A 72,089-nucleotide genomic window follows, 5' to 3' on the forward strand; every position below is an offset into this window, starting at 1 on the left:
TCCAACCATAACGATTATATGATTCTAAGAAGAAGAGAAGAAGACACTGAACATGGATATGGGCCCCTAACAATCTTCAGAAGGAAATAAGAGGCTGGACTACTCCACAGTGCCATCCTGGACACTCTGCAGAAGTCCCAAGTCCCAAGGGGGGTCATGAAATCCCAAGAGCAGTACTGTGCTGCTGGGAAAAGTAAGCATTATACAGTGATTGATCTGATGGTGGCAAGAGATGTGGGATAAAACAAATCCTGCACTGGTAATCTGTCACAGCAAGACCAAAACGTCAGCATTTGATAACATGATCAGGAACACAGAGCATCATCAACCCACTAGGATGGCTTTCACCAATGAAGAAGTGTGAATATTTGGCATTTTGAAACTTTCACCTTTAGAAAAATGAAATTCTGTAGCAATTCACAGAATCAGAGAAAAACAGAATGATTGAAGTTGGAAGGGGCCTCTAGAGATCTTCTTGTCCAACCTCAGTGCTCAAGCTTGTAGAGCACATGGCAGAGGGTCGCATCCAGGTGGATTTGAAAAATCTCTAAAGAAGGAGTCTCCACAACTTCTCTGGGCAGCCCTGTTCCAGGGCTCTGTCGTCCTCTCAGGAAAGAAATTCTTCCTCATATGGAGGTGAAACTTCTTGTAATTCAAAGGAATTCAAGGGAGTAGCCAAGAGATGGTCCCATAAGGATGTTTGTCCTCTATAAGCCTGCTGTCATTTAGAGAGTTAGGAATAACTTGAGATCTGGCCACAGGTGGCATTCTCACAGTACTTTTGAATCATTGAATCTTAGAATGATGAAGGTTGGAAGGGACCTTTAGAGATCATCTAGTCCAACTCCCCTGCACACGCAGGGCCTCCTAGAGCATGTTACACAGGATTGCGTCCAAGTGGGTTTTGAAGATCTCCAGGGATGGAGACTCCACAACCTGTCTGGGCAACCTGTTCCAGGGCTCCATCACCCTCACTGTTAAGAGTTTTTTTCTTAAGCTCTTGTGGAACTTTTGATGCTTTTGTTTGTGGCCATTTTCTCTAGTCCTATCAGTGGTCACCACTAAAAGAAAGGCCAGCCTCATCCTCCTCACTGCCTCCCTTAAGGTATTTATACACAGTAATCACACCCGCTATCAGCCTTCTCCAGGCTGAACAGGCTCAACTCTCTCAGCCATTTCTCATAGGGCAGATGTTCCAGGCCCCTGATCATCCTCATAGCCCTGCGCTGGACTCTCTCCAGCAGCTCCACATCCCTCTTGTACTGTGGAGCTCAGAACTGGACACTGTTCTCCAGATGTGGCCTTATCAGGGTTGCCTTGAGGGGGATGATCACCTCCCTCGACCTGCTGGAGATGCTCATTTTAGTGCACCCCAGGATCCCAGACTTAGATATCAGCACCTGCACAAATCCCCTCCCAGAAGTAGTTCATCTCTGATTTTTTCCAAGCTGACACTAAGATGCACAAATTCCTATCCTGTTCCTGACATGACCCTCAGCTGAGCACACAGGGAGACACCATGCCAATGCACACTGACCTTCACTGTCTCCAGCCAAGAGCAGTGTGTGGGTACTGATCTTCTAAAATCTTTGACTTTTTTTCTTCTCTCCTTCCATGCACTGAATGGGAGTTCTTGTAAAAACACAATGCTCTGAAATCCCAGAAAAAGGTCAAAATAATCTACAAGTAAATAGCAGACTTACACACACTACAAAACCCTTCTGCTTGTGGACTACAAGTCTGACAGGAAGCACATATATGGTGGTCACAGTTTTGGAGACCATGACAAGTAAACACCGAAACATTTAGGGAAAAAAAAAAAAAAAAAAACAGGCAAATCTAGAAATCTAGTAGGGTAGCCTGTATCTCCCTACTCTGCGTAGTTAGTGTAAATCCCAAGGCAGTAGAATTATTCCCTCAGCAATAACAATGCTGGTCCTCATTATCTGAGTGGTACAGTTCCCCCTGACTAAAGCAATGCAGTTACATTCCTCTAGGGTCTGATTTGCCACCAACATGGACTCAGCAGACTAGAAGTTCAGCACTACCATTTTTTAAACTTTTCATCTGAAGCAGATGCATACCAAATGTAGATTTCCTATGGCAAGATTTCACTCATTTGCAGGGAGATGATATCTACCAGGACAATCTGCATTACTAATGCACTACCACCAACAACGAATCTGCTTTCACACTTGGTAACTGTGGTCCTCCTCATGTGGATGACAAATTTTTCGTGTGGACTGGCTAGATGTGAGATGATACGTAACCCTCAAAGTGCCGAATAGCTAAAGCATGATCTGAATCTGATCTTCCTGCACTGCTCTCTTTCCAGGTGAGTACTTGCTACCAAACTTCACATGTGAGATGCAGATTTGGTAAGTGTTCACTTATTCCTTTATGAGTATGCACATTCACAGGTGGAAATACTCACAGGAGTTCATACATGTCCATACTGTCCTCCTACAATGCTACTGAATTTGAGGTGTAATGTAGCTCTAGTGGAAGAGTTCAAGCCATCTGGTAATTTTGCTTTGGGTTTAACCGCAAGATTTGACATTACTCCATTTAGCAACTCAAACACTAGCACTGGTTTGTCCAAGGTTTTAAACTCCTTATATTTATCTATCACATCCTGGACTGACATTTTCTGAAATGCATTTAATTCAGAAGATGATCTGATAAAAGAAGTCAGGTCACAGCTGTTCCCTCTCACATGGAAGACAAGGTCTCTTGAAAAATTTCAGATGCAAATTGGTAACTCGATAGCTGAAATATTAAGTACTGTTTACTTTGTAGTTCTGGTATATGCAGAGGATCCAAGCTAAGGCTAGCTAAAAGTTGGAGGTTATATAAAGAGAATATAATGGAATATGTTTGGCAGTATTTGAAGCTGATTGAACAGAAAGCCTGCTTACCTGTGTGTCACCTGTCCATAAACTGTCTGACCCCTTATGACGCCTCTACATGAAGATCTTGAGGTCTGGATTACTTTGCAACCTCCAGCTCTCTGCAGCTTTGATCACACATTCTGGTATCATCGGGATACTCTGAACAGTTGGTAGCATCTAATGTGGGGACGTATGAGCATGTCCTTCTTGGATAGGAGAGGACTTATTTAAGAACAAGTCTGCTGACCCACCGAAGGAAGTAGAGTGTTTATGGGTTTGTATTTGTATTATTTTTAAGAAATTCCTACTTAAAACTCTTATTTAAAAGACCTGGCTAAATATAAATTTAAAAAACAGGAAAAGCATAATTAAAGATTTGGATGAAATGAAAATTCTTAACACACAACACCTCTCTTTCTTCATATCCTCTTTATTTGACAAGATACTTCAGAAAATAGAGGAAGAGAGGCTGCAAAGTTAGATCAAAAAAAAAAATTCTAATGTCTGAAGCAGAGACTTTGCCTTCATAAACAATAAAAGAGGAACAAAGAACAAAGTTACAGAGCAGCTTTTCTTTTCCACTCCAGTTTGTTTTGGATAAAAGGGAATCAATAGCAGACATGAGATTCACATCAGGAAGGTCAGCGTTATTAAGGTTTGAGCACAGCTCCCTGTCATTCTGTGCCCTGTACATGAGCAGGGCAGTCTGTCCTGGGGCAAAAACAGCCACCGTGGATGGCTCCAGCAGCAGGAGCCTTTAATCTGCAATAAGATGAGAACTCTGAAGAGGATGGCAAATCATTGTGTTGTGCTCTGTATCACTGAGGAAGTTAAATTCTGTTCCATATTTCAAAACTCAGATAAGATTACCTTTTTTTTCTCTTTTCCCCTCTCTTTCTTTGTTTCACAAAATGCATTCTTTGTCACTCCAGTCTTCAAAAAGGGCAAGAGAGAGAGAACCCAGGAGACTACAGGCTGCTTAGCCTTACATCTGTCCAAGGAAAGGTGATGGAGCAGCATGTCCTAGAGCCCATCTCTAGGCATGTCAAGGAAAACAAGGTGATCAGGAGTAGTCAGCATGGATTCACCAAGGGGAAATCATGTCTAACCAACCTGATAGCCTTCTAAAATGGGATGACTGACTGGAGGGATGAGGGAAGGGCCATGGATGTTGTCTACCTTGACTTCAGCAAGGCTTTCAACACTGTCTCCCATTACATTCTCACGGGGAAGCTCCACAAGTGTGAGTTAGATGAGTGGACAGTGAGGTGGATTGAGAATTGGCTGCATGGCAGAGCTCAGAAGGTGATGATAAATGGGGCCAAGTCTAGCTGAAGGCCTGTGGCCAGTGGGGTCAGTACTGGTCTGGTGCTCTTCAACTTGTTTATCAATGACTTGGATGAGGGTACAAAGTGCACCTTCAGCAAGTTTGCAGGTGACACCAAACTGGATGGAGTGGCTGACACTCCAAAGGGCTGTGCTGCCCTTCAGAGGAACATAGACAGGATGGAGAGTTGGGCAGAGAAGAACCTCATGAGGTTCAATAAGGACAAATGCAGAGACGTGCCCCTGGGCAGGCATAATCCCAGGCACCAGTACAGATTAGGGGTTGACCTGCTGGAAAGCAGCTCCATGGAGAGGGATTTGGGAGTCCTGGTTGACAGCAAGCTAACCATGAGTCAGCAATGTGCCGTCGTGGCCAAGGAGGCCCGTGGGATCCTGGTCTGCATTAGGAGCAGTGTTGCCACCAGGTTGAGAGAGGGAATCCTGCCCCTTTGCTCAGCTCTGAGGAGGCTGCACCTGGAGTATTGAGGTCAGTTCTGGGCTCTCGAGGGCAAGAGGGACATTGAGCTTCTAAGGCGGATCCAGCACAAAGCAATGAAGATGGTTAAGGGGCTGGAGCATCTATCTTATGAGGAAAGACTAAGCAAGCTGGGTGTGTTTAGCCTAGAGAAGAGAAGACTGAGAGGAGATCTGATCAATATGCACCTGAGGGGAGAATGTAAAGAGGATGGGGCCAAACTCTTCTTGGTGGGGACCAGTGACAAGAGAAGGGGTAATGGGTATAAATTAAAACATGCAGTTTCATCTCCATATGAGGAAGAACTTCTTTCCTGTGATGGTCACAGAGCCCTGGATCAGGCTGCCCAGAGAGGCTGTGGAGTCTCCTTCTCTGGAGATCCTCCAAACCTGCCTCGATGTGACCCTGTGCCATGTGCTCTGGGTCTCGCTGCTTCTGCAGGGGGATTGAACTAGATGATCTCTAGAGGTCCCTTCTAACCTCAACCATCCTGTGATTCTGTGATTCTGCCTGACAAGTTTTTCCTCACCGCCAGAGAAAAACAATCTCTTTCTCTGGAGCCACACTCAGCTGATGCATTTCCCCTGATGAATTTGCTGTTTTAGGATTTCTGTCCTTCACTAAAAGTCCACTGCAGAGGTCAGACCTTTCAATAACACAGACAGTTTTAGCACAGTTCTGCAGGACATTCATCATGACCATGCCTGCTTACTGCTTATCCCCCGTCTTGGCACCATGTCACAGAGCCCACAGAGAAGCTGAACCTGGGAGTCAGGAGAGGACATAAGCTGCCAGACTTTCTGGAGGAATCATCTCCTTCACTAAATCACAGAGGTAGGGAGCTGGGACATAGCCCTCCTCACTAGTGTATCAGAACATTGGTACCAGCAACTCCAGGCCAAAAAAAAAAACCCCAAATGAGCTGCACACTAACTTCCAAAACCCTTCCAGAGCATGTCCATGCATAGTGGGAGGCCATCACAGGGGCCCATGAGTCTCTAGAAATCACACAAAACACCTATCTGCCCTCTGTGATGAATATCAGCAACTTCATAAGACATAGAGATATGACAGGGCTTTTGACAGAACCAGCAGTAGAAAAGCAGTATTTACAGTCTTCTTTAGCCTACTGCCCCACAATTGCAATCTTTCCTTGCAAGATATGACACCTAGCTGATCTCACCATAAAACAGTGAGTGACAGCCAAGGAAACATCAGCTTTACAGTTCTCAAGAAAATATTTGTGTCTGATGCATTAGTATACTTGCATGAGTTTTGTATAAGTTCCCTGTGTGCTGCATGGATCTGAAGACAAATATACTGCTCACATAATGCAGACCAGACTGGCACTGTGCTTTCCCAAAATTTGGTTGCTCAGAAAAACATCTCGCATTATAAACAGAGCCAGACCACCACTGTTCTCTTTATAAGGACAAGTAGTCACAGTTGTCAGCACCTCTGCCTCTGCTTGGTTTTGGATTAGAAAAATACTGATTCAAACCTGTGTTTTCAGATAAAAACTTTCTGTGAAACCAGGCTGAACTCTACTCTACAAATAGCAAATGCAATCTATTCTGCAGGTCACCTAAAACAGCACACTGAACCAGAGGAAGACCAACAGTTCTTCCCATCCTCTGGGTTGCCTGAATCTCCTTTCATCAAAGGAAATCCTTCCGTTTTTACAGTGCAGTCACTCATGACAATGACAGTGAAACACAAACACCTATGCAAGGTTTAGGAGAGAACACATACAGCCATGAATATCAGTTAGTTATTTTCTCTCTTCAGTTTCCAGAGGTTTTCTCGCTAATGGTCCATTCTTGCATGCTTTCTTCGGGACACTGTTTTTCCTATTACAGCAATGTGTTGTTTCCCAAATGCTTTGTTACATTTTGTTCTCAAATTTAAGGGTTGCATCTCACAGACCCCAAAGTCAGGAGTACAAGTACTGGCATACATTTTACTACAATATAAAACAGCCTGCATGATCAAAGAACAGAATTTATATATCAGATAGTACTCAGAGACTTCACATCAGCTTTAAAGCATACTAGTTGCATTAGTAAACATCACAATAAGCAACAGAAAATATAATTATGTTTACCAAGTTTGCCTAAATTGCTGAAATCTCCCCTAGCTGTGCATAAAATCCTGAAGCCTTTGCTTTATGTTATATCAAATCTCATCTAGCAGGAACCCACTGAGACAATTTGATTTCAGAGATCACTTGTGGGAAAACAGGCAGAATGCTGTTCTTCCATTCCCTTGTTTCTATGAATTATTTGGGGAAGCAAAGTATTCTTTCAAATGTTACTCAGCAGAGAAATTGCAAGGCTGAAGAAATATATGTCCTTTACCAAAAGATAGCAAAGGGATTTAGAAAATCACGAAACATTTACACTGCTCTGACACAAACCTTGAGCTGCATGACATATATCCATGTCTGTTCTCTGTCTGGCCAGTCCCCAAATGTTGAACTCCAGAACATCTTCCTTCTGCTGAGAATAGGACTATTACCTCTTGAATCCTTAAGACTCTGAAGAAAACATATGGGAATGCTAAACAAAATACCCTAGGGACATCTCTTCAGAACCCCTCTGCCTTTTAAGTTTTTTCAATATACTCTAGAAGACAGCCCAGGTGTTCACAGGCTTTGTCTTCTATCATCATACACCCAACATTTAAAATAAAAGTCCTTAATAAATGAGAGAGACCAGGAGAAGACAGGATTTAGCTGATATAAAGCAGGAATTGCTCCATCAAGGTAAGCTGGTCCAGCTGTGGAAACAGGCACCCCATAATCAAGTGCAAGACCTCCTTCACAGCTTCCTAACTCTAAAACATCTGCCTTGGAGGCATTACTCTGATGGCGGCATTACTCTGATGGAGGCATTGAGCATTACTACTCTAAGCCTCTTTGCTAAAAAAAACTGCAAACTCCAGTAAGAGTACAAGGCACACCCATCCTGTTCTTGAAATTCTGGGGCAAAAGCCATCACTAGAGTTTGGGAGATTTCCTCTGGTCTTGATTAGGACACAGACAAGGGGTAGAAGTCTCAAGGAATACCAATGATAGATTAAAAGACAATTGTGCCAACCACTGACAACCCAAAGATAACTATTTGGAGGAGATTCTGTTAATATTTAAGACCCTTGAGAGCAGTTGTCCAAACACATAGGCTGCAAAGAACATTGCCTTCTAGAACAGAAGAAGTCAGGTCTCATGAAAGCAGTCAGCATGCAGACCTCAGACTGACCATCTCTGCCCAACAGGGTCACATCCTTCAGCTTCTAGGGCTCTGACCCCCAAAATAACATCTGACTTGGTAAAGGCTGGAGCTCTGCATGCATCCCTGTCTGGTAGAAGAGGCACAAATGGGATGACTGGATCCAAACACATGCAAAGACCGCCAGAAGACATCAAAGGGAGAAAGAGGCAATTCCTGATAGCATTTTTCTTTGTCTGTGAGGAGAAATAGATTCGTCGTGACCACAACAGTGTGTAGGATGGTCCTGCGTATCCAAATGCAGTGGTCCTAATAAAGACTTTTAAAGAAAACAGGAGGATTATCATTATCTATATATAAAGCATATATGCATACTATATATTTGTGTGTGTATGTGATGATTCTGATATCAAGTTCACTTTTCTCTTTGAAGTATGTGTGTGCAGAAAGCAAGGGTTGCTTTACTTTTATTTTCCATCCACAGTTTATTTTTATACCTCGCCTTTTGTTCTGAACTAGGAGAAAAAAAATACAGTGAAGTGGCAAAAATCACCATTAGACAGAAAAAAAAAATCCATCTCTTGGACCTTGTGAGAAGTTCCCTTTAACTTTGGCTACATCACACATTATTTTCTACTGCCAGGACCACTGCAGGGTGCTGAAATCTGCAAAGCTCCACAGTCACCAGGCTAGCTCATGCTTTCCCCATCTAAAATCCTTGTCCTTGCATAGCTCAGTGGAGGTTCACTGCACGTTAGAAATCCTCAGTTAGAAAACACAATTGGTAATCATTTTTCATAGAAAACAGGGAAGGGAAATATTTCACAGAAAGAATGCCAAATAAAGAAATGTGCTCTACACAAACCAACTCAAGCAGTGAGTGAAAGTGTCTACTATTAATATGTTATTTTATATCAACTTGCACAATTGCTGCCACTGTTGACTAGTTAAGCCTTCTCCACAGACACCCCCTTGTCATGGGGGGGAAGCCTTCATGCCTTTATGAGGTTGCGAGCTGTGCTGGCAGTGGTATATGCCTCTGGTAGGGTCTCCCATGCCAGACAGCTCTCAACTGAAGGGTCAAAGTGTGTCCACGGGCAGGATGGGCTCTCTGGCCTCCCAGCAACCATGCTAGGAGGCCAACTCTAACCCCAGAGGTGTGCAGATGGAGCTCTCTTAGCCCTGTAAGACCATCTGTCTCAGAGAAGGACACTGTAACTAAGTCTATGTCCTAAGGACTTCACTGCCACCGTCCAAGCTCACTAGGACCTGGCAGATGAACCTTAGGAATAAAGGGTGGGGCCAGTTCCAAGAACGCTGACCCTCACCTAAAAAATCCACTGCGCAGGCTCAAAGGATACACCCACATTTGTAAGGCCCTATAACAACAGGCAAGGGACGAAACGGCAGGTGATAAGGTGCACCGTAAGATGCAGACCCAACCCTGCATGCAGGCAGTTCAGGACATTGCTTGCTCAAGACTGACCCCGGAGATGACAGTCTTGTTCAGCAACATTCTGAATGATCAAGCAGCCTTTTTCAAGGAGAGCACTGCTTGCTCCACATGGAGGGGGGCCTAGAAAAGGCGGCCTGACCAAAGCTCTGGCTGGCTAGCCACGGCCAACGGGCATCTTCTGATGTGGTCGAACAGTGTGCCTTTCCCGCACCGGTCTTTTTAGCCATCAGCACGCTTGCAGCAAACGTGGGTAAAGCCCTTCCCATATGTTTGTTCGCGAAGCCTAATCATGATGATGATGACTGGTTAAGCTGTTCATATTACAAGGGAAAATATAGGAGATGTTTTCATTTTATATTGGAGCTTATGTTAATTCTAGAAAAACACCCAGGACACAAGATGTTTTCTATTTTTCATTCTTTAGTCTCACATTTTATGAAATTTTTCACATGAAGAATGATTTCTTACAGTCTGTAGCACAGCTAGGGACATAAAATAATTTTCTGAGCAACAGATGGTGTCATTGAAAAGCTGGATTCCATTTCTACATCTATGTTCCTTGTAGAAAATAATTTCTACATCCCTGTTCCCAACCACCTTCAGTGGCTTCCTAAACTGAAAAATCTCACAGCACCCACAGAAAAGTTTCTTTCCTGCTTCTACTTCTCTGAAGATTGCTCAATCTCCACCAGTATCTGAAATTCTTGATTTTGTTGAACCAAGTTTTTCCCATTTGCTGGAAAACACTCTTTTGAGGCAATAACAATATTTCTAGGTTGTGGAAGAGTTTCTTTTAACATATAATCAACGTAGTTGAGCATGCAAGTAAGACCTCTCAAGGTGGTGTTGACAGAATTAGGTGAGTTGGTTTTGTCCCATGCAAAGCTTTGTCAAAAATGAGCCTGGAGATTTTTTGACCATAAAACACAATGCCTACGGTTTGTTTCCTCCCGCATAGTCTCCATACATTGCAGTACGCAGTTTACAGACACCTCAGTGGAGTATCTAGAGCCAGTGAAACTTCTAAAGATAAAAACCACAGTGTTTTACTGAAGCTTAAAGCATATTACCTGTCAACATTTGGTTTTTCATCTAGATCAGAATTAGACCCAATGCCCCTTGCTACCACTTCTTTTAGATCCTTTACATGAGTTTTAGAAATCTATGCAAAATGCATTTATTTTTCCCATTTATGCATATAAGCTGGAAAACGCCCTCCTGTTTCAGATAACCTTTGTGTAGATACCACTGGTGTAGATGCAGTATAGATGCACTTTGGTTGTTTTCCTGATATGGATTCAAGGATTCACAGCTTCCATTTGATTAAAGCCTGGAAAAAGTTTGAAATGTGTTGCTTTTTGATTTGTTTTTCTGAATCTGTGCTTTTTTTTTTAATGTATTTTGAAGGACTTCTTACTCCTCATCTCACCACTTCCAGGCTCCACTTGTTGCAGTAGGGTGGTTTTTTTATAATATTTTACCTAAGCACGTTTTTCTTGTGTCACATCACAGGAGCTGATCCGTACAGTTTTTGTGAGCACTGTGAGAAGAGCAGTAAGGCCACCCTGAATGGCATGCCCGCTAATTCAAATGAGCACCAGAGCAGAGCACCACGCACCTCTTAGCAATAAGGCTGATGAAAAAGCTTGCCAAATGGAATGCATTTCTACATCTCTTGCCAAGATTTCATAGAGCTTTGTCAAGGTGGGTAATGGAAATTGTGAACCTGATGGCAGTTACAGAGCTGCCTACAGAAAACAGTGATTCAGCTTATTTCTTCTCAAAGGCCTGAGAACTGCAAAAGACACATGCCTTCACAAAAAGGTGAAAAGTGAGCATAAAATGTTAGAACTGGCAATGACAGCTTTGGGAAAGATGGACTTCATGGCATTAAATTTTAGCATTTTGGGAGACTTTGTGATTTGAAGACAAGGTTACAATTATTTCTGTTGAGTCAACAATAAAATGATCACAATGTCTTCAACACTAAGTCTGTCCCTAGGCCATTAGGCCATAATGATTTCTTTTTCCTTCTGGCCTGCCTAGATTGAGAACTTTCTACTATTACCTGCTGATGATTATACTGGCTTATTGAGAGGGATCAGTTCTGTATTGGGAGAAAAGTTTGGTATCTTATTCCCAGAACAAGAAGGCACAGAGGAGATTTTTAGCATGAGATATCTCCCAAACAGTGGCCACTGGAGGCTACCCGGGATGGTATGAACAACTTATCATCTAAGTTACCAAAGTACTCTTCTCAAAAGGCATTATTTGTTCACTATGTCTCCCATGAGTGATGAATTGTAATGTCAACTGCCCATGACTATGTAAATAGGTAATAACTTTGTAAGTACGTAACTATACAATTGTAGCTTAAGCTATAGATTTACTTTGCTGTCGTTGCTGCATTTGCTCCGTGCGCATCAATATAGCACAATACGTTTATGAAAGGGGCACAGGGAATCAGAGGAACAGGGTCTAGCTGTAGGAAAGATATGTTTAGAGGCCTAATACTTGAGTAATGCTAATGTCATTTTTTGCTGCATGTTTTCCAGGGCGTGTGCAAACCTATCTATTTATAGATTATAATTATAAAGTCTCACATGCTGGAATACCAGCATCTGCCAAAATCAATAATGTCAAAAGGTGGATGTAATTAAAAACAACATAATGGCAGTCCTACCAGAATAAGCTCTGGTGCACTGCACTAAATAATTTGAAACAGAGCTGTTCCAGGCCGTTCATCAACACTCTGATGAAGCCACAGTCATTTTCTAAGGTTTGCAATTACTGCAATCAATTCTTGCTATTTTCCTCTCATTTTCTTTCCCCTCTGAAGAAAAATCCTCAATTCTATTTAACCTCAAAGTGCACAATATCCATGTTTTATCACTATTTTCTGTCTCATAAGACTATGAATCAAAATGCCTTCCAACTTCCTCCTTCTCACCAAAAAAAAAAGTTTCAAAATTCTTCAGTCGGATCTGAGTTGCTTCATCTTGGGATCTGTACTGAAGACAGACTTAAAACTGAAGTGCATTTAATTTCCAATAATTTTCATTTTCAGTATTTGATATGAAAGTATTCATTACTATAAAAAGTATTTTCTGATGTCCTTCTGATGTCCTGCTTCATGTCAGCAATGATGGCAGAGGTCTCCCTATCACCAGGTAGGGAGGCTGGAGTCTCTGATTCCACAGACTGAACGAGGAAAACACAGTTTTGTGTTGTCCCCATCAGCCTGTCCTCCTTCCACTGATGGATCAGGAACATGTTCAAACACAGCTCATCAGGACAATGTCAAACAGCATTTATTTGCCTTGAAGAAGAACCACAAAGAGGCATAGGCCAAAGAACGGGGCATCTTCTGAGGCCTTCCTATGGAGCTATCTGAGAAATGTGGGGTTATTTGTCCTGCTCCATACTCAGCTCCAAGTATGACCACAGCACAACACACTTGTGCAGCAGGTGCAAGGGGTTGTACTTCTCCATGGGGTTTTATGCAATTTCTTTAGTGGAGAGGGGGAAACATGGGCTTGATTAGTCTGTTAAGGAGAAGCTCTTTTGAGACAAGCAGGAAGGTATTCCAAAATATTTCACATGGCCATAGCAGACCTCACCCATGCATCTAGCCAAAAGCCATGACAAGGTGTAAGATGCCAGAAGCCAACAGATGTGTCTGGATATGGCCCCAGTAGTGGTAATGTAGCACTTTCCCCCAGGGTCATCACATACAACTGGACCCCACTCCAATTTCACCTTCTTGTTGGGGCACCATGACTGCAGATGTGTCACGGGAATCTCCTTTCCACATAATTTCTCAAAAATGAGATTATGAAACATATTCATATGAATCATTATCAATTGATTCATACGAATCATTATGATTTGATATGAATTGATTATATTAATTGATTCATGTGAATCATCATGAATCAGGCTACGAGGATGATCAGGGACCTGAAACATCTGCCCTATGAGGAAAGACTGAGAGAGCTGAGTCTGTTCAGCCTGGAGAAGGCTGACAGCCGGTGTGATCAGCATAAACTGCTTAAGGGAGGGAGTGAGGAGGATGGGGCTGGCCTTTTTTCAGTGGTAGCCACTGATAGGACTAGAGGAATTGGCCACAAACTAAAGCATCAAAAGTTCCACAGGAACTTAAGGAAAAAATTTTTAACAATGAGGGTGATGGAGCACTGGAACAGGTTGCCAAGAGAGGTTGTGGAGTCTCCTTCTCTGGAGATCTTCAAAACCCACTTGGATGCAATCCTGTGCCATGTGCTCTAGGTGACCCTGCATGTGCAGGGGGGTTGGACTAGATGACCTCTAGAGGTCCCTTCCAATCTTAAGGATTCTATGATTCCACTGAAAGTGCAGTATAACCTTTATGAAAAGCTGAAAAATGTTTTCTGAAATCTAGGTATACCACTCATTTTCTAGAGTTTAGCAGTGGTTTATACATGCTGATACTTTTGTTTTTCTGAAATATATTGCAATAATGAATTATGGAGAAACAAGAAGGAATAATTGTGAGATGTGTAGTGGTACTTTTCACTGTAAAAAATCATCTACATGACTTCCTTGGTCTCCATGGGTTAAAAAGTTTAATTAAAAAAGAACACAGTTATCAGAGCACTTGTGGAAACTCATTTGAGCATGAATTTCAAGATAGAATTTGTTTCTCCTGGGACAACTCTAATTCACTTTACTGACCTGACTTCTGGAAGCAGCCTAAGAAAAGCAGAAGTATGAAGAGTTACATGAAAGGAGATAATTGAGAAATGTGCATCAAGCTTCTCTGCATTAATAAAGCAATGAAACGAGCGTTTGTGCTCTCAAAAAAGGTACAGAGTGAACAAGTTTGCGGGCAAGAAAAAAATACAGATTCAGGGATTTTATTCTGCATTGATTTAAAGGCCATTTTAATGTATTCAATCACATTACACATTATTACATATTGGATATTTCTAAATGTTTGTAAGAGTTTTTTATTATCCACTCAAACCTTATTACTGCAGTTTAAGGTCTGCTGTGGTCTGCAAAATTAAGGTAATTGGATTCATGTGCAGAAGAAAATTGCTGATTGATGCTGAAGCAGTTCCTTGGATGTATTTTGAGTAGTTTTGCCAATGGATGAATTATTAACATAAATCAAAAATAACCAAACAGAGCTTATCCCTCTCAAAAAAAGTTTTATGCAAATAAAATCCTCCAAAATAAGAATTGAAGGCTAATGCTTAAGAAGTAGGAATTAAAGACTACTTAATGCTTAAGAAGTTTATCTAAGGATAGCAGATGGCTAACTTTGGACCAGAACAGCAGATTCTGACACTTTGTCAGCAGTGAAATGCACACATTGAAGCACTGGTCTGCAGCCATCTGAAACAGCGAGGAGGCACAGGGACCACAAACGTGGTGATGCCAGTATCGGCACATATCAAAACCCTCTCATCCCTGGCACCTGTGGCATAATGGACCACACTGGTGAGAAGTCTCCTAGGCTTCCCTTTCAAGAACCAAACTACTTCACACAAATGGTCTTCATGCAATTCATTTGAAGATGTTAGTTTGGATAGTTAGTCTTTTTTTTTTTTTTTTTAAACAGAAAATTGAAAGAGAGGTAATTTTGTCAAAGGTGAATTTTACACTGACTTGATAATCATTGGAAAAGGTATGGCTACATATGAGTGCAAAGTTAAGCATGAGTGCTGCCATTATATACATGTTTAATTAAAAACACCCTTTTTCCGAAAGGAGACATGAGGGTTCTCTTGAGACGTGCAAAAGGTGGATATGTTTCAAGAAAGATATAAGATTTTGGAATAGCAGAAGTTAAACTAACAGAAAGATGACCCAAGCAAGGAAGTTAAACCCTCTGCAGACACGAGATATTTTTCATAAATGCTTGTTTCAACAACTTTGTCTTGTTAAAAAAATGGCTATGGGCTTCCAAAATAAGCATATATATACTACTACAGCTCAGCAAGAGCTGTAGCTGTGTCTCTAGAGAGCAATACCTGGAGAGCAATTCCAGCAGGCATGAGCAACTCCAGCTCTCAGAGAGCTACCAAAATGCTGGTGGCCTTCGTCCGCGCAACACAGAAAGTACATGTAGCATGAAGAACGTGGAAGCCTTGCATAAGCTGGGTCCTCCAGCAGTGCCTGGAGAATAGGTCAAAAGCCCAGTTTGTTCACATTTTATTCAACATTTATCTGATGCAGGTATGTCAATCAGATTGTCAAAGCAGGGCAGCTGCTTTGCTGGACACATGCTGCATCCCAACCTCTCACCCAACCATCAGAATAGCCTTGCTATTCTGAGGCTGCGGCTCTGCATCGTGTTTACACAGTGCCACTGCCTGACTTCACAGAAACACAGCACTCTTTACACCAAGACACCCAGTTTAGAGGCTATAAATGTAGCCAGGATGTAGCCACAGCAGTGACCAGACGTACAAGGCACCCAGCTTGCAACCTTGCAGTAGGGTAAAGCCGGGGTGCTTGAAACAGGAGAAAGTCTCACGTCCTCTTTCTCATGTGTGGGTATCACAGAATCACAGAATGGTTAAGGTTAGAAGGGACCTCTGTAGATCATCTAGTCCAACCCCCCTGCACACGCAGGGCCACCTAGAGCACGGGGACTAGAGCACTTGGACTGTGTCCAAGCGAGTTTTGAAGATCTGCAGAGATGGAGACTCCACAACCTCTCTGGGCAACCTGTTCCAGTGTTCCGTCACCCTCACTGTTAAGAAATTTTTTTTTCATTAAAGTTCCTGTGGAACTTTTGATGCTTTAGTTTGTGGCCATTTCCTCTAGTCCTATTGGTGGGACTCCTCCTCACTCCCTCCCTACACTGATTAGATCTCTACTACACTGATCCCTACTACACTGATTAGATCTCCTCTCAGCCTTCTCTTCTCCAGGCTGAACAGGCCCAGCTCATCCATACCGTAAGTAAAGTGTGAGTGCCTGTTTTGGGAGCACCACTGTTGCAACTTGCGAAGGAACAGAGGCCAGTATAATGAACCAAGGACCCTTTACTGAGCATGAGATAGAAACTTACATACCGCACTGTCCCGGATACAGTACCTTGTTTGCCTAAAAGCATGTGAAGCACAGTTACTAAACAAACAATAATCTAAAGGATTATGTCAAGACTATCCAATCAGCTTCTTGGTCACACAGCAGCCGTACAGTTGCTTTTGCTCCTTGTTTGCTGATAGAACACCTGCACTGCCATCCTTGAGGTTGGTTATCTACTAACAAGGCATCCCATACTACTGTCCTTGAAGCAGGCCTCCACATACCACAACCAGTACCAGATGCTACACTATCCTATTGATCCTTCATTTCTCATTTGAGCTTTCATATCTCCTTCCTAGCTAAATCTACAGAACTGCCACCAAGTTAGATCAACGCTTCCGCTATCTCCCACAAACTTTACAGGGCAGACAGGACAATTTGTGTTGGTTATAAAGCCAGTGTATTACTAGATCAGTCCCCTGGTTCTTACACCGTTGTAATATCCTCTCATCATTTCAAATGTTTATCCCTGAAAATTAAATAAAATTCACAATCATGGAATAATGGGGAATGGCTGATTGCTTCCCATAGCTGAGGACACTGAAGTTATCTAAATCAAACTTTTCTTAGGATAGACAGCTAATTTACTCCTACAAAATTCTGCAGGCTTCTAACTTCTCTCAAAGGAAGGCTGTGGTCAGCTGCAGATTGAAAAAAGAAATATTTGAATGAGAAGGGGAACTGTGGTTGCTTAATCACTTTTACAGATTGCTTTTTAGGGCACTACAAATGTCTGTCATTTTCCAAATCTAGGACAGGCAGTGGTAATGAAACTGCAGCGAGTAGGTGTTGAAGTTGAAGAAAATCTCACTGCAGAGATTTTTGGTAGTGTTTTATCTGATTTTCCTCTACATCGCTTCCTCTACTACTGTTTATATCCAGCTATCTAAGGTGACTTTGAAAGGTTTTAAGGTGTCAAAATGTACATTGTATACACAGCCATTTACCTCAAGCATAAAGCAGTTAAAAGTAGTACTCTTGCAAAGGGTACATATTGTTTGGTGTTAGGCTGTTTTCCAGGAAGTCCATGAAAGCCTGGAAGCAGTGCCAGAGGAATACAGAATTCCTGCACTGAATTGCCTCAGACCTACCATCAGTTTCTCATTGCAGGGCTGGAAAAGCTCAGCCTCATTTGGGTCTGAGGATGGGGAGGGCCATGCTCGCTGTGCCTCCTTGTCCTCCTCAGTTCAGTTCCTGCAACCAATGAGCTCAGCCTCCTCAGAAAACCCTCATGTCAACCACCTGCACAAAAATGGTATGATTAGATGGAGGAAGCATTGCATGCATACAGGACACCAGCAAGAAAGCTTTTATAATGTGCCTGCTTTGGAATAATGAATATCGGTGACAATTTTAACTGGGAGAAGAAGAAATGCAAAGTTTTTTATTTTATGTGATAATTCATTGCAGAAGCCAGCTCTCCTTCAGATACTCCATATGTCTGAAAATACCTTTGATTTATTGATTGTGCTAATTCCTCATTAGGCGAAGAATGCATAGATAAACAGCAGGGTAAGCAAAAGGTAGGCTCTCTTTTACTCATGAAGGTTAACAAAGCTCTAGTGAAATGAGGCAGATAGGGAAGCAGAAGTGATACTAAAGCTTGTAAAAAGCCTCAAAAAACCTTGCATGTATGTAATTCTAAAGTTGTACCTTCTGCTAACACACAGCTGGGTCCAGGCATCGCAACCTAGCCACTGCTGTCTTTTTATGTGGTGCTTAGGTGGAGCAGTCCAGCAGAAAGCTGTTTTCCTCAGCTGTCTACTGTTTTATCTTTTCCCTGTTCAAATAATAGCATGCTGTAAAATATGAACTACAGGATTACTCAGGGGAGACTTGGGAACTCCAAACTCAAATTGTCCCCAGACCTTGATTGCCTGGATTCCCCTGATCTCCCAGAACTTTTGCTTCAAGCCCTTGGATACTATTTTAATACAAATAACAGATAAAGATTTCTTCGCCACAAGATAAAGCAAGCCCACAGCAATAGCACACATAAAATTAAGTGTGCCACATGCACATTCACTAACAGAACTGGAGCTGTTCTTGTTCCCTCCAGAGAACATTTGGGCAAAATAGAATTTCTTCAAACAGTGAAATGCCATGAAGTCTAAAAACTGTCCCAGACAAGTAGAGGAACAGCCAAGATCTGGAATCCAGCAATGGACCTCTCTGTGTCATATAACAGAGAGCTTTTAAAACTTCGGAAGAATTACAGCTTCATGAAACTAAAACCATAATTCTTTCAAAGTTTTGAAGCTTTTGGGCAGATACTGAAATATGGAAAGAGAAAAGACTATGGGAGAAGGTAAAGAGACAGAAGAATCACAGATTTAGATCAGGAACCCAGAGAGCCCCCAAGACCAGAGACTTCACCACAGAAAAAAATGACAGGAAAGCAACCCCTCCAGATCGGGGTCCAACATAGATCAAACAGGTCACATCAGTTCTGAGCTCCAGGTTCCCTTGCCCAGTTGTGTTTTAGTTACCAGTATCTGCACTTAGCTTTCTGATTATCAAATGCATTATGAATACACTGCCAACCACACAGTCGAGCTGAGTGTGTCCTGACAAAAAACTTTCCAACATGAGCAGCAGCCAAAGCCATCAGCTTGCTCACCTCTGTGACTTCTGCTGCTATTCTTCATATCTACAGCAGTGAAATGGATAATCTCTCACATCAGGAGAAAATATTTCACCTCTGCTTAATTCTCAACAAAAGCACAAAGAAGAATATTTATTTTAGCAGCTTGAAGAATATTTATTTCCTGTCTCTTCTAGTCCTTGGGAAGTTTGATGCCAGCAGAACTCACTAACAGCCAAATAGTCTGTTCCATAAGGGCAAACAGGCTGGGGGCAAAGCAGTAGGACTCTACACTCTTTTGTTCTTAAGAAAACACTGTCATTCTGCAATTAATAGCATTATTTGAGCACTTCAGTCATATTAGAGCTGCCTCAGGAAGCACTGAGTATACATGCAGAATGGCATTCTCTAAATGAGATCTGAAGAATCTCCAGCCTGGGACATGGAGAAGAATCAAAACCATCATGGGTGGCAGTGAGTCATGAGTGCAAAAAGTGGGGGACATTTATGTAGTTAGCCAGAGCAGACTGACCCAGCAGACTGCTAGCCCAACTCACACCAGCCCCTGCTTAAAGTCTTCCCCCCTTGGAACAGCATTTCATGCTAATGTTCCCGCTGCCAGTCTAGGAGAAATACTGAGATGACCATGCAGATGATGAAGGCTGTCGTGAATCTGGAGAAAAAAATATCCTCTCCCATCAAGGCATTACTGAATTAACCTGATGTCTTTTGCAGGTTTCCACTTCAGAAAATCTTGGAGCCTTACAGTTGCACAAGCATGTCACTGTTTGGTCCAGAACAGATAGCTTAAAAAAAGCATTATTACAAAATACTACCCTGATTTGAATATTTCAAGTGTTGGAACTACTTCTTTCCAAGTCTTCCTGTGAATGATTATCATGAAATTTAAAGGCTGCACACAGATACACATACATATGAGGACTCTACACTGGTTTTGTTTCTGGTACCCATTCTGAAGTTGTGTTTTATCTTTAGCTTCTATGTGGAAGTGCTCCTATTTCTTTTCTTCCTTTTCTTTTTTTCTTTTTTTTTTTTTATTTGCTCTTTTATTATTTTGCTCTTTACTAGATGCCTGAATTTCAGCACCGTCAGTTTCAGAAATACTCGGTTCATTGTTTAACTACATGAACTGAAATCTTAATTCTTTCATTCACTTTCAGCTCCATCAAGCATAGGCATCCCACTCAGAGCTGTTAAGAGTACAAACCCTTCACTGCAAACCACAGTCTGAGAAATGAATGCAGTTTTGTGTACTAGACTGCCCTAATCAATTCAGGAAGCAGATTAAGAAGCATGAGGACAATCTGCAATTAACCATAAGCAGGCCTGCATGAGGTAGTTTAGGAACAGCAGCTCAAGAGAGGTGGTGGGTTTTTTTGTTTGTTTGCTTCTTTGTTTTTCTTTCCTTCCAGTGCTAACTGCCAGAAGAAGCCATCAGAAGTCAACAAGCTGCAGTGAACCCACAGTCTGACTAAGCTACATGGAAGCAACCAGAGTGCTGCTCCACATCTGCTTCCTCTTCTAACATAACACATAAATCTTTTGATTTTCTAAAACAGGTAGCAAATGGATTACCAGTTGGCATGGATCACAGTTTTAGAAAAGAAAATCTTGGCAGAGGAAAAGAAAAACGAGATGTATAAAGCCAAAGGAAAGACAATTGCTATAATAGCTCAGAGAGGCAGATATATCATTCCATGCTCCTCAAGAAAGCAGGCACACAGCTTAGGCATCAGAATGATGGAGGACAAAACCAAGTGGTCTCTGGGATTATGTTTCTATCTGTAGATTAGAATTGTGATGGAATTGTGCTAAATTAGGGTGAAATTTTATTAGCATCCAAGCTAATACTACTGTAGCACAGTTCTCTTAGCCCTGGCATAAAATTGCCAATATCTGATGTTTAATGTTTGCTCACAAGGAAGCGCTTGAATCTCCAGATTATACTTGCTTGCATGCTCTGCATTTGCAGATTACTTACATGCATTGTGAGACATGTTTGCACTGGCTCAGGAATGACAGAGGGCAGACCCTTTCAGTGGCTTCAACTGGACATGAAAAACCTTGAGTGGCTCACGAAGTAGCAGCTTGCTTTTAGCTGTAAAATTTCATGCAAATGGACAGAAAAACTCTGTTGTAAAACCTAGCTGTGCAGAACCTTCTTCTGGAATAAAGACCAGGGAGCAGCTCTGAAGATATACTGGTTAATATGCAGTTTCCATCCTTCTGCATGGCATCTGGCAGAGAGGGTACAGAGGATCCAGTGGGGCCAGATTTGGTTCTGACTTTCCATTAGGAGGAAGACCACAGCTAAGGTTTCATCCCTCACTGTTACAGCCAGGAAAGGTGGACATAAGACAAGGAATCACCTTGGTAAGTAATTCTCTCCTACCTAGTGCCTTGTGGATGTGGATCCATGAAAATCGTATTGTGGCAAATCCTGAAGATTTGAATGGCAATAGCCTACATAGACATATGACAGAATAAACACTGTCCATAGTTTCCATGAAAAACAACTGCAGCTCCTGCCTCCCCCCACTCCTTCTCTGTAGTTCATCCAATCCTGCAGGCACAAAAGCACATTTCTGTTTGTTTCTGTGCTGTGGTTCAGAATATGGATCCACCACACCTTGGCCCAACTCTTTGCTCTAGGACTTGCCAGTTGAGCAACCCAACATTGTCCCGAGCAAAATTTAGCATGAATAATCCCTGAATAAACCAGGCAAACAACACAGACAGGAGTTGCCACTGTGCAATACAATACTCCCTAAGGCAAAGGGAGGTAAGAGAAAGCTAGGTAAAGCCAGACATTTCCTGATTAGTTTCTCTGTCTCAGCATGCACATAGTTAATTTAATATTTCCCAATCAACTCACCCTCCTGATGACCAGAATCTTCTCTAAACTTTACTTTTTTTCTTTGATAGATGACAAACAGTTTTCAATTTAAGCATGTCGTCTAGTCATGTAATAGTGATTGTCATTGCAGATCCATAGCGATAGTAAATAGACTTTGTGTTTTCCAGGTCTTAGTGTATTAATTAAAATACGATTCCTAGCTCCTTCAAATAATCATAGATAATAATTCTCTAGTATTAAGAAGAGTCTGAAATTCCCATCAGACGAGCAGACTACTGTAGATAACTTGTACAGTTATCAGCATGTATTTATGCAATTCATGCAAATAAAATTGATGATGACAGTTTTCCTGTACTTCACTCCCTCTTTGCTTCCCAAACATCCCTTGACCTACACTGTGCAGTTAGGTGGCCATGCTTTGCCCACATCTACACTGCGCTCCACGAGGAACTTTCATTTAGCATTCATTCAGCAGCAAGACATTTGTCCCCTGCTGCCCTTCAGGTAATCAAGTGAGGAGATGGCTTGTTTGTCAGAACCTGCAGATCTGACTCCTCCCTTTGAGGTCAAGCAGCTGCTGAGGCAAGGAATACACTGGCAGCTCTCACCCCTGTTTGCACCAGGTGGCACCCTGAATTGTCTCTGGCCTGGTTTCACCACTGCTGCAACTGTCCAAGTGAAGATGTGCCACCAACAACTGCAGTCCCCAGGAAGCCACCGGTGCCATGGGCAACAAGGATGTGCAGCTCAAATCTCAGAGGGTCATTTGCTGGGTGAATCACACAGGGTGTGCCTGAGGAGCCCCTGCAGCTGCATTTAGCATCCACCTTATCTGCAGCTGCATAACACTTCCCTGGCACTAGTGAGACAACAGCTCCCCCCTGTGTTCAGAGCCACTTTGGCAAGCACCTCTGCTCCTAACACAGAGCAGTAATCCACACGGCTTGCATCCTACACATCCTACAGGAGACACTTTATTTTCCTTACTTGTCTTTCTAGGTATGCACATTTCCATGGCTGTTTCACACATCTCTGGTTTAACTTGGCCAAATTACTATGAAACACCGAGTATTCAAAGCCAGTTTTTCCGGCAATTGCTACTGCCTCCTTAGCTTTGCCATTCTGCCTGGCATGGTTTAGTTTAAAGAGCATGCTCTGCTCCCAGCTCATCTACTCCTGGATGTGATGAGGCATGAGACATAGAGCAGCTTTGCTGGACAGTCACATCCTTTTGTTTTCCTGAATGCAAGAAGACTATGCTTCTTGACTGAGGCCTTTCTTCAGACCATACCAGTTCAAAGGCAGTAGTAGCCAGAGATTTTGTCACAGTCTTCATCAAGGTAAGACTGAGCAAATGGCAAACTGTGCACGTTTGCAGGACCAGTGATCAGTTAGCCTCACTGAAGCAGGAATCTCACACTTGTCCCTTCAGCCAGATAGTTAGCACCTTTTCCTCTCAGCCCTTCTGCTCCCCTCACCCACCAGCCTTCTCTTTCTGGCGATGTGGACATGAAGACAGGTCAACCAGAGGCCACCTGCTACGAACTCTCTTCCCTTTTATGTCCTGTAAAACATACAGGGCTGATTAAGATTTGTAAAATCATCTCACTATGCCCAGCAGGGACAGTACTGAGCAAGTGACTTGCTCAGCTCTCATCACAACAAAACATCAAGAGACTACACATTCAGCTGGGTCCCAAAGAAAGGCTGAGATCAAGATTACTAGCCTCAACTTCTAAGCCTTTTAAGCTACCACTGAAAAGGGATGTAAAATCAGATGTGGTCAGCATCTTGACTTCTCTCAGAGGTCACTAGGATGTTCAGGTGTCCCTCAAACCATAGCACAAGCAACTTGCAAGGTGCTCATCTAGATAATGATCTTCAGTAAGCCAAATACCCTAGAAGGCTCTGCAGGGGGAAAAACGGCACAGGATAGAGTCTCCCTACAGTCATATTTAAAAGAAAACAAAACCACACACACACACCAAATGGCAGCTCCCAGCAGCTTGGGCTAGGAGAAGTAACCACGGAAGGATGAAGAGCAGCTAGTCTACTGGGGAGCCAATGTGCAGTCTCAGGCAAATTCCACAAGGCTGCTTCACATCCAGCAAGGACAGCTCACACACCAGAATGAAACAAAAAACAAACAAACAAACAAACAAGGCAATCCAGCAAAACCAGAGAAGCAAAAGCAAGAAATCCAAGGCAAGAAAGCATACTTTACCAAGGATGACATTGAGATGGCTATCAGCTATCAAAGATGCTGAAGTTATTGTGCAGCTGGCACTTCAGGATAGTGAAATTTCTGCAGGGCAAGGCAAGATATCACTAGAGTTCATCACAAAACCTATATACATTTGGTAGCAGTTCTTTGAATGCGTGTTGAGATTCAACTCACTCAGCCTAAAAGACAGCAGTATTTCTGTACTTTGGACTTTATGAATTACAGTATCACGACAGAGTCCTTCTCTGAACATGAGGATTCTGCAGTCCTGAACACTTCAGAAGACAGCAGTGGTGAAACAGCCCCTGTCACAGCTAAATCCCAAGCAGCTGGGATTGCTTATTCTGTATGAAGAGGAAGGAGACTGCTTTTTTTCCAAATCACAGAGAGATATCTCTCCACATTCAGGACACACAAAGTCGTAAGAAAGTCCAGAATTCAAAGGTGTAATAAGTGGAGACAGCTGGAGTAGGAGTAGCAAAGTCTCAAGTGTTGCAGCTAGAAACTAGAAGGCTAAAATGAAGCAGAGGAAGCAAGCTTGTCCAGAGGACAAACAGACAGTACTGCCTCCTTGACATTCAGATGCTATTCCCAGGCACTCACAAAAATCAGCAAAATATATTAATAACCCAAATAATACTGTCAAAATCCACTAGAGCTGTTTACAAAGATACTGGCAAATGGAAGAAAAAAAGCACCTGCTTTTTTAGTATGTCATGCATACTAAAGTGGAAATTTTGCCTGGCAGACTGCTGAGAAGTAGCAGGCTATCCTAGACAGACTCTATTTGCTGCATCAGCAGACAGCATTTTACACACGAGCAGTGGACATCATTCTGTGGTGCAGTCTTGGAGCATACAGAATCTAAGAGGTTTTGTATTCTCTTGAGTGAAGTGGTGAAAAAATCATTCAAGAGACAAAAAAAGATCACAGAAAGGACAAAAAAATCAACTTACAGCCTTTAACACTTTCAGGAAAAACAAAGCTCCTGCCCAATAGGTTTGGAAAGGAGTAATTTTACACTACAGAGGCAGGGAAAAAAAAAAAAAAAAAACAGAGAGAGAGAGACTAGGCTGTAAAGGGTAGCATCCCCTCATAGATACCATAGAGTCTACCTGCTGAAGCCAGTTACGTGACTTTTTATGTCCTTATTTTTACAGATATTTACACAAGTTAAAAAAATTACAGATATTTACGCAAGTTAAAAATCACAGAACTTACCAGGCATAGGCACTGTTCGACATCCATCATATAAAAACCTAGACAACATCAGTGCAAGTCCGCAATTACACGAAAAACTTTCTGAAGTATCATATTCATGACATGTTGATGGTAATGCCTTTATTAATTCCTGAACTGAGGTATACATGCAAGTCATTTCTCCTGATAACCTGAGCAATTACTTCATGACATATATGCCAATTAAAGGGACCACAACTTCTGTGCAGTACCATGTTCTTATGTGCTTCTGCTTCTGCTCTAGCACTTGTTCTTCTCCAGAAGCAGAACTATTTCCTGAATGATTGCTAAAAATACAAAAACAAAGGAAGCAGGCTGAATCAGGCCCACCCTTGATTAACTTACTCAGAAATGGAAGCAAACAATGCTACAAAGTAAAAAGGAAGTGTGAACCACTCATAAATGGAAGATTATCATGCTTGCTCAGGCAGAACTAGTTGTAACATTCACTTCTAAGTGACTATACACAGACAAAGTGGCCCTGTATATTTAATTTAATCATACTGGCATTTAAATTAACTGATCTGTGGCACTACACTTAACCAGTGGCTACCACCACTGTAAGCAGGAACAAACTTCAGAACAATCCACAATTGTTGGAAATTCCTAATAAGCTAATAGCAAAACAGCCTTTTCACACTTGTCTGTAGGAAGAATACACACGTCTGCACATTTTCAATACTGTATATAGACAGTGCAAGATACTCATCTACTGTAGCACCTGTTTTGCAGTATCTAGGTGATTTATAACCTATAACCTATATTTAAATTCATGTCAGCTAAACAAAGAAAAACTGATCTGTTCTGGAAGTAAATAGGTTTCAAGGTCTCTGAGGAAAAGTTACCAAGAGCACAAATGCCAGTGTTTGCCAAATAGCACATTAGGCCATTTTTTTCAAAGGCAACTTCCTATAGTTAGAAACATTTTCCCTAGTTGTTTACAAAATAGAAAAGAACAGCAAATATCTGTCAGTCCTTAAGAAAAACAAAATCAGGATTTGTGGTAGTATGTCAGCATACTAACTGACATACCAGCATTCTCAGATTTTCCAGAACAATGCAGTCTGCCCCCTTACATCAGCACCATGGGGTAAGGGCAAGACTGAAAACAACATGCATAGGTTGGTAACTACAGTTCTAACTACAAATATATAAACTGCTAGAATGACTGATTTCTCCTTTCATTTGAAGTAATTTAGTTGGAGTAAGAAAGGCAATAGGCATAAATATCCACCATGGCCATGCATGCCACTGTTTCAGTCATTATGTATTTGTTCGCTACTATGATATTACACTGGCTAGTTCCTTATGGTCTCAGGAAAACAGGGCAATAACATCCAGCCTGAAAGGATTTCAGTTAGTTTCTCTGCTTTTATTAACAAGCATATAATACTAATTAGCAAAACACAGGATACAAGCTTCACTATCATAAAATTAAAACATTAAGCAATAATCCCAAAAGGCTTATTCAGACAAAAATTAGCCACCAATAATACAAAAATTACACAGCAACACAAAGCAAAAAGATGTAAACTTTCAAATTAAGCTAAGCCAAAAATATGATTTTACACTGTGACAGTTTCAGTATCTTTATTATGCCACATATGAGGATAAAGGCTTAGTGGTTGCACTGGCTTATTGTCCCCTAACCTTAAATTATTCTTGTTGCAGAAAGAATGATTAAATTCTCCTTTTTTCCAGTTAAGTCACTTTAATAAAAGACTGTATTAAACTAATACTTTTGAGCTTCAAAGAAAAAAAAATATTGGAACATCAGTACAGCATTCTAAAATAAGAAAAAAAGACACTGTCCTGAAAAACATTTCTAACATGTTAACATGAATTATCCCACTGCCTTCAGCGGTACTATCCACGTTGTAAGTAAAGTTACCCACTTAAGCGTTCACAGAATTGGATATTTAGTCCCTGCTCTGCAATTTGTTCTGGGCAACTCATTATGGTTTCAAATGATTTCCAAGAAGCCTTAAGTTTCCACTCGTATGCATCGAGCAGCAGGACTGGAGCTTTAATTTGTATATAAACATAACAGAACTTCAAGGTAAAACATGAGTGTTGGCCTGTGACAAATACCAAGTTCCTAGAAACTGTTTTTACCTGATTGCAAGGTCTACTGAAAGCAAAGACTGAAGACTGAATCCCTCTACAATTTTTTACTTAAAGAGACAAAAGTCAAGATCTCTCAGCTACACTTAGTTATACTTTATGCACAGATTTTACTGTTTAGGACTTTTTTTTAATCTTGTTACCAATTTTAGGTGGAGGAAAATAAGTAGAGGTTGGATTAACATCTCCAGTGAAATGTTCAAACTGAAGCGGTTCCCTGAGGAAATACAAAGACTATTTTCTTCTGTATGAAATGCATTTCTTAAGTACTGTATAAACTTAACATTTCTCTGCTGACGTACAGATAGGTTGGCTTTTTCCTAGAATATATTTAACTCAATTTAAGATGCAAAATGTTGTAAAACAGGCTAGCTGGATGGTAACATTCATGATACAGTTGAAAAAACAAACAAACAAAAAACACTCAGTCAATCTCCTATGGCTAATTATATTGTTATAAAGATAGTAGAGCCAGATGAGCTTTCACAGCCTCATAGCCCATTGAAAAAATAGCACCATCACAGTTGTAGTCTGATATTTTTTATGGTCCTATATATCCCCAGAGGTGATAGTGTTGTGTATACTATTGCACAACCAATAGAAAATAAATATTCCCAGCTCAGAGAGTACACAGATACCAGACATGACAATGGCACAAAACAATTTCAGATAGGCTGCAAGTCTTGCTGATTACTTCCACAATTCACTTAGGGTTTCTTGCCATATCATTTATTTTTAGAATATTGCAGACAGGTAGTTCTTGCACAATTTTTAAACCCCAAGCTTCACACAAAAAAAACCTCAAACAATCAAACAAAAAAAAACCTGCTCCTCGAGTAACAGCCCAAAATAAAAAACATATTTGAACAAGTGAAAGAATGCCATCTACATACATTCCTTTTAAATTTAGCAGTAAGTAGATGCTACATTTACAATTTAAACATATCCCTAATAAATGCAAGTTTCAAACCTATTGCACAAAAGCATAAATAATGCTCTTTATCCATACAAAACAAAAAACCACACAAATAAACCTACTCAATGTAAAAGGAAGACGTTTGTAAAAACATCTTACAATTTCATTTTATATGCCTGTAAATAAAGCTGGACCATTGAAACCGAAAATGCCTGGATGGTGAAATAACACAGAAGGTTTAAAACAGAATAAATAATTTTATAAAGTTAATTTTTAAAACCCCAAATCTTAAGTTCAATATTATATATTCTATCAGAATTCTATATCTTAATGAAAACTATATTTAATGAGACTCTAAGCCTGGTTGCTTCATCAGTCTCACTGCTGCTGAGGATAATGCAACAAGCAACTGTGAAAACTACTTCACAGTAATGCCATCTTCACTAAAGTCAAAGTAAATTGAACATGACCGCAATGAGACCAAGAGGTCATTTATGCCAATTCCAACTGTCGTTCCAACTTCGAACATAATCATTATTATTTTACCCATTAATATCTTGATATAAATCTATTGCCTTTTAAGTTTCACACAAATTTAACAGAACTCTGATGCAAAGCCCTCACTCTGACTTGAACTCAGTTATACTGTACTCTTTTTGTGAGGTGAGAGTAAACAAACATACAGTGCAGACATGATTCCATTTCTCCCCAGGGAAAGAGCTTCTGTAGTGAAGATGTTCTATCATGTGATTTAGAAAATTTTTTTTGCCTTTTTTTTTTAAAACCTCTCAGGTTTTATCAGGTTAAATACATTGTAAAAGCAGAGATATACACAATTATGAGCAAAAACCAGTTATAGGTATTAATTACTGGCTTCAATTTATGTACCTATATAAGTATCAGAGTTTTCAATATACATTGATAGCACCATTAACAAATTCAAGTGATTCCAAAGATGGTTACAAACTTACAAATATATATTCTGTAGATTGTTACAGCAAGACTAATTTCTGAAAGGCAGACGGCCTTCTGAATTTGAATGTAAGGATCTTCTCAGTTGCACAACTGCACAGGAAAATACTAAAAACCCAATGTACTTTAACAGCCCTGCATCTACATCTGGTCTTAAAAAAAAGTTTCTGCATTACACATTCTGAGGTAGACAGATCATGTATATGTATATATACATACACACACACACACACACAGACACATACATATATATATAAAATACATATATATGTATTATGTTTCTATTAAACCCTTAGACTATAGCTGAACCACCTTAATCAAGATGCTGTCTGTGGGCTTCTATTCTATGTCTACATCAGATAGGGCCAGTGTCTGTATACTCGGGGTGCACAAAGGATGGACAACTCCAGCTGTGTTCACACTTTTGGGCCTTGCTGGCTAAAAATCAGTTGCTACTTAAACTGGGATAGTGATAAGCATATGAACAACTCTCGAAAGGCCCAGCATGTCATTTTGTGCACACATCCATTATCACCTGAATTCACTGTTTTATGGATAGTTAAGAAAAAAAATGTGGACTCCTATGATCTCATTGGTCTTCTATCACTTTAACTAATGCTCACTATAGATAAAAGCTCAAATGCAGGTAAGCAAGTCCTGACACGTGAGGCAAAACCAGAGCCATGTTCAAATTCCACTGCTCATACACACGCATGTGCAGACACAGACAAATAGACAAAAACACACACACACACCCCCGTCTCAATGTGGAAAAGTTCTGTTTAACGCAAACACTCAAATGTAGCTATCTTAAATCCTCATCTACAGAGACGGAAGCCATTTTTGGCCTTAGTGGGGCCTTATTTTCATCCCCATAGTTCAGAAGGCTTTTTTTTTTTTTTTAAAAAAAAAAAAACCTCTCTCTGCTTGTGTTTGTTGTGATTTCCTTCCCATTCATATCTGTAATTGTAAATAAAAATGAAGAACCCGTTTTCAAAGGCAAGTAAGAAAACCTGGAACATTCCCTCTGGCACTAGCAGAGCTAGGAAAGAAGGACTGAAGATTCCACAGAAGCATAGGAGACATGCTGAGGAACATGGTGTATGTTTGAATTTGAAAACTCAAACAGAGCCAAAGGGATTAAAAATGCTTGCATAAACCTCCTGCCAGATCAGTCTCCTGTTATCAAGTAATATTTTAAGTAACACCTTTCAAAAAAAGGGAGAGAGCACAGCTGGAAGAAGCACAGCAGTGCAAACCAATTTTCTCATCCACAGATATTTTATCAAACAAAAAGAGGGTTTAAATAATATATATAGAAATGAGTATTTTTAGCTGACAGGAAAACTCTTCCAAAAGTTAGAGGATTAATAACTTCCAGCTGCCACTAAGACTATATGGACTATTTTTCAGTGATTTGACATCTGTGCTAGACAAACACACTCACATCTGTCCTATAAATGCTATACAATATGCAGCTTGCAGAAATCACTTTTAACTATAATGTTTTTTAAAAAGCTAATTCAAAAAGCTTTCAAACAGTGCAGTGAACTCTGCCAAGCACTACTGAGGGTCGGTTTTGTAACAAATACAGGTTTATGTGTGTATGTATATATACACACATCCATATATAAACACATACATGTAATGTATGTTAGCTTGCATCCATCGGGGTCAACACAAGCAAATTTACCAATTAAGACCAGAAGGTGCTACTATAATGTAGCCTGACCTCCAATACAGCTAATAATTGCACAAAAAGAAATATTGTAATTTCATATGAAAAATGGTTAAATAAAAATATAAAGGTGGCTAGCAATCAAATGAAGGGCTTGTAATCAGTGAAGTGAAAACCGTACAATATCGACCAGTGTTGCCAGCAGCCATGGTTTCAACACCTAGTGAGAGCAAATTCTCTCTAAACCAAAAATTAATTTCTGCAAGCCTCCACTATATAAGACATGTTTATTTTCACCCATCTACGACGTTTGAGTATTCATTGTGATATGGTGCAATTTATGCCACAGCAAAATATTAAGGCCCTTTAAATCAATTGAACGTACTTCCATTAATGTTATCGATCCAACATGCAAAGAGAGTATCAAAGCTTTACTAAAACACAAAGTATAGAAGACCAATCATTGGGCAAAACTAATGAAGTTATTGGATTTCCAGATTTTCAAAAATTTTTCAAATCAGCAAAAAAAAAAAATCACTAGTGATTACGTATGTTCAATGCTCTACAGAAAAACTTGTTGAAAGCCAACGTGATCAGTCATACTGCTTAGGACAGAAACACCTTGCAAAAATATACTGGATAAAATTCTCAAAAGCTTCAAGACATGAAAAATAACTAAATGCAATTTGGTGTCAAAAGCAATTTTAAATCATCCCACAACATTCTAACTTATTTCTGTGCAACTGCAAAAAAACAAGTTAAGCTGAGCTATGTAGAACAATGAAGTATTTTCAGTATCTGTAAACTTCGTGCTGGTAGCGTCTTGTTGCGTTGTGATTTATTTATTTCTTACAAAAAAGTATAAATATTTTCTGTCTAGCAATCCAGGTAACACACCCCTAGGAGAAAATTCAGTACAGTCTGCTAAGAAAGCACTACAGTCTTCCAAAGTTTTTCAGCTGGTTTGTGTCACATGACTAGTGATGCACTAAGAAGGTGCCAGATGATAGTCTCTGCAAAAAACGTTGTCCAAAAGGACAATAAAGTTCTCTCACAGCAAGTCCATTTTGGGTCTGTAATGCAGCAGTAGAGGTGCTTTCTGCAAGATAGAAATATCAGTTATGTTAATAAGTAAATCCAAAATTATTCAGTAGAAAAAGCTTCTGTTTCATAAAGTAAAGTATAACAAATTATCAGAATAGCTATCTGGCAAAATTCCACCAGGACACACCATCTGTGGGACTCAGACAAGAGGTGAAGAATCCTTTCCCTTTTGTCTTAGTAATTTATCATCTAAAGACCAAACATATTGGGTCTTTCTATTGAGCTCAGGAACTCACTTCCAAGAGCGCCCAGCAGAAATGCCTAGAGAGGAGCATAATAATGCAGAAAGTAAATTGCGTAGAATATTCCCATGCCTCTGCCATTAATGATGCAGGTATTTCCTAAATCAATGCGGTACTTCTCTGTACTTAGTAAGATTCATTCTCTCCCTGAATGCATGCATTGTTTTATCAGAAAGTGAAAACTCATCCCCAACATCCTGCATCAATGAATTTCTTGTGTCTTGTTAACAATCTCTTTCATTTGTCTGTTCGGAACCTTTTGACCACCGATTTCATTTGGTGTCCTTCATCTCTTTTACTGGAGAAGGAAGTTTATATGTGGTTTTCCATGAGACTCACAATTGCACCAATATCCATGACGAAGCAGAACCGCAGGTTTCTACAGAACATGCAGCGCTCTCACTCAATCCTTAGTTCTTTTCATAATAATCTATAGCATTTGTTCTTTTTTATTTTTTCTTTAGTTTGCCAATTTTACATGTGTGATAATTAGTACTCGATGTGAATGCCCAACAATTCATTGTTCAGCTTTCAAGGGTTTTATATTTGTTCAAAAACAACAAGCAAAGTACAAACAGAAAGTCAAATATCTATTCAATCATTTTTAACCACTCTTAACTTAACCAGAACTAAAGCAGACAAGTACAGTGCTTACTCCCTCTCTGCACAGTTGATGCTATGCTACAAATTACATTTCATTCCTTTTTCCTTCTCTGTAAACAAAATTAATGCCTACTTCTTAAAAATGCTGTATTAGGTATTTATTACAATGTACCTTCTTATTGAGATTTCAGTTACTGCTACATTGGCCCAAATGACTTTTTTTTTTTAATAGTAAGATTTCTTCTTTAGTCACTTTGTGATTTACTTGGAACAGCTGTGTCATACCTTAAATCTCCATCTAGTAACAACTACAAATTTGAGTGTGTGGTCCTTGCCAAGAATCTCTTCATTGCATAATATGTCCAGCTGACAAGAAAAAGAAAGGATAATTAACTCACTGGGATTCAGTATATGAAAAAAAACATTCCAGATAATACTATAAATGTTACACAAGACCTTTGTTTTCCCCCTCTTCTGAGGACACTGGAACCATTCATCTTTATAGTTGCTCAGTGGACAAAAATAGTACAACGAGACAAAACAGAGAGAGAGAGAGAGAGTTTCCTCAACAACAAAGTGACGAAAGACTATTAGTAAACCTACCTGGGGAATACAGTATAAACTTTTTGAACTTAGCTTCCCAGGCAGTACTAGTCTCCTTTTTGCGAAACACATATGCTTTTATAAAGGGCAAATAAAATGTCACCAAAACACAATTCACACAACCTTATATACTTAACTTTTTTTTGCAGAGACTGAAAAAGTTGTTTTTGCTTTTCCATCTAAATATCCTGAAACACCAAGGGTATACATAGGAAAATAGGAATTCAAAGGACTACCTATCAGCTGAACTAAAACAAATAATATGTAGGAAAACATTAAGTTCCACCAAGATGGCATGTAGGGCTTTATCACACAACCCAGGAAAGCTACACTATCCATGCAATCCATTGACACAGCTTAGCTAGCTGGTAATAACTCAAACATGGAAGAGAGCCAATCAAGTGCCCATAAATGTGAAGTCTCCTACCATGACACCATTACCAGGTACAGACACAATGATCATGTATCAGTTTGAGTGTCCCTTAGGAAGAAGGGGAGGTGGCAGAGAAATTGAAGGGTTTTTTGGTTTTGGTTCTGTTTTTTTAAAAAAGCCAACAACACAAAAGCCAAAAACATTTTAAATACTGATCATAGGTATGTTGCCTGTTAGATCACAGCGTTAACAGCTTCTGTGCTAGCTGCTGATGGCAAAACATGAAGACTAGCTGTGCTTTGGGAGGTACTCCAACCACAAAACATAATGAAGTGCAGTGAAGCTAGGAAGAATTGAGAAGATACAAACTGGCAATGGAAAAGTTTGAGCAGGAACACGCTGATATTTTGGAGTGGAAGGCTGATGTCTTGATTTGAATGAAAAATCTTAATGAAATTCAACATGTCAGTGACATGATACGTGGCTGGGAGATAACAGGCTGACAATCAAATTAGATGCCAAGAGACTTGTGACTGAGACCAGCAAGGTGTTAAGCAGAGGATGCACTCTCAGGTTTTCCATAAAGTATTAATTTGGAATCTGAAATGAGAGAAGCATAGAGGACAGGATGTCTTTTCTTTCTTTACCGTCACTGAAACTTCTTCCCACAAAGTGACTAATTAAGTATTCCCTTCAGTGGAATGGTAAAGTAGTATCTGCTTATGATAGACACTGGCTGATACTACATAAGGTTAAGCTTTACCTTAGGCAAAGAAGGAAACATACATGCTGCTTTCCTGTAAGCCGGATTTCAGCACTGCTTAATGTTTCCTGGCTATCGCCTGCAAGGAGTGTGTGTAATCTCTGTGAGTATAATTGAATTTAAGAGGTCAAAAAAAAATACTTTCCTAGCCATCAGTTTGAACCTCTATAGAAGCACATAGCCAAAGCATTTTGATGCAACTACTTACATGTGGACATGAAAAGATGTGCCAAGATGCACTGCCAACGAAATGTCAAGTCCTGTATAACTCAAGTATCAAAAAAAGTTACAGTTTCATTGCTCAGGAGGAGGAAGAGGAAGCGAAAACTAAAGGGAATAAGACTAGAAGCTCCAAAGAATAAAACTCCAAAGAAAAAACAAACATCTTTTAAAAAAATCATCTGCTTCACTTAAAAAGGTCAAGAAAACGGCCCAGGCATTACATAATTCAAGAAGTGGTGCATACCTCAGTTTTCTGAAAATAAAGTCAGATTGGAAGACATTGCTTTGCAAATGAATATCACCACAGCATCCCTATGTTGTTTTTTTCCCAAAATCATTTTTAAAAACTAAAATATTACCTCATTAAAAGAAGAAAGATTAAGTTTTTTGGCGATGAACTTCTTTAGATGCAAGACTGTTGCTTGTGCTGAGCAGCGAATCCATTTTCGCTTCAATCCACGCAATTTGCTGCTATTGCATTCCAGGCAGATGCTTACCTTTAGGAAAACGCAAAGGGTCAGGATTGGCTGATACAATTTTTGTTGTCCTCATTATGTATTCGATATGTTGTTTTCATTAGTCCAACAAAAACAAAACAAAAAAATATAGAGGACTTACTAAGAGGCATGAAATACCACTAAAGAAAACTTAAAATTCTGTCAGTTTAGTGGTAAGCATCATTTTATCCAAGAAGAATTTGGACAAAAGGGTTCAGAGAACTTCAAAACTAGGCTGCTCTAGTCAAGATTCACAGATTACAACTAGTCCAGGAGAACAAGGCCAGAGTAAGATACATGATAGCAAGCCAAATTTTTAATGATTGCTTCTACTGTGACCTTTTGCTTTTATCGAAACTGCTAAATCCAGTAATAAATAATCTTTTAACAAGCTGCTTCAAAATTTAAGATGAACAGATACAATATGTAACAGATTTTTAAAATTCGAAGATCAACTGCAGACAATGTCCTTTCAATTTCCATGTTCTTATTTCTTTTCTCATCCAGCTATTTTATTATTTGGTTTAAGCTCTATCAGACAAAGTTTACTTTATGCACTAAGTGGATACACTGCTAGATAAATTCCCTTTGAAAGTTAACTTACACCAATATAGAAAGAAAAACCAAGTTTAATTTACTCTGCACACAATAGCAGATTTTATTTTCAAACATAATTTGCATTTAGAACTTTATGCTGGATGTCCTGGTATAGGATAACATTGTCTTAGCATTAGTAGTTTAAAGTAAAATAAATAGTAATTTAGCAGAAGTACAATAGTTTTTCATTATCACAGAACCACAGAATGGTTGCGGTCGGAAAGGACCTCTGGAGATCATTTTGTCCACTCAGTCCTGCACAAGCAGGGTCACCTATAGCACATTGCTCAGGATAGTGTGTAGGTGGGCTCTGAATATCTCCAAAGGAGGAGAGTCCACAACCCCTCTGGGCAGCCTGTTCCAGTGCTCTGTTACCCTCACAGCTGAGAAGCTTTTTCTCATATTCTGACGGGACTTCCTCATGTTCTGGCAGTTCCCTGTTTCAGTTTGCATCTGTTGCCTCTTGTCTTATCACTGGCCACCACTGAATGGAGTCTGGCCCTATCCTCTGGACACCTTGCCTTAAGATATTTGTACACATTGATAAGCTCCCCTCTCAGTATTCTCTTCTCGAGGCTAAACAGGCCCAGTTCACTCAGACTTCCTCATAGCAGAGATGCTCCAGTCCCATAATCATCTCTGTAGTCCTTCCCTGTCCTCTTTCCAATAGCTCCATGTCCCTCTTGTACTGGTGAGCCCTGGAGATAGCACTTGTTGCCTTACATCATGTCAGGGTTGTGTAGAGGGGGAGGATCACCTCCCTCCAATTATTATTGAAAGCATTCAATTCACTGTGTGAAAATGGCATAAACCCCTTCAAGAAAGAGACCCCAATAACATGAATTTATGAAATACGAAATGAAAGCCAAAAGAGACTTTTACCAATACTTTGGAAAAACAAAAGAAACAGTACGAAATCTTGATGAAAACATCTCAAAAATCTTCACTCCTACCAAAACTCAAAGACAAAATGTTCTCCCATGTTTCTGTGTAAACATGAATTTTATCTTGTTTGTATCAAAAGAGGAAAAAAAATCCCTCAGTAGTTATTTAACTTCAATAAGGTATCAAAGCACTAAAGCTAGAACACAGGATAAAACCAAAAATGCCCTATGAGCCTACCTGTTCATCACTTCGGTGATAATCATTATCTTCTTCCTGTTTTTCTTCAGATGTTTCTTTGTTTGAATTTTCATCTGTTTTAGTTTCACCTTACAGACGAAAACATATATATAGCATAACACTCAACATCAGAATTCCCAAATCTGTTATGATTAAAACAGTCCAGGACCAGAATATACAATAAGTCTTGCTTTTTCCCAATTTTGGTTATCTGCTTAACCAACACCAGCTCCACCCATGAAAGACAGGAACAAGAGCACAGTCTTCAACACCATCCAAAACTAACCACCCAAAAGCTGGGTAAAATGGGAACCCATATATAGGCACTATAAATGAGATGTCTTTCACCAGGAGCATGGACATCCATGGATAGCTAAAAAGACAGATTCTGTGAACACATAAAAGGCAAAACAACAATCCTACACCCACCATAGTTTACAATGCTACAGTGCTATAACACAATTGTGACTGGTGTGTGTGTGTTTAGGGTGGGGGGAGGGGGAAGTGTTCTACATGATGGCAGACACATACATCTGACGGATTCTTTTGGCAATCTAACTACCATCCAAGACAAATGCAAATAAAAGATAATTTACCATTTCGATGCGAATCCAGATGCTGCTTTGCAGAACACGTCTCCCCTTTGATGTCTCCTGGTACTTCCATGCCCAATTTATGATAGAATTCCCTCTGCTTTTTCATTTCCGCTGTTTAAAATTGTAAATATTAATCCCTGAAATAATTCTACTGCAATATTTATGAGGTCATTCTAAATTCCTTCCATACCATGTAGAACAAGTTTGCCAGCATCAGCAGTTTGTAACACTTCTCTACCTCTACTGTTGTTTTAGGTTATGTCAGAGATAATTCTCTAGCAGAAGAATGCTAGGAAATCATTTGTGTAGCTATTGTTATACATAGCTATTAGCATAGGTGAGATAAAACACAGTACAACATTTAATACCTAAGCCATACCTCCAGTGTTTCAGTCATACCACTGCTTTTGAGTTCTTAACTCTGATCTTCAGTATGTTAGAAACAATTTATAAATGCTATCTTTAAAAAAAAATAAAAAACTTGTTTATTGATGTCTTAGACTCTTCTCCTTTTGCAGTTTAACTAGATTAAAACAGACTATTTACATAAAAGCTGTAACACAACAGGGGAAAAAATAGAGCAGTTAGTGTAAAATATTTTTTATTGAACAGATCAAGTCTCAAAGGGGATTACGAAAAAAATATATAAAATTTACCTTCTACCAAAGGTCATATGTATTAGAAGAAATTTTTACTGAAACTATAAGTTTCATTACATTCTACCTCTGAAATTTCTGATGCAAGAGGTGTAAGCATACAGTTTAACAAGAATATATGAAATAAATGAGAGGTGTAATATGCCAACATAAGAAAGCTGAACTGTTGTTCTGATTTGTGTAGTATTACTTTTCCTTAAAATATCCCCAGAATTTTGTTACTTCCTGCCCCCTCCAAAAAAATTGCTGATACTGTTCTAGAATTAAACTACTACCGCAAGAACAGAGAATTAATGCCAGAAATGGAATAAACATGGGCAGACTTTCCACTGCACTTTTTCCTCAGTCTCCCTCTGTGTTTCCTCCGCAATACACACCTTCGTCTTTATCACCTCAAGCTCGTATATATATATATGCGTATATATATATATATATATATCAGCATTTACTACAATACACCACATACACAGCTTACCTTCTTGGAGGCCTGGAACAAGTTTGTAAACAATATCTTGCATTGTTCTATCATGGCTAGCAGGGAAAAACAAAATCAAAAGTTTAAATCAGCCATCTTGATTCAAAACATTTCACTCAATATATTCCAGAAATAAATTGGTTGAAAAACTAAATTCTTGTCAGAAATATTTCAGTCCTAAAAAATCCGTATTTATATCAAATAAGAGAGAGAAGTAACAAGAAGTTATTTGACATAATTTCCAGGTTACGACAAAAGCTGTCAGAAATTCAAAGGAAGAGTGAGGAAGAATGGTCTTGGCTATCCAGAAGATACCATCCCACTCAAATCAAGGTATAGCCTCCCAGTTCCTTGATGTCTTCAAAATAAAGGCGTTTTTTTTGTATGAAATGTTCAAGGGTAGTCTTTTTCTTGACCGTTCAAATCAATCTCTCTCATTTCCAGGGTATTTAGTTTTGCTATTATTTTGTTATTTTGTTGTGTTTTGTTGCTCAGAAAAAATGCATCACAAGGTTTAACCTCGCTCTTGAGACAACATTTTATCCATCAGCAACATTACATAACCCAGAAGTTTAAACACACCACATATGGCAGGAATTTGAGAGGAAGCAGGTATGGTACTAAACTTTGAACGGTAGCTCAGCTACACAAAACTGTATTCAACCAAAAACTGTTTTCACTCTATTCAGCCATAATTTCTGGATTAGCCTAAAATAATGACTAAAAGAAACAAAACATTACCTTGAATTCTAATTCAAAAACAAAATCAAGAGCAATTTAAATGACAATCTCAGGTGCTGTGAAGGCAGTAAAGCAAACAAAGTTTGCAATACCAAATACTGGACCTGATTCCTAAGCAAAATAACAGGTTTAAAAGAGTACTCAGGTTCCAAATCAAATGAGACTGCAGCAGTAAAGACTACTGAATGATCACAGAACTGATGACAAAATAAAGAGTTAATGCCAATCAATCATTACTCTCTTTTAAAATAGCAACAGAAGAAGTATCAAAATATCAATATTGTTTGAATTATGTATATCACTATCGTTGGAAGCTGTAGAGACAGCACAATAATTTTCAAACTCCTGAATAAGGATCAGTTTTAAGCAATTCAGAAATCATTTTGGGACATAAACAGATCCCAGTAAAAGCAAATGAGAAATCAGCACTGTTTCAGAAGTTATGATAAAACTGAGAGATGCACACTGAAAGTTATGACACAAACAAAACCAAGCTTTTCATAAAGGAAGGCAGAAGACTACTTGATATGCAACAGCTAGTATGAATACACTGCCACAACACTCTTCCATCAGGGAAAGTTTCTGTGTTTCAGATCTCTAGTGCACTCAGCCAGGCCACATTGTACAATCATCTTACATATGTCTTAGAAATATGCAAACGGAAACTGCTGTAAAAAAGACTTCTTTGCAAATCACACAGACCAAAAAAAAAGAAAAAAAAACAACACCCACAAAAAACACACCCTTACGTTATATTAAAAACATAGAGGTTGTTACATTCTGGAGATTAAATGCACTGGACTAGTGTTTTTTGCTGCCAGTGTTCCAACCTGCACCTATGAGCTAAATGGTCCTTTGGACATTTAATTAAACAATAAACAATAACAGTTATCTTTCTTATCAACTTTTTAGATAGTCAAAATGACTGTTGACACTCATTGCCTTCATACATAGTAAAAGAGCAGTTCATGAAAATGCTTCATATACAAAACTTTTGTGATGTGGATGTATAAAACAAGAAGCGATTAAATTCCATTAAGCTTCACTCGTAAAAGATAACATAAAAGATGCTGAAGAACTGCAAATTCATAGCAAAGTTTAGCGCTTAGGTCTTTTACATAAATCATATTTCTATTAAAACTTCTTCTTAAATGCTTACCATACTTCTAAGCAAGTAAAAAAGTCTAGGTGAAAGTTGTACTGCATGAGCAAATCATACAAACCCACAGTGAGACTAGTTGTGCTTTTACTTTCCTGCTTACCCAATATACTGTAATGGATGACTCTGATGTATAACAATTCTACATGTTGGACAGGTGTTGTTTTCCTCCAAATACTTCACTAGGCAGCTTCTACAGACTGAAAACAAAATATTCATAATTAAAAACAAATAAAACTATATTGAAAATATAGAAGATTGGTTTGGTATAATTGTAGACATACACATGGCAAATCAAAAAATGAATTTTGTGTTCTATGTGTATAGGTCTAACCATTCCAAAAACAGTTCACAATGTCTTTCTGGAATGCTCTTGAAGCACTGTGTATAAATTAATGCAGGAAATCTGTATGGACTCAGAGTCTTCCAAATAAAGCAAACAGCACAATCCCATTCCAGAATTTATTTGAACGGCAGGTGAGCACCATACTGTTAGAATAACAAGACATTCTACATCTTTAAGATACTGAGACAATTTCTTTAACTATGTTTTATAAAGAAGTTCACTTTTTCGGAAATGAACCAAGCGCAAATAACTTATTCCTTTTCCTTAAGTTGTACACTATTCAAAAGAACCGAGTACTTTCAGAAAATGGATATCCTGGTGTTTTTTTACTTATACCATTCATAGAGTACACACCACAGTTAAACTTCCACCAGATAAAAAAAATACGCAATGACAGATCTTTTGAAGAAATCTCGTAAAAGCTGTTAATGCAGTGACACACTGTAGAGCTGCACTATTTCGGAACTGTTCTCATGCCCATTGGCACAATTCTATTCACCAGGTTGAAAACAAACTATTTACCCCATTAAATTTCTTTAGGGAAACAGTACTGGACAAAGTATTCTATTACATGTTTTTCTAACCAGAAGTTAAAAATGAACTCAACTTCAAAATTTAGAAAAGTTCTACTTACCTAAATTATACTATTAGGTTTCTCTTTGAAAAGTACAGAAACATCTATTCTTAACCAGTAGCCATTTGTTTATTCTTTTATTAAAGTACTAATCCTTAATGCATAAATCAAAAGAATTTTTGCAAATATAGTGCCATCTACCACTCAAATAATATGATGATTCTATGTGAATTGGCGTGTATTCAAATGTAAGATATGAAGCAGCAAAGCAAGTTAATGACTTGATACTCTACACTGTATTTACACTCTGAAGACCACTTTTGTCAGTAAAAGTTAATTGTTGACCCTACAGCTTTTGCCCCATAAGTCTAGGTCTGGCATTTTACAAAATAAGTCAACCTCATCCTCGACAAAGCATTCTTACTCCAGATCTAAAGCAGTATAATGGCAAAATGAAGAATCTTGGAATTTCTGAAAGTCATGGAATTATAATAATGTAAATAAATCAGAAAAAAAAGCCCTTAATTCTGAGCTGAAACAGAAGCTGAATTACAGGGTATTGTAGTTCATCAGGGAATCCATTATCTCAACAGAGAGGGCATTTTCAAGAGAGATATTCAATGGAAACCTTGTTAGGAAATACATTATCACAATTAACATATACAAAAGAAACAATGCCAAGATGTATAAAGTTAAATAAAACTATGAGGGTGTGCCTTTCTTGAAACATTATAATTCTAAAGGATAGGCATAGAAAAAGTAACACTTTCTGAAAATACAAACAATCTACAAAAGGGAAGCATATTCCACAAAATAAATAAATACATAAAACAGTAGAAGTGATTGTTCCCTGGCTTCTACAGCAAGACCTGAGGATTAACCTAAATTCACTCAACTTAAAAGTCTGAAAAAAAATGATGCAGCTGATGTGAATTAAGCATTTTTTTGTTTCGATAATGAAAAATGACCCATTAACTTTCAAAACAGATGAGATGGGCGACATACTAATAATACTGTTAATATAGGCCAGGGGTCCTCAAACTATGGCCCGCAGGCCGAATACAGCCCCCAGGGTCCTCAATCCGGCCCGCTGGTATTTACAGAAGCCCCCCGCCCCGGGGGGTTGGGGGAGGAAACCAAGCAGCCGCAGATGACCTCCTGCCACTTAATCCGCGCGTGGGCCTCCGCAGCTCCCAAGCACCCGCCGGGACTGGGCTGAAACCAGAGCCTCGTCCTTGACCTGCCCCCTGCCAAGGGGCGCCTCTCGGCTCCAAACTGCGCCGCCACTGCCCCATCCTCCTCCTTCTCCTTCTCCTCCTCCTCTCCGATGCGCGGCAGGCGAGAGGCGCGGGCATCTCCTCTGCCGGGCAAGCTCAGTCGGCAGCCTCTGGACTGCGAGGTCCAGCCAACTCGGGCGAATCGCCAGAGCCCCGGCGCGCCAAAGTTCCTTCAGTCCCTTCTGGCCACCCTTTCCGGACTGCATGGCCGGGCTGAGGAGGGGGCCGCGGCATCAGCGAGGGGGGAGGCTCCCCCATCTCTCCCTCCGTCCCTCCAGCTCCCAGGCAGGACAAGCAAGCCAGCACCAATGGGAAACGCGCACACCATCATGTCAAAAAAAAGAAAAATTTACTCCGAGTGCAGGGTATTCCAAGAAAAGTGGATTTTTGATTATTTTTCCACGGAATACAAAGAAAGAGCTGTTTGTCTGATACACCAGAATTCAGTGTCTGTGTTCAAGGAATACAATTCGCGTCGACACTACGAAACTCAACATAAATACGATTCTTTGGTCGGACAAGTGAGAAAAGACAAAATATTAAGACTGAAACATGGGTTGACAACTCAGCAAAATACCTTTGTGAAGCAAAAGGAGCTCAATATATCATCACTTGAAGCAAGCTATCAAGTTGCCAAGCTCATAGCGTGCACTTGAAGAGCCTTCATAGAGGGAGAATTTGTTAAAGAATGCCTTCTTTCTGTTGCCAAAGAGATGTGTCCAGAGAAGGCGGATGTATTTAGTACAGTGAGTTTTTCAAGACCTACAATTACACGAAGGATTGAAGAAATGGAGGAAAATTTGAATCTGCAGTTGCAAAACTCCTCGAAAAAACTTTGCTATTTCTCATTGGCACTCAACGAAAGCAATGATGTTCGTGATTCTGCACAACTTCTAATTTTCATTCGTGGGACAAATCATTCTTTCAAAGTCACAGAGGAGCTTGCTGCACTGAAAAGCATCAACGGAACAACTACAGGAGTCGATATCTATGAGAAAGTTTGCCGAACTATGAATGATTTGGAGCTGGACTGGGGTAAACTATTCAGTGTGACAAGTGATGGTGCTCCTAGCATACTGGGGTCCATGAAAGGAGCGGATGCACGCATTAACAAAGAGATGGACAAACACAACCATTCACATCCAATAGCCATACACTGCATCATCCACCAACATGCACTGTGTTGTAAATCACTGAAGCTGGACTCATGAAAATTGTAGTTACTTGTGTTAACTTCATTAGAGCTCATGCACTAAACAACAGACAGTTTCAGGAATTTCTGTCTGAGCTAAATGTTGCCTATGAAGATATTCTGTACCACACAGAAGTCTGTTGGCTGAGTCGAGAGAGAGTTTTGAAATGATTTTATGACTTACTTCCACAGGTTTATGATTTTATGCTTTCTAAAAACAAAGAAGTACCAGAGCTCAAAGATGCAGAATGGAAATGGCACCTTGCATTTCTGGCAGATATAACAGAGCTGCTCAACAATTTCAATGTCCAACTTCAAGGAAAGGGGAAGCTCATCTGTGATATGTATTCACATGTGAAAGCATTTCAAGTCAAATTAGACCTGCTCATTAACCAAGTAAAGGAGGAAAACTTCTGCTATCTCCCCAAAACTCAAAACCTGTCTGCAGAAAAAACAGCAGTTGCATTCCCAAACAAAACATGTATGGATGCACTAGAAATGTTGCCAAAGGAGTTTCAAATTAGATTTAAAGAGCTTCGTCTCCATGAACAGGACATATAGCTTTTCCGGAACTCATTTTCTGTTGACATTGAAACTGTTTATCTGATTTACCAAATGGAATTGGCCAAACTACAGACTTGTGACTCACTGAAAGATGCATTCAAATCAAGCAGCCTTATTAATCTCTATGCATCTCTCCCCTCAGAGACATATCATAAACTCAGGAACCATGCACTCAAAATTGCAACCATCTTTGGCAGCACCTATGTCTGTGAGCAGACTCTTTCCCAAATGAAACATCTGAAATCTCCAACCAGATCCAGACTAACTGATGAACACTTGCACCACTTGCTAAGACTAGCAGTGACAAATATCGAACCCAACATTGACCATCTCATTAGCCAAAAGCAGGCCCACAGTTCATATTGAAATATTACTTGTTTTTGTTGATTACAATTGTTCTTCATTTTAAATATTGCATTCTTTTTCCTGTTTTTTTTCTGTGCACTACTACAAATAAAATATGTGCAGTGTGCATAGGAATTCGTTCGTTTTTTTCCAAACTACAGTCCAGCCCCCAACAGTGTTTGAGGGACAGTGAACTGGCCCTCCGTTTAAAAAGTTTGAGGACCCCTGATATAAGCTGTTAATAGCAGCAGTAAAATATTTGGAACAAAATTAATCAGAGGTCTTCCTTACTACATTCCAAATAGAACATCATAGGAATGTGAAACTCATGCAGAGCAGACAGAGTGGAGTGTGAATAGCCACAATAGGAAGAGTGATGAGGAAGGCAAGTTTAGTGGATTAAGCTGATGAAAAGCACTCAAATCAAGTAAAGTGTAAAAAGTAAACTCCAGTAATTCATGAGCATCATATCTCCCCCTTGTAATAATGCTTCAGATTTGTGCAGTACAGCTTCAATATTCTTCTCATTTCCTTCATGAGAAAACATTACCTTGCTAAAAAAAAAATGATAGTCTAGCAAAGCATGCATTATTTTGGCTTAAGCACTACAGATTTTTGAATTTCAATTTACGGCATGAGAACATGTTGCAAAATCAAATAAAAAATTTGCTTAACTTAATTATACTCCTACTTACAAGTATGCAAGCATTCTGTTACAGTGGTAGCATCAATAAGGTATCCATTGCACAGACGACAGGTTATATGGGCATTGATGTCCCAAAGCTTAATTTTTCTTGTTAGCATCTTTGGTGTCTGTAGGAGAGAAAAAAAAAAAAAAAAAAACACTACACAGTAACACAGCTGTAGTGATCACATAAAAGTAATTTTGGAATATGTAAGCAATTAGAGTTCATCTTAAAGCTATGTTCACATAATTTAAATGTTTTTATAATACCTTTTAAAGTGTTTCACAGAAATAAATAGTGAAATAATGTGAAATCAGCATTAACTTACAATCAGAGTTTCAATATCCTAGAAAACAGACTGCTAGCATACTATTAATACGTTTTCATTATTGACACATTGATCTAGATTCAAGGTGAAATACTCCTATTCACCTAAACAATGACTTTCAAGGTAGGAATGGGGGAAAAAAAAAAGAGGGAAAAAAACCCATCCTTAATGGAATTTTTTTTTGCAAACATGCTTTACTGAAGGGAACATTAAAAATAAAGCTGCCTCGTTGACAGAGCTACATTTTATTGCACTAAGAAGGGTGACCTAGGAAGCTTTTTTCTCTTCAAAGCAAAGAATATCGTAACTACTATTGCAAGAAAATCAAAATTAAAAATGAAATGTTTTCAGTTAGTCTTTCTGCAGCATTCTTCATTACTTGTCAGATAAAACAGCCTGCAAAACCTATGCCCTTACAAGTGGGCCACTATTTTTAAATATAGAAATACTTTATATTTTCAAAATATATTGAAAAAAAGAACTGCACTGTAGAAACACTGGAGTTAATTAAAAAGATTTTACAACGCCTGTCTAAACTGGCTTATAATTTATTAATTTGGTTACTTCAATTATCACTAGATGACAGTTCTCTATTACAGTGACTTGACTGGGCCTGGGTTACAAATAATAGCTTTGACTTAGTTTGTTTTGGAACATATTTCAAAATTTGAATACTGAAAGATTTCCCCCACATTTCACCCTGAAAGTTTAATTCTTCATCTGTCATCTTCTTTTCCTATATTTAATGAAGTGGTAAACTAAGGACAGAGAATTATCAAAAGACAAATTTCCCAACTAGTCTGAATGATACCAGCACTGAACAAAGTACATTATATTCCATCATAATCAATGGAAAAACATTTTCCTAACCAAGCTCTTAAGACCAATGTTGCTCAATGCAAAACAGTAATTGAAGACTTACCAGGGCTAAGACGTAAGAGATATAAAACTCAAATCTGTTTTACAGCTTTTAAGATTTTATAATTATGCTAGTAATTAAATGTTAAAGAAGAATGAAAGTACAGCATGTTTGTGCAATACACAAAGTAGATCAGAATCTATACTTCGGAATTGGATTACTGTTATAAATCTATTTTACAATTTTGCTTATAGTTTTTTATAGCTAACCTGTTAGAATAGCCACATATTTAACAGCTTCAGGTTGGCATATGAGGTCTCCAGGTAAAGAAGCTACTCCATGAACCTACGGGAAAAGCTATTTATTGTTTTCCCTGAGAAACATTCAGGAAATGGCACCAAACAACTAGTGAAATAGAAAGAGGGCCCTCTGGAAAAAAACATAATTTATGATAGATAAAAGAGAATTCAAGCCAAAAGAATCAAACCAAGAGGCAAACATACAGGGACAATATCAATCACAACTTAGTTACTTGTCTGGACAGGAATTCAGCAAAAGGTATTCATGATTACCATGAACTGAATTGAGGTATTAGGGAGGATGAAGAGCCAAAGATGTCACAGTGAAAACTGAAGCTCAGAAATAATTTATTCTCTAGAAAACATTTCACAATTTCTCACCACTACTGTAGAGACAAGTACTACCAAGCAAAGCACCATATGATGTAGCACTAGAATAAAAAATAAATGAAAAAACTCTACAGCAAATAAAAATAGCTCAGATGGAACATGATATTGTTAGAGCTATGAAGGAACTACAGAACAAAGAAAGTAAAAGTACTAAAAAGACTACAGAACAACTAAATTAACGTAAATTTTTCCAGAGGGAAAATAAATAAACAAATAAAAGATAGCAAAGAAAACCACTCCATGGATTGAATAGGAAATAAAAAACATATTCTATTCCAGCAAAACCATGACACACATCTAGAAATTCCTAACTACGCTTACTTAGCGTAATCAGCCTGGTGAAGATCTCATATACCTTTGAATAAGTAAGTAATGGTAATAATAAAATAAATAAAAATAAAAATCACTCATTATATATTTAAAGAAGAAACATAATGGGGGAAAGTTTTTCCAGGGCTTTAACCACTTCAGTGTCAAAAGAAGCTACAGGAAAAGATTTTTTGCAGAAGGCCTGGCCCTCAGGCCTTTTAGTTTACAGTGCCTAAACAAGAGAAAAAACTGTTTCCTGCACACGCAGAGGTCTTAACACAGAAGCTTCAATACAGCATCACTTTCCGATAAGGAGTTCGATTCTAAGGTCTATAAGTAAGCTGTCTGTGTCAGAATTTACTTTACCCTGCATCTTGTGCTACTGAACATATCTCTTCTATTGGTTGTTTCTTTTTCCACAAGAAGTAACCAAACAAACAAAAAATTGCAAACTTTTTTTTTCTGATTTTCTACTACTTTTTCATCATTATTAAAGGGGTACTGAGCTACCTGAACCATACATCTGTTCTTGAGAAGGTGCTCTAATATTCCCATGTTCTCATAGTCTATTACTCCACAAAAGCTAAAGGAACTTTCATCACATAAGATGGTCATAATCAAGCATCCTTTATTTTATATATATACATAATACGTATACACACACATATATACACATATACACATATATATAGTTACTTGGAACTTATTGTGTCTGTCTGAACACACACACAAATACACACAAATACTCTTTAGAGGAAAAAAACCTTGATTCAGCTTGAATGTTAAAAACAAAGAGACGAAAATATAAGTACCAAGGCATTAAATCTGAAAAGCTTACCATTAATAAAGTTCATATTTCTGTAGCTTCAGCTAGGCTGAAGTTTTCTTGCATCAAATTCTTCACAATAAAAAAGAAACTCTATTTCCAAATGAGAGTTCTGGGTTAGTCTGATATTTACTTATAAGCTCACTAAACCATACTTAAGTTGATATGAGAGGCTAACCTCTACACTGAATGAGGCAGTTTCTATTTGTCTTTTTTTGCAATGTTACCAGTCAGTTTCTGAATAGATGCATGCTCAATAGTTCTGAACCATTTGTAGGAATTAAATTCATTTGCTCTGGCATCAGCCCTGCTACATTCAGAAAACATCCAGAATGGTCATCTGAACAACGCCTCCAGAATAGTCTGCCACCGCCTCTCTGGGCAAAAAAGATATTGGATAGACTGGGTCTGACATAATATTTTTTTAAATCATTCCTCATGAATCCTGAAATGGCTGAGAGATAAAGGAAAGAGCGAACCAATTCAATTTTAGGAAACTGCTTTTCCTAGCAGCTGTAGAGCACTGAAATCTTAGAATGGAGAAAGAAATGGTCCCCTTACGCTAGAACATGAAAACCAAAATAACAATAAATAAATGCATAAATAAAAACCAAAATAACCATAAATAAATAAAAGCAAAAACACCTCACTATCACACAGGAATGTTTCAAACATCCATTCAATATACAAAAAATAATCACTTGAATAAAGATTAGTGCTCTTCCATCTTGTTTCCAAATATTTTATACTATATTGCTAGAACAGTGTCAGCCTTTCACTGCTGAGAGATTTCCTCTCACATCAAGGGAAAGGCAGTACAAAAAAACTACAAATGCATCCAGAATTGCCTCCACAAGGAAAAAAAAAAAAAAAAAAAAAAAACACTCAAAAAAGAAGCCACCTGCCACTCACAACAATCAGGAGAGGGGGGGTAGAGGGTATGCAAGTGTCAGAGGGTCAAGATTTTTTTTCTTCATACCATACTTTCTCTGCTATGGCTGCATCCTGTTAAATTATCAACCAAAATGTTAACAGCATCTCACAGACCTCTCCAGTAAAACTGTTTGTAAAGTTTGTATGCTTCTGAACAAGCTTTCACCTTTCAGAGGGATTTCAGCACCGAAAATTGTTGTTAAGTCGACACACAGAAAAAAGACAAGCAAAAAGTCTCTTTAAAGATATGGCCTTATCATTGGTGCACACACTGACCATAAGTGTTTTGGTCTACATGTAGCATACCTCTTAAAACAGCATTTCTTTCAAAGTCTGCCATCCAGAGACCTGAAAAGACAGAAAAATAGTCTGAAAGTTAAGCACCCAAAATTCCTCAATAACAAAAAAAAATCCATCACACAGAAATGGTTAGCGCATTAAGTTCACCTAGAACAATTAAAGAAAAAAAAAAAAAGGCAGGTAGTAGATTGTGGACTATTTAAATCTGATTAACCAAAATAAATGGGGAAAAGACTGTCAATATGGGGCAGAAGAAGAAAGTACTCCAAGAACCACCCATGCAGTATTCTTCTATGAGAGCACACACCACAGGAAAATTACTCAAAAATAGAAGAACAAGCAGTCTTGTTACCATGTGGTGACAAAAAAAAAAAAAAAAAAAAAACTCTAGCTTCACACGTAACACAAGAAAAAGCTAACTTGAACACCACAATCCATTTAGATGGTGACAGGTCTCTAAAAAGGCAAAGATTTTGGATTGATATCCACAGCCAGGTGCATCTCATTCTCAGTTTTCAAGTTACATTTATAGTAAGGTATAAGATATAGTACTACTCACATTTTCCTATTCACAAAATAAAAGACACGGTTTACAGTTACCGATTTTGTTGGTACATTGCTGAGGAAATGATAGATACTATGGTACAATGAAACATTCATGACAACATTAGGCAAAAATTTCAATGCAATGCATATAATCTCTTAACTTTTAGCACATTGATTGATTTAGCACATTGATAGCTTTGACTGAATTCAGAGAAAAAATATTAATCGAAATCAAAGCAGGTTTGTATAAGATGTCCTTTTGCGTAGGTATCTCAAAAAAAAGCGCCTCTTTGTCCAATCTATAGATTATTAAACTACTACTCTTATTTGTACCACATGGCTTTGTAAAGCAAAATAAGCAGAATAGGACATTATAAACCCAGAACTGGGGTGACTGCCAAAAGATTTACAAACCATTAAAAAGCAACTTTTTTCCATTTTAAAAGGATAAGCATACCTTCTCTTTTCTCCCTCTTCCACAATGTTATTCTGTTAAAAATCAGAAATACACTCCTCACATAATACTTATGGAAAAAAAAAAGGCCTGATTTTCTCAGTCACATGTTGGACACTAACAGTTTTGCTTAATACATTATTGAAAGATACTAAGATCATAAAGCAGTGAGAGTAGAAAGAGAACAGTAATAGAAACTGGAAGTATACTTTGTTCCACAAAGATAGTGGTATTACAGCAAAAATCACTGATCTCTGACCAGAAAAAAATAATCACAACAATATAATTACAATCAAATCCAGAACTTAGGATGTAGAAGAGATTTTTTAAATCAGGGCATAAGTACCTGCACACATATGAAACCTAATAGACAAATCTATAGCTGAAGAAAAAAGAAAACACCTTCCATTCAATTTGTACATCATCAGCTAGTTTGACTAAAATACAGAAACAGCTTATTCTTCTAATCAGCCGATAATTGATTTAGGGATTTAGTTTAAATTTTCTTTTTTCCTTTAAACAGTAACTTAAAAGAATGTGGTCTTGCCTAACTGCTAAAGAACAAAAGAATACAACAACAACAACAACAAAAAAAGGTTAATACTAAGTATCGTGCATTTCTGCCAATTGTTTCATCTCACAACAATTTGTCTAAATCAGAAATGTATTTCTGGAGGAATACAGCACTAGTCGTAGCCCCGCTTTAGTTTCTAACAAGGTCAATACTTGATATTCTGGAGAACAGTAAGAATATTAAATCAGTTTAATCTCAGATACAGGACATTTATTTAAGACATGAGAGAATAATTTCTTAAAAAGTATTTGTGGTCACTTTGGCCTCAGACAAAATCTTTTGTTTCAAACATGGTGAGTTTTACTATACTAGTGTTGATTTTTTAAGGAAACAATATAACAGCCACAATAAAAAAAAAAAAAAAGAGAGTAGAGAAAGTAGTAATAAACACTTTACAAGTGCAGAGGTTGTGAAAATAATGTAAACTTCAAAGAAGTCCTGGTCTGTTTGCAAAGCACTGTTTAATAAAAGAAATTATTAGAAACTTTCTTTTTATCAAGGAGATAGAAATAAGGTTCAAGATTCACTTTTATTTTAGCAAACCAAAGTATGACTAGTAGCACATATACAGATTTTTGGTAAATTATTTTATCAACTTAATTGTATGTGAATACACCAAGTGTACTTTTTAAAGATATCATGGCAACAATTCAAATTCTCACATATGAGTGGACTCTTCGCAACTCATTTCTCCCATTTGTGAGAATACATTAGCACCAGCAGATGGCGCCAAGCCCTCAGGCTTCATTAAACCGGTAGGTATACCACTCATTCCAAAGCTAGGAATGTTTGCAAATCTTACTGTTCCTCTCCTCCTACATCAAAGATCTACGGAGCACAAATGTACCATGCAATAATTTGAACCACTACCTACTCCTCTCCTATCACATGGGCATGCTGAGCAATTTGCAGAGATCATGTATGAACTTGATGACAGATGAGGTTTTTCCAGTTCCAGTAAAAATGTACGTATTCATTTCTCCCCATCTCAAAATAAACAAATAAATGAAAATCCTGGTAGCAGAGAAGATCTGCAAACAGCACCATTTGTTGCTGTTTTGTGGGTATTTGCTTCACTGTTACATGACTAAAGTACTATTTGAAACTGATAAGCAATCAATCCTCACAGAAAAGATTAAATGATCTAAAATTAATAGCAGAAATGAGTGTCATATTCTATTACAACACCTTTTTTTCCCCAAGGAAAGCCACTTGTCTTCTAGCCCACTTACAGCAATGGTTCTTTTTTCTCCTCCACAAAAAACACAAGAGTAAAGATTTACTCACTGCTAAATGCTGCAGAGGTGAGGAGCAGAATATGAAAGGACATCTCTCTAAACATGATGGTAGAAGAGCAAGATAATGGCAGGACTAAAGGAAAGATTACAAAATACTTTTATATTATCTTTTAAGAGTATGGGAAAAAAAAAAAAAAAGATGGATTCACATGAAGAACAGTTTTTCCAGGAAGTTGTTTCTGAAGAGGCCAAGGACACTTCAGAATAAGTCTTATCAGAATAAGAATTTGTCAGTATAAAGTTCAAGAAATTAAGGAGAGGAGCTAAAAGCTTGAATTTACTGTACTTAAAAACACATCTCCAACTCTGCCTACCTATTTGTTTAATGAACATTACAAAGAAGCAGCATATCACCCCTGTGTACACCTCCATGCGATCTTTTCAAAATGTCAACTGGACTACAGGATCTATAGAGATCCCTTCCAAGCTCAACCATTTTGTGACCAACATCACTGCACTCACAATAGATCGGAATTCATAAGCACCATTTAGTAGCAGTACAAAATGTCCTGTTGCGAGTAGCTTCTATCCAGTGATGTGAAAGAGCAAAATTTATAAATACCAGCAATACTTAACGGCAGCACTAACCAGATATTTTTAAATCCACAGTATCTGATTCCAACAACGTCCAGTACAATTTAAATTTTTATAAACTCGTGAAATACCTTCTCAAATAGTAGTCACCTCTAGTTCCACACATTAGAGAAAGATGGCATGAAACTGGACCAAGCAAAAGAAGAATCACGACATCTAGAGGTACAGAGCCTGTGTGAACAGGATCTGTCTTGTCTTTCCTGTTTTCACTTCACAGCTTGGTCTGAGGGCAGTATAACTGCCACTTTTAAGAAGACAGCAAAAATAATTAAGTGAACAACAGGATGGGAAGGGGAAAAAATGGGTAAATTATAAAAGTATAAAATCTATGGAATTAGAAACCTTCTCTACTTTCTTAGGGACAGTGGAAAGCGGTAGAGACATTACCACTGCATTGACTCATTTATCCAGGCAAAATTTAGGGCTTTTATTGTTCATATAAGATTGCATCCCTTATACAGTAAGCTTACAGCAAATTTAGGAAGCAAATTGTTCACATTTCTTCCCCAAAAAGCTGTCAACTGTAGATCAACCAATAGCCACAAGCTATTCCACACTTTCAGCTTTGTCAAATGCACCGCATCCGCTAAGCTACTCTTGTAAAGTCTGCCTGTACTCCCTTTAAATCTCTCTTTCAAAAGTCCAGTATAAAGTTACCTCACAGGATTACGTATAGGGGGAAAAAAAAGTGCATTTAAAATGCAAAAAAGGAAAACTCAGCACCATACTCCTACCAAACTACAGACAGATTGTTTGGCATTAACCATCTTCAGCTCTAGTGACGAAATCAAACACAACTCTCCATATCCTAAAATGCAAGAACAATAGATCCGAACCTGAATTGGTGATGGTTAAAATTGCCTCATATGAAAATACAAAATTCAACAATATAAAATCATATCTTGGCATTTTACAAGTCAGATAACGGCAGATCCTTAAAATAAATATATATACACACAAAGCTACATATACACCAAGCTTTTAAAAGATTAACCTTCTTTAGCCACAGTGATTCACTCTTGAGCTTACAGATTTCTACAGCTTTCATTATACAATGATGTGTCATCTTACAATCAATACCCATAAGTCATTGAAACTACAACACTGCTGCTATTTTACTGCTATTCAGAACCACTATCTGACAAAATCACCCACCCTAGAAAAAACAGCAGCAGGATCAAAACACATGCATGTATGTGATTAGCCAAAAGATGAACCCAGCTGAACTTTAAGAGTAGCTAAAAATATATTTCTTTTCTGAAAGAGCATTAAGATGTCAGGGTTTTTTTTTTTTCAAATAAAGCAGTTATCTCAAAAGAAAAGTACTACAATAAGGTTTCTGAATTACACTTTTCTCACGCATATTAAAATTGCATAGCCAGCCTGGCTGTGAACGTCCAGGAAATGCTCAATGTTCTATGGAAATAGAGCATTGTCTCAGGAGTGATTCTCTCCATCCCCTTTTAATGAATACTGCGATACCCTTCTCTAGAATCTAGCTCATTATCAGATATCAAAGTTATTGCTGGAGGCACTAGACATTTGAAAAAAAATCTACTGTTAATTTGAGTAGGTTACTAAAGGACAAAGTCTTGCCAAAATCTTAAACAATGCATTTGTAACATATTAAAAGTAACATACCTGAAGAATAAACTACAATAGCCTCCTTGTTGACAATTTAGAGGCAGAATTTGTAAAACATTAAAAAGGTACTCTTTGCTTTGTTTCAAATCCCATGGATTACAAGATCCTTGACTTCCAGTCATTAAAGGCTGGCTAAAACAAGTCTTCAGTATAACGAAGGACAAATTTCCTCCAAAATCAAGCTTTTAATGAGTTCCTATTACAAAGTATCTGAATCCATACCACTTTTTTGAATCCTTTTGTTCAATATTCATGAGTCGAGAGAACATAGTTCGCCATTTAAACCCAGCTGAAACAGATTTTCATTACTGTATCCTCTGCAGAATAGATCGAGACGAATTTTAGTAGTTATGTGCATGTGTGTGTATATCATGCACATATGCAAGATAACAAGGGTTTGCAAAGTCCAGCACAGAAAAATCTGGAAACTGAATGGACACGTCATCTTAAATTCTGGGTCATTTTGTTCTGAAAGATGCCTTCCTTACTCCTGCCCCTTACATATATATGTTCTATCTTCCCATTTTGGAAAATCTTACTTCTAAGTACAATGAAAATATGCAATTACTAGAGATGTCATACATGTTTTTACAACCAGAGAAACAAATCACTTAATAACTAAAACTATCGAAGAGTATATCCCTAATGAACTGTAAGTTAATCTGAAAGTAGGAATCTTTGTAACTTTTTCGGAAGCATTTGCTTATTTCCTGCAGAAACAAAAAATTATCATAAAGATATTCCTGATTTCTGAAAAGGAGAAAATGAAGGAGAATCTTCAAATAAGAACAGAAGAAAATTCTATTGTGTGTTCGGCAAAAAGCCTTTAAAAATTCATGTGTTAAAAATTCACCTGACTCCACTATTAGGTCAGACATTGTAGAGGAATGGTTAGAGAGCCGCGGACATGGCTGCCTAGCAGGCCTGCTCAATTCCAGCCTTCAGGTTTCAGTGAAAGAACAAAGGGACTGCTAACTAGGAGATAAGGAAGTAGACCAAGGTCAGAGGGAATAAAAGAGCTGTTGAACTAAAAGGATGAGCTAAACAAGTGAGGGGGGCTGTAAGGGTCTGAGTTAGATCATTGTCTACCAATTAGGAGCCTGTGTAATTACATCACTAACTGTTAGAATCATATAAATGTACTGCATGTAAGCTAATATACGAAGTCAGTTCCAGCTTCTATGAAGTTGATGTCTGGCATTCCTGACCCGCTCCAAGCTGCAACAAGTGGCGCCCGAACAGGGACAAGATTCCGAACAGGGACAAGATTCCGAACAGGGACAAGATTCCGAACAGGGACTGGTACAGGGACCTGGCACAACGGTGCGGGATTCCGGAAGCGACGACGTATGAGTGCAGCCGAGTGATCCGACCAAGAAGGTGGACCGGAGCGGGTAAGCCGGCCGTGATTGCGCACACGGAAAAGACGGCGTCGGGGGGCGAGAAGCCAGGACCCGGGACAAAAAGTCGACGTTGGGGGGCGAGAAGCCGGGACCCGGGACGAAAAGTCAGCGTTGCGGGGCGAGAAGCCGGGACCCAGGTTGCACGTGCAAGAATAGAGCGAGAAGCTGTGGTACAGCTGCTGCAGGCGAAAAGAGAAGCAGCAGTGAGTACGAAAATGGAGCAAGAAGCTGCTGTACAATTGCTGCTGGACTTACTAGCAAAGAGGGAGGCAGCAGTGAGCATGAAGAAGCTGTATGAGCTGTATAAATGGGCTAGAGACAAGGGACACTTGCAAAGACCCAAGCTGAAGCAAGGGGGTTCTGAGACCCACCATCGCCCAAAGGACATCACAGGGCCACCGCCGGATCGTGAGCCTCCCGAAGCTGCGAGCAGTGTACCTGTAAGGGCCTTTGCAAGCACTTCAGGACCAGGACCGCCACGCCACCGAAAACCGCTGGTGTCTGGAGATCCATTGCCAACCCCCCCAGCCCGTGCCTGCGTCCTCATCTGTGCCTGTGGCGCCTGCACTGTCTGTGCCCCCACTCCCGGACAGCCCCGTCGTGCCTAAGAACGGCCCGGCTGGGTCCAGGACTTGTTAGATCACCTTGAAAAAAGGAGAAGGGGGGCCAGGGAAGAAAAGGCGAATGAGATCAAGGAGACTTACGTTGCTGAGAGCTTGACAACAGCCAGGAGGGAGGTGCAGGGGGATTTGATCCGTCTTTTAAAGTGGGGGTTGGAGAATTGTAATGCTTTAAGTGAGGACAGAAACCGTTATTAGGGCTATTGTTTCTGTTTGCTATGTTCATCTCTATTATGTGTTGTATCCTTTGTATATTGATGCCGACACGAGGTATGGTTGAAAGGTGGAAATTTGTATGATCTGTAGAGTCATAAAATTGTTGTGCGAAGTAGAATCCAAGACCTTGAGAAAAAAGATGTTTGCCTGCCCAGGCTGAGTGATAAGGAGCATGGAGGCGGCTGCTCAGCCAGGCTCAGAGCCGACCTCCTCCAAAAGCAGCTGAAGGCGGCTGCTCGACCGGGCTTGTAGCCAACTTAACTGCAAACATCCTCTAAATTAGTTTGAAGGTCAAACATCCGAGAGGGAGGGAGATGAGAAAGGCAGGACCCTCAGACTGACGGCTGGGACCACTTACTGGCATGCGCACCTGCGCAGCCAGGAGGGAAGGTTATGTGACTGAAGGCGGAGTTTGTCCGCCCCCTGGTCTGCCTGCTGGCACGTACTGGCCCTACGTGGCAGGATGCACCGGGCATAAACAGACATTGCAGAGAGAAAGCGGGGGGGTGAGACTCCTAGCACCGAGACCCACGTTGTCTCTGCGGGGACGCCCGCCGCGTTAGGAGCCTGTCAGCAACCCTCTAATCTGCCAACTCGAGAGAATGTTCAGTCTCAGTGTCCTGCCGACAAGTATTACCTCACGAGTAATTAGTCATACTTTGCTTTTTTAACGTGCTTTCACCTGAATAGCTGTAGCCACTTTGTTCTGTGTGATTATTGCCGAATCCCAAACCCATTCGCAACCTAATTGGCAACGAGGATGGGATTAGGCAATTGAGACAGTGGAACTCACTAGTGGAGTGCACAGCTACGTGAGGTCGTGCCACTGGACAGAAATTGTGTTTGTGCTGTTTGTGTGTGTGGTCTTTAGATCTTTATTGTGTAATATATATATATCAGCAGAGAGGGCTGAATAAGCACAACCAGAAAGTGCAGAATTTGAAAGAGGGAAAGCCAGGAATAACTCAGACTATGGCACACCCCACCCCCCAACCAGTGGAGGACTGGGAGCCGTACTCTGACTTGTATCCTTGGAAAGAGACTAGGGAAGTACTTCAGCATGGGAAACAAGAATGAAGCGACGGCCAAGCTCCAGTGCAACTGGCACGGAAGGACCTGCAACAGTCCTTACAAATTGTAAAAGCCTCAATGCTACTGGAGCGGGGGCCTCCTTAATATATAGAAATCCCAAGCAATTTCTGGGGAGGAAACCAAATTGAAGCTATGCAAACATAAATAGAAATGGAAATCGAGAACCTTTCAAAATGATTGGGACATCTTAATAATCGATTTGAAAGATTGTTTTTTCACCATACTATTGCATCCTGAGGACCATGACATAGTGGAACATATGAACCAAACGCTGAAATGCCAGCTGTAAGAAAAGAAAAAAAAAAAAAGAAAAAAAAAAAGAAAAAAAGGGGAAAAAAAAGAAAAAAAAAAAAAGAAAAAAAAGGGGGAAAAAAAAGAAAAAAGGGAAAAAAAAGAAAAAAAAAGAAAAAAAGGGAAAAAAAAAAGAAAAAAGGGAAAAAAAGAAAAAAAAAAAGAAAAAAAAAAGAAAAAAAAAAGAGGAGAATTGGAAATTATGCCTGCAGAAAAATTGGCAAGAGCAGAATATGTTTTAAAATTTTGAGATTACCCCAGGACAGCCTAGTCCCTCTGATGGTCAAACACAGGGCTGGGCTAAAGGGAGCCCTGACAGAAGTAAAGTCGGGTCTGTGTAAGGTGATACTGAGAGACTGGAACACCGGAAAATGGACGGGACCTTTAGACTTGATAACCTGGGGAAAAGGGTATGCTTGTATCATTACAGATGCTGGAACCAGATGGGTGCCAGCAAAATGGGTGAAACCTTGGCTGGAAGCAAACTCGCCTACATCAGATGTAGCAGGCAAGCAACCGGTACCCTAGCTGTGGAAAGTGTGAGCCTGCAGAAGAACAACATTGGAGGAAGAAGTGTTACTGTTCTTATTAGCTGTATATTGTGGCTGTTAGGAGGTAACGTTACTTTTAATGCTATTATATAGAAGCTGATGCTACTTTTAACACTAATGGATATGTTATGCTTCTTAGGCATATTGTTAATTATACTCAAGTTAAGAGTTGTTGGCTTTGTGGGACAGCAGACCAATTTGATGCACTGGTGTTAGGTATTCCTTTAAACAACTGAACAGTGTTGTAGAGCGACAAGAAAAGGATCTTAATAAGCTCCAGGCAGAGGTGGAAGATCTTGAAGAAAGGAACAGAAGTGTCCAGGCAGCACTTGACAGTGCTTACAAGGAACTTGCAGATCTTCATAAAGCTAATGCCACAAAGGACAGTGAGGCACAAGAGGCAGCCCTAAGTCGGGAAATGAAGGCAAAGGAAGAACTTGGTTTAGCCTTGGAGAAGGCCCAGGATGAGGCATGGCAGCAACAAGAAGCTTTGGCGATTCAGGTGGCAGACCTGCGGCTAGCGCTGCAACGCGCAGAACAACAGGTAGCAAGAAGAGAGGACTACTTACGGCAAGGAATCAGTGAACTACAACAGAGACTGCAAGAAGAGGAGAGTTGGAACCAAGAACCGAGCCAAAGTGTTACATCTGCTACATGGCCACTGCTTCGGCAAATAGAAAATTTGCAAGCCATGCTGGAAGCGCAAACCTCCTTGTGGGAAAAATTGGAAAAGCATCTTTCCAGCAGACTTGGTGAATCTCAAGCCCTTTTGGCAGCAGCTGCCGAAAGAGGATGGGCTGCAACAGAAGAACTTCTTTCTACTAAAGTTCAGATGTCTTCTACTGAATCCCAGAACAGTCTTTTAAGGCAAGAAAATGCTCATCTCCAGGCTCAACTAGAAGGGGAGAGAAACAGACTGAAGAAAATGGAAAATGAGAACAGTAGATACGAGGTTGAACTGGAAGGTCTCAAAGTTGAGTATGCAAAAACCCTTGAGGAGGCAAGAGGGGAAAAGGAGTGGTGTAACGGAAATGTTACCCACAATACGGGAACTATCCGGCTTAGGAAGGTTCCCACCGGGTGGTTTTTGATATGTGGGAACCGAGCTTGGGCTGGCATTCCGCCCCAGCCTATGGGTGGGCCTTACACATTTGGTCGCCTTGGTATGATTTGGCCACACGGCCCTCCGGGGAACAGCAAGACCCTGTTAAGGTGATCAAAAAGAGCAGCGAACTCTTTTAGCTCAGAATGTGAGGATAGCGTTGATCTCTGGAGCACTTGGGGGTCTTTGTCCCTGGGGTATCAGCCATGCGGGCACACTGAAATATTGAGCTCCTTGCCTGCTAGGCCTTGAAACAAGCGAATGCAACCAGTACTGTGCTTAGTGAGTTGTCAGATGATTTAACCCAGGTACAACACGCTGTACTGCAAAACTGTGCCTCTGTTGATTTCCTGCTTCTTGCTCACGGACATGGGTGTCAGAACTTCGACGGAATGTGCTGCATGGACTTGCAAGATCACTCGACAACTCGGCGATACATGGACAACTCCACGACTTGACCAAGCATACGGAGAAAGTAACAAAGGATGCGGGATTTTTCGGTCTAGACGGACTAACGGACTGGTTAGGAATTGGGGGATGGATAAAATCGTTGATGAAATCGCTGTTAATGTTGTTACTATGGGGACTGTTGCTTGTAATTAGCTTAATGATTGGTTGTACCTGTTTGCGCGCTTTAAGGTCACGTTTGTTAACTGCTTTTTCACGCAATCTGAATCTGACACCTCAAGGCTGGCTTGCTTCCCGGGGTCACCTAATCTAAAGAAAAAGGGGGAATTGTAGAGGAATGGTTAGAGAGCCGCGGACATGGCTGCCTAGCAGGCCTGCTCAATTCCAGCCTTCAGGTTTCAGTGAAAGAACAAAGGGACTGCTAACTAGGAGATAAGGAAGTAGACCAAGGTCAGAGGGAATAAAAGAGCTGTTGAACTAAAAGGATGAGCTAAACAAGTGAGGGGGGCTGTAAGGGTCTGAGTTAGATCATTGTCTACCAATTAGGAGCCTGTGTAATTACATCACTAACTGTTAGAATCATATAAATGTACTGCATGTAAGCTAATATACGAAGTCAGTTCCAGCTTCTATGAAGTTGATGTCTGGCATTCCTGACCCGCTCCAAGCTGCAACAAGACATAGTTACAGACGAGGAAAACTGTCCAAGTGGAAGTCTGTGATGACAAGAGGCAACAGCAGGCAAACAGCAGAAGGGCATTTCTACAGTTTAACCAAATATCCATCCTACCTGTAAGTGATCACTAGCATCCGTTTCAATGATTTGACAGCTCTCTCTTGGCTGCTATGATGTAAGATAAAAAAACGGTATTAGAACTGTCCTATACCTTGCAGGTGAGCAACAGATACTCTGTTCCTTCTGGGCTCAGGTGCAGACTCACTAACCTGAATAAAGTCAGATGCCCAAAGAAATATACAAATAAATAAAGCTTTGGAAAATCTTGTTTCTTCTTTTGCTGCTCAAACTTCAGTGGGACTTTAACATATATGCTGCTCTGATTTTTTCTACTATTGTTCTAACATTTAGCTTTTGGAGAGATAAATTGAGGCAACTAGATAATACTGTTAGTTAAATGGTCTCCTCTGAACCTTTCTTATAGTAGCTTTCTTAACTCAGAAAGAATCCACTAGAAGGGAAAAGAAAATCTGGTGTTTGGTTTCATTCATAGATAAACACACTTGTTATTAAATATTAAATTATGTAGCAAATTTTTGATCACTAGTACAGAGAAGTTTTATTCCCCACACTCCCAAAAGCTAACAGGTCCTCTGAATTTTCCAGCCTTCAATTGCCTCAGACTTGTATTCCTAAAACTTTCGTTTTGGAAAGGTTTTCTTTCTCCCACTTTAAGTTGCCTAAAGTATTTAGTTTTAGATCCAAAACAAATACAACAAAGTGAAAACACTGAAGTAGAGATCATGTTTTTCTAAAGACAGAGTGCAATATACATTATATCATCTAAGACTGGCAGGTATTACAAAGCAAAGGAGGCTAAGTATGTTACTTTCACCAAAGACAGAAAGATTTCTCTTTGTTAGAAATATACATGAATGCATTATCAAGAGCTTTATTTTCCTTGAAAAGATCCATAAGTCATTTTAACAGATACAGAATAAATATACATTTGTCAGTAAGCATCAGCAGGAAGAATATTCATAACCTAATTCCACTAATATATACTGCAAAGGGGCTGGACTCATCAGCTAAAATTTCACTGCTTGGCTACCAAGGCCTGTTTCTCAAGCACCTAAACAATTTTCACTTATTATCTTTGAGAACATTTTACTTGTTAATATATACCTGATACTAACAAACACACTTGGTCTAGTGGGAAATGTGAAGGTTGGGGGCAGTCTTGGCTGCACTGACTACGAGATGTTGGAATTCACAATCCTACGAGAAGGAAGCCGGACAAAAACTAGGATTGCAACCCTGGACTTTTAAGAGAGCTACCTTTGACCTCTTCAGGGAGCTCCTTGGAGGAATTCCCTAGGCAAAGGCCCTAGATGGAGAGGGGGTCCAGGAGAGTTGGCTAATATTCAAACGGCACCTTCTCCAAGCTCAGGATCGGTGCATTCCTGTAAGAAAAAAGTCAAGCAAGAGGTGCAGGAGACGTGCATGGATGAGCAAGAGGCTGCTTGGTAAGCTTAATGAGAAAAAGAGCATGTACGTAATGTGGAAGGGCCAGGCCACATGGGAAGAATATAGAAACATTGTCAGAAAGTGCAGGGATAAAACGAGGAAGGCCAAGGCCCGTTTGGAATTACAGTTAACAAAAGATGTCAGGAGCAACAGGAAGAGCTTCTATAAGTACATCAGCAGCAAGAGGAAGACTAAGGAAAATGTTAGTCCACTGCTGAATGAGGAGGGTGCCTTATTGACGGAGGATGCAGAGAAGGTAGAGTTACTAAATGCCTTCTTTGCTTCTGACTTTACTGCCAAGGCTAGTACCCGTGAACTACAGAGCCCAGAGAAAAGAATGAGAACCAGGAGAGAGGAGGACTTTCTGCTGGTCCAGGAGGATTGTGTTAGGGATTATTTAGGCAAACCGGACACGCGTAAATCTATGTGCCCAGTGGGAGGCATCCAAGAGTGCTGAGGGACCTGGCAGGGGTTATTGCTTAGTCGCTCTCTATCATCTTTAAGAGGTCATAGAGGGCGGGGGAGGTGCCGGAGGACTGGAAGAAGCCAGCATCACTCCAGTCTTCAAAAAGGGCAAGAGAGAGAGAATCCAGGAAACTACAGGCTGGTAAGCCTCACCTCTGCCCCTGGAAAGGTGATGGAGCAGCTCATCCTGAAGACCCTCTCTAGGTATGTCAAGGAAAAGAAGGTGATCAGGAGTAGTCAGCATGGATTCATCAGGGAGAAATCATGTTTAACCAACCTGATAGCCTTCTACAATGAAGTGACTGGCTGGATGGATGATGGGAGAGCCATGGATATTGTCTACCTTGACTTCGGCAAGGCTTTTAACACAGTCTCCCATAACATTCTCATAGGAAAGCTCCGAAGTGTGGACTGGACGAGTGGACAGTGAGGTGGATTGAGTGGACAGTGAGGTGGATTGAGAGCTGGATGGATGGCAGGGCTCAGAGGGTGATGATAAATGGCGCCGAGCCTAGTTGGAAGCCTGTAGCCAGTGGTCTCCCACAAGTGTCAGTACTGGCCTGGTGCTCTTCAACCTGTCCATCAATTACTTGGATGAGGGCACAAAGTGCACCCTCAGCTGACACCAAACTGAGAAGAGTGGTAAACAGTGCAGACGGTTCTGCTGCCATTCAGAGAAATCTAGACAGGATGGAGAGTTGGGCAGAGAGGAACCTCATGAGGTTCAACCAGGACAAGTGCAGGGTGCTGCACCTGGGCAGGAATAACCTCAGACACCAGTACAGATTAGGGGATGACCTGCTGGAAAGCAGCTCTGTGCAGAGGGATTTGGGAGTCCTGGTTGATAACAAGTTATCATGAGGCAGCAGTGCCAATGGGCTCCTGGCTGCATTAGGAGGAATGTTGCCAGCAAAGGATCCTGCACCTCTCCTCAGCTCTGGGGAGGCTACCCCTGGAGTACTGGGGGCAGTCTAGGGCTCCCCAGTACAAGAGGGACACGGAGCTTCTAGAGAGCATCCAGCGCAGGGCAACAAAGATGATGAAGGGACTGCAGCATCTATCATATGAGGAAAGACTATGCAAACTGGGCCTGTTTAGCCTGCAGAAGACTGAGAGGACATGAGGGGAGGCTGTAGGGAAGATGGGCTCTTCTCAATGGTGGCCAGCGACAAGATAAGGGGTAACAGATGTAGGTTGAAACACAGGAAGTTTAATCTCCATATGAGAAAGAACTTCTTTACTGTGAGGGTCACAGAGCCCTGGAACAGGCTGCCCAGAGAGGTTGTGGAGTCTCCTCTTCTGGGGATCTTCCAAACCCGCCTGGATGCCACCCTGTGTCACGAGCTCTGGGTGTCCCTGCTTGAGAAGGGGGGTTGGACTAGATGATCTCTAGAGGTCCCTTCCAACCTTAACCATTCTGTCTGATAAAGGAGTTTATACTGCTAGACATTATGAATCTAAACAAGTGACAAGCAGCTTGTTTAAATTAGCTTCACTAGAATAAATCCACTCAATTTAGAATTGAAAATTTTATGAAAATTGAAATTTTTATACTAGTTGAAAATTTTATACTGAACTCAGACATCACTGAGCTAATATTGTATCTGTCAGCATTCCTGGAGAATTCTATGCTTAGAAAATTAGTATTGCAAGTATAGAATAAATATCAGACAACTCTGGATTTATTATGGAAGGCGCCCAATAGTTTGCTGCTTACTAGACATTAATTCAAACATTAAACATCCACCATTTTTGAAACTGTGAAAGACCCTGTGACAAACCAAAGCATTTCTAATATAGCTAGCCACCTCAAGTCAGAGCAGTTACCAAATTCAGTAGGAAGCATCTGTTTCAGCTATGCTTCATCAGATGCTGAAGTCTCCTGCACTTATTTTTGACACAAGGACAACAGCAGAAGAGTGAGGGAGTTACTCATATCGTCTGCATCATCCACAACGAGCTCCTCTTCCTTTCCCTAACGTTTGAGTCTGAGCAGTATCAAAAAAACACTCCCAGAGACCTCTTCTTGACCAGTCCTCCGTAGTCTGTTAAATGCCAATACCGCCTACTGCATCATATTCTAAAGTGGCCAAGGGCATCAAAGCAGTCTTGATAAAATATAGTGTACATACTTCTTAAGCTTAATCACCAGCTTAACGAAGGGCTCAGGACTAAGTCAGTCCAATTTCTGGCCTGCTTTGTGTCTGCTCCCATTCTCATTTCTGCCATGTTCACCTGACCTGTTCTTAAAATTAATACACTGGTCCGAGTGCACACTAATCTAATGCAAAGAGCTGACTCTATCCAAAACTAGACCACCAAAATACTGTAGCATGTTTGCCCTAAACTCTTTAGTACAAAAAGCCTCAACAGATAAAACTGAATTAAAAAAAAAAATCACGGCACTTCTTATTGATAAAAATTGTCAGCACCAGTCAAGACAATTTTCATGCAATAAAATTCAACATTGCTTTACCTGCTTGGCTTTGTAAAAACCTTGGCTTTGTTTTTTTGTTTGCTTTCCTCTTAAATGAGCAAGGAACAAAAAATCTTTTAGCTAGAGAAGACACAGAATCGTTTGTATCTTCTGTGGTGAGGACTATGAAATACCATGTTCCATTTTACGGAACAACTTACTACTATGGGCTAAGTTTAGCAAAATTTCCAACATTTTTCTAGTTGCAACATGAATGGACTAGAATCAACATTTTCAAAGGTTAGGTGAAACAAGAGCAGTCCCACTTTCACATGTTTGGAGAGCAGAACTGCAAAAAAGAACCACAATGAACCACAACAGAACCATAAAACAGAACCATTTTAACCAAAGTGCTAATGATACTAGAGATCAATTAGTATTCAATTTATCTTCTCAGCTCCTTTTATGTAGAAACTACATAGTGCTTCATATTCATATTTCAATAGTAATGCCTTACAATTTATTTTACACACTGTGAAACACTATTTTAATCACATCAGTAATATGAAACTTTCCAAACCCTGCCATGAAACTCCCAGTCTGAATTATGCCACCAAACTTCAAGGCAAGCTATAGTTCTGCTTTTTTGCTGTCTTCCTCTCCTCCTCCACTTCCACCACTGATAGACATGGTAAAAATCTATAATACTATGAGGAAATCATCACTTACTCCACAGAGTACACTTGTCACGAAACTTGTCATGTCTACCCTCTTTTATGACACTAGACTCTACTGTCAGCTCTCTAGGCCTTGCACAGCACACATTTCTTGGGTCAAAGCTTTCACTCCAATTGCATCTAGTACAAGCAACAAATATCCCTTGAAAGACAGCCAGCCACAACACCAAGGGCCCAAAAACCATTTCCACTGACCTCCAACAGAGCAACTGAACTGTCAAGACATTGCCAGGTTCTGCACAAAGAATGCTCTATTGCACGACAGGATAGAAAACCTCAGAGCTATTTACCCTCTACAGAATCAAGGACAATGAATACATGCCTGTCATCCCTCCACAGACAAGAGCAAGTCAACAACCTTAGAAAAGAGCGCTCAACAGAAATCCTCTTTTGCACTGACTTATGTACAAACTAAACAAAGTTTGTACATAAAGAGCACCAAAATGAAGACTGACATTTGAGTAACATAAGTACTCCTCACAGCCAAGCACAAGCGTAAGTAGAAAAGACAAACAGTTGAGAAGAAGTAAGAAAAGAAGTATCAGCACCGAAAAGGTAACAGAAAAGAATCTGAACAAAAACAGCTCAAAGAAAGGAGTGAAGAAAAATACTCTCCTTATTAGGAGAATAGAATGAATTTAAAACAATGAAAAGCAACCTAGCTTATTGGATTTTTTATTCTTTTCATTTCAAGATAAAAATATAAGAGAAAATATATACGAGAGGAAAACATCCTGCTCTTAGGTAGTAAGTACAAAAACACAAGTAATTCTACTGGTGGGGTGCTAGCCTATTTTGACATGCTGGCCAAACAAGCTTTACTGTATTAAAACAAAGAATATATACATAAAAAAAAGCTCTGAATTACTGATATTCTAACCCAGCTTCCATAACACATTTTCACCTCTACAGGTTTTGAGCAACGCAGGGCACCAACTCTACAAACTACTTTTAACAAATAGCACTCAGGTAAGAATATGGAAAAGACACTTAAAAATACTTTTCATCTGACATGTTTTCTGTAGGCCATGGTTCTGAACCCATCTCATTATACCCGTATGTGGTCACCCATCCTAAAGGAATGATTCTATCTCTTACTTTTCACAGGTTAATTAAATCATAACAGTAGCTGGTCTGTGCATGCTTTGTGTAGAACAACTACTTCATTTTGTTCTTAGACTACAAAATCCAGCATTCTGAAGTAGCTAGCTAACAGTCCATAGATTTTTTTTTTCTTTTTCTTTCTGGAAGGGGTAGAGAAGGGGAGAAGCAGCTAAGCTACATACGAGAACATTTATCCCTTTCCAGCCCACAATATCAAGTGGCTTTAAAGAATTCTACAATTTTTTACAGTTCTGAAAAGTTTAAAGATGACCCCAACATTCTTAATAAAAGTGTTTGAAAACTTTCAATTTAGTTTATTTTCAGCAAGTTTATTTTTATTTGATCATAATTAGGTCCGCACTTTTGCATGTGCATGGGGGAAGGGAAAGAGGTTAAATGCCAAACAACATGAAGACAATCCACAGAAAGTCAACAGCAAGCAGAAAAGATGCCTACTTTTGTCATTCCAAGCTCTCCATCAAAGTTATTACCATCAGCTAGGTTTGCTAACTATGATGAAAGAAAAGTTCTAAAAGAGGACAAAACCCAAACTGCAGAAGTAACAGCAATAGCATTACATCACCAGCTTGCCTGTCAGGTTTAAAAATGCAATATGATACTGGTATAAAGAAATGTGGACTCCAACATAAAAATCCAGTGGAAAACAATGGCGTGAGGGGTTTCAGCATTTATAAAACTGAATTATTTGCTGCCTTCTGATCACTGACTTTTCCTGCTGTTGCTGTTAAAAATGGAGAGAGTCTGCTTCTCAGTGTAGCTTATTTCTCCCTGTACTTAGCCCCGGTGAGGCCACATCTGGAGTGTCCACTTCTGGGCTCCCCAGTATTAGAGGGCCATGAAACTACTGGAGGGAGTCCACTGTAGAGCTACAAAGATGAATAGGGGACTGAAACATCTGTCCTATAAGGAGAGGCTGAGAGAGCTGGGTCTGCTCAGCCTAGAAAGCTGACAGGGAATGTTATCAATGTGTATGAATTCCTTAAGACAGAGTGTCAAGAGGACGAGGCCAGACTCCTTTCAGTGGTGGCCAGTGATAGGACAAGAGAAAATGGGCACAAACTGAAGCACAGGAAGTTTTGTCTGAACATGAGGAAGAACTTCCCGAATATGAGAGTAACACAGCACTGGAACAGATTGACCAGAGAGGTTGTGGAGTGTCTGAAGATATTCAAAACCTGTCTGCACACAATCCTGTGTAACGTGTTCTGGGTGCCCCTGCTCATGTGTAGGGAGAGGGGTGAAATAGATGATCTCCAAAGGTGCCATCCACCTTTAATCACTCTGATTCCATAACCACCATGAAGCAAGGAAATGTGTATCCCTATACCTTAGGTGCTCATTTTACCAGTTTGGAGCACAGGCACAAACCCCTGATGAATGCAGTTTTACACCTGTACACCTGTACAGGCTGAATGAGGCAGAAGGGCAGGAGAAAGGCAGCAGGTGGATGACAGCTTATATCACCAACTAGCCTGTTAGCCTTAATTCCAAAGTGTTGTTCTTATACTCTGGACACTTTGATGGCATATTTCTAAAAAAGCTCAGAGAATGATTGTAATTAGCTTCCCAAATCCTGTTCAATATTGCCAAGCAAAGAACACTTAATCTAATCTCTTGAGATACAAAGTTATCCTTATCACAACTTAGTACCTGAGGCGGCATTAACATAAGCTTCATGTTTTCCAGACAAGGAAAGAACTACCTGTCTTGTGAATGGAAGACTCCTTTCTTAGCCCTGCATACAACCATTTGATCACATCCTCAAACCCGCCTTTCCAAACTCAATAGTATAGAAAATATAACCAGAACGAAAGTCAAGCCACTCTTCCTTACTCAGTCACAGCAATGGCACTCTATAGATTCTGGGACAGTTTAGTTTCAGTACACAAACAAATAAATGCTCTACAATAAAGCATCTCTCAAAATTCTTCAGAATCCCTTAAAACTAGGCATGGATGTCAGATTTACCACACAAGAGAAAAGCGACACAGAAAAAAAAAAAAGAAAAAAAATAGGAAGAAAATACTGACACAGATAAACAGCTATCAAAAACAAGTTGTTCAGCTATCAAAAACAAGTTGTTCTTTGCAACTTCAGCCTCCATTGTAAAATAGCTAACACTGCATTAACAGTTGTCTGAAGCAAAGTAATTAACTTGACAGAAAAGTAAAGTAAGTAGAAGAACAGATTGTGAAGCTAACTTCTTCCCCCTTCCTCCCCCCATATTAGAAAACTAGACGAAACTAGGCAAACCCCTGAACGGCTGTTATACAGTCAGCAGGCAAAGCATCAGCAACAGCATGTCATAGGCTGTGCATAAACTGCAGAACTTTTCTAATCTACAACAGCAGATGGGAAAGTAGAAAGTTAGGATGATAATATTAGCAAGTCATCAATCTTTTATTCATTTCATATGAGAATGGAATAAGTAATTAGCATTCAAGTATTGACTGTATCAACAAAGTTTTGTAGACACATATACTGATATCAAATACTCAAAAACCATCGGAGAAAACGTCCTCTGATGCAAACCAGCCTATTCCATGCAAAGACGACAGACAAATAAATAAATCTTGTCCTTCTTACGCACTGTATTTAATCTCACACCAGGAATTCGTAAAACCAAAATCACTTTAGCAGACTGCTCCCTACCAGAAATTTCAAGCACTAGGTAGAAGTGAGGAACACACTGCACAGAGGGAAGAAAGAGTCTTCCAATGAAAGACATTAATTACTACAGTCCTCTGCCATTCCCTAAGTATTACTTCTTGACTGAGGAACCCTCTAAGAAAAAAAAAATCAAAATAATTTACTAAAGTTAATGAGATGTAATAGTTGTTTAAATGGACAAGATTTTCACTGACATCCTCTCCCTCTATTCTTTAAACATAGCTTAGAAAAATACTTCACAAAAAGCATGCAACCTTAAATGCTTGGCTGACAAGGGAAGAAAGGGCTCTGCCTCAGCATGCTCAGAACAAGGCCCCACAGAGCGTATCCTGGGCATCTATGTCTTTTTTTCTTTTCCCATCTGGGATCTACTACATCTATAACTGCTCTATAAATGCTCCATAAGCATTGTTTTTTAAAGTAATTTCCCGGTTGAAGAAGGAGAAAAAAAGAGCAGCTTTTTTTTTTTTTTTTTTTGGATTAAGACTATGGGAGAACTGAGGATTTTTTTTTTCTATTTATGTATTTAAATCGTCAATGTCTGCTGTAGGCCATAGCAGATGAGTAACCAGAAAAAATAGTTATTTAGCACAGGAAGCAATAAGTTACTAAGTAAATTGGGAAAGAAGTAAAAGCAGTTCATTTACCTTAAAATAAAATAAGGTCTAATAATGGAGGGTGCAGAGGAAGAATATGTAACATTTCTTTTATATTTATAATCCATAAATCCACATTTTAAAGATAATCAATTCTCCCTTTACATTTTCTAGTCACTTTCAAAAATTTGGGCTTGCTACTGGTACACAGAAGCTTGCACTTCAAATTAATGCCCTTTTACATTTATGACTGGAACATAAATGACATAATGGAGAAGTGGCTTTGGAAGTCTGCTTCAGATTCCACTAGGCAAGTCTTTTGATCCATTTTATGGAGTAACTAAGGGAGGAACTACAATGTGGAAAGCAAAGTATTTCCCAGAAAGAAGTAGTGAAAATACACCAGTCTATAATGCATTCATATACTTGATCATAAAAAGGTTTAACAGGACTACGGAATTAGTCCTACACTTATTTATTTCCCATTATGTTATTAGCTTGAGCAATAAAGAAGGTAGTTTTTTTTTTTAAATCTAAAAAACCAGAAATTTGGCAAATGCAAGCCATTTTCTGAAAAGTCATAACTACACTCACGAATTAGCACTTGTGAACAATAACCATACAGAATGTAAATGTTATAGATTACAGAAAACATGTTCCTGTAAACAATTTCTAATTTTAGCATTTAAGATAATGCCTAAAATGTCAAACTAGTAAGTGCTTACAATTCCACATTTCTTTTCAAAGAGCATATTTCAAAGGTGATCTAATATATTCCATAAAACAAAACTTGGATGTGTCAAGATGCATTTAATACTACGTGAATTAATATATACAGTCTGCTTCTTCCAACTTTTGTCAAGAGATAATCTAGCTCAAAGAAAGAAATTAGCTCTACTGTTCAGACAGAAGCCTCTTTTATCTGTTCAGGCACCATTCACAATGCCTCAGAAATAAACCTACATGGGGCCAGACTAGAATTCCTATGGGCAAATGCCGAGACAAGTAGTTTGAATGAAGCTACACGAAG

At 39.5% G+C, this 72,089-nt stretch overlaps 1 protein-coding gene across 1 annotated transcript; it reads right to left on the minus strand.

The window, feature by feature from the left end:
• Positions 1 to 32,015: 32,015 nt before the first annotated feature.
• On the minus strand, positions 32,016 to 50,105 carry LOC104571789 (polycomb group RING finger protein 3). Its single transcript, XM_010218916.2, has 9 exons — positions 50,061 to 50,105; positions 45,820 to 45,937; positions 40,930 to 41,026; positions 38,927 to 38,982; positions 37,796 to 37,906; positions 37,200 to 37,288; positions 35,343 to 35,480; positions 33,308 to 33,388; positions 32,016 to 32,172 (listed from the first exon to the last, which is right to left on the minus strand). Exons 2-9 carry the CDS (start codon positions 45,926 to 45,928, stop codon positions 32,125 to 32,127), a joined length of 729 nt encoding a protein of 242 aa, XP_010217218.1. The 5' UTR covers positions 45,929 to 45,937; positions 50,061 to 50,105; the 3' UTR covers positions 32,016 to 32,124.
• Positions 50,106 to 72,089: the final 21,984 nt, after the last annotated feature.

The sequence above is a fragment of the Tinamus guttatus genome, unplaced genomic scaffold (assembly GCF_059628265.1).
Source record: "Tinamus guttatus ecotype Peru unplaced genomic scaffold, ASM5962826v1 Tinamus_guttatus_pri_ptg000773l, whole genome shotgun sequence".
Lineage (NCBI taxonomy): Eukaryota > Metazoa > Chordata > Aves > Tinamiformes > Tinamidae > Tinamus > Tinamus guttatus.

Excerpts from the sequence above, each read along its gene's own strand:
- LOC104571789 (XM_010218916.2), bottom strand. The coding sequence starts at position 45,928 with ATGCTAACAAGAAAAATTAAGCTTTGGGACATCAATGCCCATATAACC. Across the intron at positions 41,027-45,819 it reads AACAGAATGCTTGCATACTT|TCTGTAGAAGCTGCCTAGTG; the intron begins GTAAGTAGGAGT and ends TTTTGTTTTCAG. Across the intron at positions 32,173-33,307 it reads TTACTAGATGGAGATTTAAG|AAAGCACCTCTACTGCTGCA; the intron begins GTATGACACAGC and ends TCTATCTTGCAG.